General features: G+C 47.6%; 4 protein-coding genes across 6 annotated transcripts in view; 1 reads left to right on the top strand and 3 right to left on the bottom strand.

Moving 5' to 3' along the window:
• Positions 1–6610: 6610 nt before the first annotated feature.
• On the bottom strand, positions 6611–14751 carry LOC144169518 (sulfotransferase ssu-1-like). Its single transcript, XM_077698722.1, has 3 exons — positions 14516–14751; positions 11945–12036; positions 6611–7691 (listed from the first exon to the last, which is right to left on the bottom strand). Exons 2-3 carry the CDS (start codon positions 11999–12001, stop codon positions 6729–6731), a joined length of 1020 nt encoding a protein of 339 aa, XP_077554848.1. The 5' UTR covers positions 12002–12036; positions 14516–14751; the 3' UTR covers positions 6611–6728.
• An 8257-nt stretch (positions 14752–23008) lies between these two features.
• On the bottom strand, positions 23009–29440 carry LOC144169520 (iris-like). Its single transcript, XM_077698724.1, has 2 exons — positions 29280–29440; positions 23009–23408 (listed from the first exon to the last, which is right to left on the bottom strand). The coding sequence occupies exons 1-2, from the start codon at positions 29427–29429 to the stop codon at positions 23094–23096; spliced, it is 465 nt and encodes a 154-aa protein (XP_077554850.1). The 5' UTR covers positions 29430–29440; the 3' UTR covers positions 23009–23093.
• An 893-nt stretch (positions 29441–30333) lies between these two features.
• LOC144169519 (serpin B13-like) lies at positions 30334–50433 on the bottom strand. Its single transcript, XM_077698723.1, has 2 exons — positions 49809–50433; positions 30334–30699 (listed from the first exon to the last, which is right to left on the bottom strand). The coding sequence occupies exons 1-2, from the start codon at positions 50124–50126 to the stop codon at positions 30496–30498; spliced, it is 522 nt and encodes a 173-aa protein (XP_077554849.1). The 5' UTR covers positions 50127–50433; the 3' UTR covers positions 30334–30495.
• A 19018-nt stretch (positions 50434–69451) lies between these two features.
• LOC144169521 (organic cation transporter 1-like) overlaps positions 69452–71142 on the top strand; it is an 86669-nt gene continuing 84978 nt past the window's right edge. For all 3 annotated transcript variants that reach the window (XM_077698728.1, XM_077698726.1, XM_077698729.1), the window contains exons 1-2: positions 69452–69551; positions 70835–71072. The gene's annotated coding sequence lies outside the window, so the exon portion shown is untranslated. The remainder of the gene's footprint in view (positions 69552–70834; positions 71073–71142) is intronic.

Below are 71142 nucleotides of genomic sequence, written 5' to 3' on the forward strand. Positions count from 1 at the left end.
TTTTATCAAATGTGAAGTTAGTGCTCGGATATTCTCGCATGACTCTCTACTTCCTTAACTCGTTCCGTTTTGTCATTTGGTGAAGCAGCAAAGGTTAACTTGCGTTGTAGACATGAATCATGTGCAGTTGAAGGCAGCTGTATGTGCCGCGGTGCCACTGGTCAGCCCCGCATACAGCCTCCAGCAACAAATTTCGTTGTTTAATAAAAACCTCTTGTCATTTCTACAGTTTTCGCAACCCCACTCTAAAAGTTCTGCCCTTGCTGAGAAAAATACGATGGATTAAAGAGTACTGTGTCCCATTGCTTCTATCCATTTCATTTTAATTACAATACACTGAAAGTCACAATGGTTGTCCAAGTTTTATCTGCAGAATGCAGTATTTGTGCCCACTGTTTACAGGGTGACGGGACTGTAAGAAGTCAGATAAAAACAAGGTAAACATTAGAGTTGTCAACATCAGTATAGTGGTTATGAGTATGAGTACAGTGGTTATACCAGGGAGAAGATAAATAGCAGTGGACAAATAGGGTCCCTTTGTCTGAGTATAATTGAGAATCGGGGAAAAAAAATAGCAGTAACAGTTCAGGAATTCTAACGGGCACTACACACGGGAAAGCCGAATTTTTGCAGGTTGAAAACATCCTCAGTGCAATGAAGTACCCACTCTGGCAATACGAGGAAAGGCATATACTAGTCAATTATTTGCAACACGGTGCTTGCGCTAAGTCTCCTTAAATGAGGGACCACTCCAAGATCACCAGGCTAAAAGTTAAGTTGCAACAACAACATGACAACGTCAAAACCACAGCAATAGCAGCAGCAGCAACAACAACATCATAACCATCATCACAACCACCAACATCAACATCATCATCATCAACAACAACAGCACCACAATCAACAACAGTTGCAGCATCAGCAACAGCAACATCATCATCATCAACAGCAGCAGAAGCAACAACAACAGCCGCAACCGAAACATCATCATTATAATCATCATAGACAACATCAGCAACAACAAAAACACCATCATCATCATAATCATCATCGTCGTCACCACTGCATCAGCAACAACAGCAGCAGCAGCAGCAGCACCCGTGACAACTGGGCAACTGCACCACCGGGTCCGGTTGCATTCGTCGTCGTATAATATAACGAAATTCTACCTTGAAACTATGCACAACGTGTCTTTTTAGCGGTGATCTGCCGAAACCTATTTCAGTTGCACGCATCGATAGGACCATTCTTTTAGATATACCCATGGGCATAAATGCTGAAGATCTTAGGGATTTTGTTACATTTAGAGGCGATAGTCTTCCTCACGCTACCTATACGCAAAATTTTTGGTCCATCTGTCACTCCATTCGGCCGCCGGTCTATAAGTCGAAAGAACGCTCGATAAAGGAGCATATAGAGGCAAAACCTTTGCATGCTGCTAAAACTGGTTGCATGCATCACACCTATCCACATCGTTCAGCATACGCATACTGGAGGCGAAGTATGACAGCATAACTGAGTAGCGGAGTTCTGTTAATTAAAAACAGACATAGGATTAGCATTAACAATAACGCGGCAAGAACGGCGCACAAACGTGTTCGATAAAAGTAAGAACTAAAACAATACTTCCTGGCGCTTTTCCGAGACAGATGGGGAAAAAAAGTGCCAAAGGGTGGCGCGTGAACAGTCCGAACGAATCGAACTCGAATTGAGCCAAGCCAAAGAGCAGCCATTGTTGGGGAGGTAAAAGGAAGGAGAATCGCGTAAAGTGTTGTGGGGAGAAGAGCGTGTTACAAGGCAGGGCTGCAGAACACTGTCGTCTTTCGGCGACATTTGCAGCGAAGAAGTCAGATACGCGGCCGTTTTTCTTGTCAGAATGCCCACCCCCCCATCCCGTGCACACCTTCCTGGCTACGTTTTCCTTGCACTATTTTATCACAATGACCTTTGGGGGGGGGGGGGGGGGGTTACATATTCCTCAACTTTGCTGTGCGTCCCACTCCCCGGGGTCAACACTGCCATCCCTGCTATCACCGTCGTAATCGGTATTATCAGAACCACCGCGGCCAATTCCCTCCACAGGGCATGAGCTCATCGCTCGCAACCTCTGGCGCCACCAGCGCAGATGGGGCCCAGAGGTAGTGGTTGGGCGAAGGGCGTAAGCCTGCTGCAAGCCGCGGCAGCAGGTGGAGGACTGCACCGACGGTGACCACGCCACGAGGCTCGATGATGTGCCGCCGGCGTCCCTGACGTTTCTTCCCATTGTCTGGGCACCCGGAAGGTAAAGCGAGCAATCGCATAAACATGAAACGAGCTGGAAAGAAGCCTGCCCTCAAGAGACCAGCTCAGGATAGTAATCCCGGCACCGCCGCAGTCGTCAAGGTGCCCCGCATCTCTAAGCACAGAGCGCCAGCAACTCGATCGCCTCTGGCCACACCTCCCGCTGTTCTAGAAAACGTACCCCAACTCCCCGAATTTCTGGTACCTGCAGCGCGGATAGTGAAGAATGGCACGGTCAGGGACATAACCACCGTGCACACTCTGCGGACGGTATTCGAAATGTGCGGACTGAACCCTGACCTGGAATTGGAGAAGCTGCCTGCTGAGGAGGGTAAGTCAACATTGTTCCGATGCACCGTCTCTTGTCAAGGCTTGGCGCTCGTGCGCGCGTCGGCTGCGGGAAAGAAAAGGGCCGAGCATTTGGCCTTGCGCCTAATTTGGGAAGCGCTTCGGCGTTCTTCGCATTGCTCAGAAGAGTTTGACCCTGCCATTCAAGAAAACCCCGGCTGCGGAACCGCCCAACAGGGGAACCGCACAACAGGGAAGGTTATTTCCCAGTTTTCGGTAACAGACGCAGGAGCGTTTGTGGTGGTAGAGAACTTGAACGCCAATCGCGACCCCATTTTGACCTTGAACAAGATCGCAATGATTAACGGGCTGAAAGGGACGTTCGTGGAAGAGGCCTCCAAACACGGACACATCTGTTCGTACATACTGCAGGACCGCCACGTCGTGCGGGCGGCGGGCTTCACGGGGCAAATGGCAAAGAAAAGAGTTGCCATAGCATCTCTGGCATACCTACGCGGCATTGCCCCTACGCTGAAAGTTAAACAGCTTGTTGACTTTTACGGCCCTGAAGTGACACGGGGCACGCTCGAACAGGTGAATGCAACGTCGGGCTACACTGCGAAGAGAACCCGTCGAAAATGCGATAGCAAAAGTTTGGACTTCACCAGCAAAGCTGAACACCTGATAAAAGAGTACCACACCGAAGGGATGCTGAAGGATCTCGTGTTTTCACCAGAGTTTGACTCCGAGGAGAGGGACATTCTGAACCGCGTGTCCCGGAAGTACCGTCTCTTGTGCACATGCGTCGACGGACCGTCAGGGAAGTACATCATATTGCGGCACGCACCCTCGGTGCGTGAGATCGTGAACGCAGTGCAGATCTCCGGACCCACTGATCGCTACGAAGTTATTTGGCCAGACCCATCTAACCACGAGCCCTGATGGGAAACGGGTAACCCACTGCAGCCCCGAACGATTGATTTGTTCATCGCAACAAGAGAAAAATTCGTTTATCTCAATGGGTGGAAAACATGCATTAGCGTACAAAACTGCCGAAAGCCATGACTGTGACCAGATTACCGCCCTAATATTTTATTCTTGAAAAATAACAGGTCTAGGCTTTTTTTCATACCAATTACATATGTGATCAGAAAAATTGTCTATCAGTGTTAAAATGATCCGTATAGCGCGCTAGCAATATTTTTATAACAGACCTTAGTGAAGGCTTTACGCAGTACGATATATTACGATCGAGTATAACGCGAGTACCTTATACACGACACATGTAGCGTGCAGTATGAACGCGTTCAATTCATGTTCTACAGTAATGGTTGTTGCCTTAAAATATTAACTCAAGGTTTTGATTCAGTTTCTGTTCAAGATCACATCGTCCTGATTGCACTACACATTAGACCGTAGGATTCAATTTACCCGCTCGACACATTTGCTCGACGCTGCACTAGAAAATAACTAGATAGCATCAAGTCATGCACCAAGCTCATCATCGGCAAATAAATGAGGTGAGGCCCAAATTAGTATTTTTAGGAGTGCGTTTATGTTATTTCCCACATGCACGGTTGTCATTTATGTTGTAGTTACAGTATAGTAGGTACCCTATATCCATAGTGGATTGAAAGCCTGCGACACGAAGTAGGTACTGGCTGTCTGCATTCAAAAACACCTTCACTAGTCTGAAGCATGAATACTGTTCAGGTTGTTCCAAGCCCGTTGGCGCAGGGCGGCTCTTGTACATCCCGGTCCTCCTACAAATGGACATTATCAGACGATTTTGGGACGTGCAAATTGTCCTCAGGGATTTTAATAGCTGCAGTGTGTACAGTGATAAATTTTCTTTTTTTAATCGTTAAAATATTTATAATTCAAGATATACCATTTTTTTTTTATTTTCGGAAGGAAAACATATCTGCAATGACACTCAGTGTTTCTCGGCCCAGCCTGGTCGATACATTAGCTGTGAGAAGCCCCGATAGCGAGAAGATAACGTGTTTATTGAGATTTATGTGGCTCAGGAGGCAGTTGTAGCCATCAAAAAATATCTCCAAGTCTTGCCCCAGTAAGCACTGAAACAGCATAAAATGGTTTTCTCTTCATTACAGAAACTGTTCACTCTTTGCTTACATGCCTTTCTGTTTTCGCAACTAAAAGAACGTTCTCAATTGCTAAAAATATATTCCCAGTTTTCCAGAAATGCCGTTGCATCAGAAACACATGGACGCCCATTTAGTGTGGAAAGGTTATTTATAAGCAATCTTTTGGCGCCGCTCGACAATACATTAAACCTTGTTGAAGAGAAACACGTTGGCATGAGAAACAATTGTTCAGTAGCCTGTGTTTCACTGAAATGAATAGGGACCGCTCGCCCCTGCTTGCGAACGCGTTGTCGTTACTTGTAGTCAAAAGGGAAGGTGGTAAAATAACGACAGTCCACCATGTTCTGTGGGAAGCGACGGACAGATATCACTCGGCCTCGACGTTTGCTCTCACACTGTCGATCGACCACTTGGCAATGCCCCTCAAAAAAGTAAATAAATACGTACAAAGGGCGCAAAGTTGGAGAGTACGCCCACTGTGTCACGAAATTCTCGTTAATTTAGTTTGAATTAATTTCTTGCCGTTTTAAATTTATTTTCGCCGCTTATGTTGTTCCGCTTTTTTTTTCGTAGGTACATTACATTTTCCTAAAAGCTCCGATTTTCTTGAGAGTAGCAAAGGTGAACCATTTATTCATTGGTTTAACTGATGATATGGTTTACCGTCTTATATAGTCTGTTTGAGGTCATGATGGAGTGGGGTTGAGGTGATGCCGATGAAATTGAGCCGCTGGTGAGGTGAGCTTACACAAATTAACATCAACATGAGTGAAAAGGTTAAAGTACGGTCGATAACTGCGATAAATATTAGGCGAGTTAAAAAGCTAGCGAGGCGACCTGCCAACAGCTGGCGTCGTTTACTGATCAGGTCATTCAGATCTTGAATTCAACAAATTTCAAGAAAAAAAAAACTTGCCACGATACACGTAGTTGCACAATGCCACGTGGAAGACTGCAGAGGAAAATTTGCTCATGTCGATGACAAGAAAGGTGAGGCCGGGGTGGACACACAAGGAATTCCTGATCAGCAGCAAAACGATAGCCACACACCTTTCTTGGAGCACCAACATAACGGAAAACATATTCTGGACGTCAGGCAAACAGCAAAATTCGCATGGCCTTTTTCAATGACTCGCGCTTGTGCGAGTCTTTCAAGCAGCCATCATCCAGCTGTACAGGGGCAGAAAAAAAAAATGGCCGCGTATCTGCTCTTTTCGTTGCAAATGTCGACAAAAGACGATAAGACAATAGTCTTTGTCGACATTTGCCACGTAAATGCCTCCCTTTGCTTTCCCGCTCACCTCTCATGTTGTCCCTCTTGGGTCGCGCTCCTCCCAAGGTAAACACGCTAAATGTTTGCTCAAGTCAATTTAAATTTATTGCGTTCCACTGCTCCAGCCAGCGTGCCTCGATGCCAGCGCTGCCCTACGGCGGATACATGTGTGAATCGAGGCGCACTACTTCAACGTTTATAGAACCGCGTTGCCCTAGTCCACTTGCATTCCAAGTAGGGCGTGGAACCTATCTAGTGGAACCTATCGTAACTGTTGTCGCTTGAATTCTTAAAATGCCGCCAGAAGTTATAGTGGTACCGGCGACAGTGTGAATTTTTCTTCTGCAGTAGACGTAGTATTTCATTTCGCAAGAATCAAGCATATATGAATTTTTTGGATAAAGGAAGACTAAATGTCCCTTGTGTATTAATTTTCTGTCATATTTGCGGAATGTCTTGTGCTTGTTCAGCAATGTTGACTAGTATGAACATATAAACCGGACTTAGACGTTTAGATTTCGCTGTGGATATGTAAGACTATTGCGCAGACTTGGTTTCACTTTGGCCGGGTGGCTGAATCGAGTCACAGGCAGACATACATACAGACCAAAATTACTGGGTTTAAGTAGCCGAAGAAAGACTATTTTTAAAAAGGATGTAAACATATTTTAACAGGTTTATTTTACAGGAAAAACGTGGTGTGTACCACTTTATAAAGCACCTGTATGGTGCCCAGGATCACACCTACGAAAACAAAAAAACGAGGAAGAAAATCCTCACGGAAGGTGTGTATCCTTCCAAAGTCCCATGACGTCACTTCCAGCGGTCTTGAGTGCGATTCTTTCTTTCATCCTGGTAATCTGCTCCGGTGAGAAATGGTTCCTCCAGTCTCCCACGATCCCTTTTCGCACGAACTCACCCTTGACCGGCTTGTCCCCATGCGAAGTCATGTGATCCCTAAACGACTTCATAAATTCGGGCATCGCTTCAGGTGGCATGCTTAAAAGATTCTGGCCCATGTTTTTCATTTCGGCATTGATCTTTTTCATAGATTCAATGGTGATTGCACCTAGGATCTTCTGGAAGATTTCGGGATGCTGTCGCATTTTGTCGCCGTACTGTTCTTTTCCCAGGAAGTCCGCAATCTTGAAAACCACACCAGGGGTGTCCTTCTTTAGCTGCTCGTACGTTACGAAGAGCACGTTGTCATCATTGCGGTGCTCGTACCAGGACAGGAGGTGGTCGAAGTAGTCTCCATAGTCTACCTTTCCTTCAACGAACATGTCGAAGAACTGGTCAAACGTGCCTTCTTCAAACAGATACGGATGGAAGCCCTTTGTGTGGTAGTAAAATGATACGCAGCAGTCGTACGGGTTGCGAGTGATGTAGATGTACTTGGTCTTGGGCGAGTAAGGCTGCTTGCTGAATGGCAGGTGAGTCTTTATGGCCCCAGGACGAGGCATGGCGCGGGCACCTTCGGCTCCCAGAAGCTCCAAGAACGGAGCCATGGTCATCATTTCCAGTAAGCCTCCTGGAGGCGTGCCATCGCGAAATATGTTGTACACGATGTGCTGCATCCACGTAGTGCCGCACTTCGGGTAGCTCACGATGAACACGTCGTCATCTCGCGGCTGGTACGACAGCGTGGAGCGAAGGTTTTCGTCCGTGAAAATTTTGCTAATATACAATCCCTCGAAGTCTCTGTAGACGTTCAGGTACGGAGCCGTGGGGTTGCATACCTGTCGGCAAAACGAAAAGTGTTTTTTTTTTTTAATTTTAATCAGAGTAACACAGCACAACATGGACGAAAACCCTAGAAGGGGGAGACACAAACAAGCGCTGTTTTCAACTAACATTATTAAAAAAAAACACACAAAAAACACACAAAGCGGAGGGCAGGACGGACACACACATTGGCAGGAGAAAGATATGCGAAATGCTGCGTCACTCTTCTTGCGTGAGCAACCCCGTGCAATTAACTCCCGAAAAGGCAGCGATGACGCTAAATCAGCCAGCCACGTGAACAGATGTAGGGTATTATGCGTAGCTGACAATTATACGGCGCGCCTCGTTGCAAATGCGTAGCTTCGGCGCGTTAAGTACATGGCGTCGCAATCTGGAGCAGCTTTGAGCTCCCGAGTGACCGCGTACCGTTGCAGAAAGCATTTATGCCATTCAGGACACAAGTATATATGAGAAAAACGAGAAGAACTACGAGAGTGGAATTCTTAACTCATGTCAACATTCTTTGGCGCAAAGAAAACCTCCGAAAGATTTTTGGCCCCAGTTGCACACGTAAACGAGGGGCACGGTAAAAATATCCATTGAATTGTTTTCTAAAAATGAAAATGAAATCTTCTGATTCCAGGTTAAAACTGTTGCGTGAATGCCAGATACGAGAAAAAAATCTGTACAACTAAAAATTGCATGTCGAGTGCTCTTGACTGAGATCAGAAAGACAGACAGGGAGAGAGAGAGAGAGAGAGAGAGAGAGAGAGAGAGAGAGAGAGAGAGAGAGAGAGAGAGAGAGAGAGAGAGAGAGAGAGAGGGCATTCGCCAAGCCTTACAAAGCCGGCAAAGAAGACTGCTTGGCGAAGGCAACATCGACGTAATCAAGGAAGCAGGCTATAGTTTTCTGTCTAAACTAAAGCACTGCTCCCTGCGCCAAAGCCATTTTTATGCGTGCAAATTTTGGAACAAAGTTCTTTGGCAGAAATGTTTCATGTAATATACTGTTTCTGTACGTGCTTTAAATTACTTTTTTAATTCCTTACATTTATTATAGTACTGTATTTGCCTTTTACAAAACGGAATGTTCTTTGCGTTCTTTGACATTTCTGGTAAAATTTTTGGTCGGGGGTTGGGGCTGCTGCGCTCTTCCAATCCTTGTCGCTTTAAAGTATGTCACCACCTTTTTCAAAATTTTTTTGAATTTACACCGGTAAATTTTTATTTGCCATAAACCTTATACAGGACAGTCTTTCATGATATTTAAAAGCTAAAAATAGTGAAAATAGTATAATTGATGCTTGTTATTGCAAAAAATACCACAAACTTGGCCATTATGCGAACATTCATAACTATTCAATGGATTTCAGGAATGGCAAAATGTTTGGTACAGAGGTATCCGACTAAGCCTACTCTGCAACTAACTAGGATATTTGACATCCAATAATACTGAATCAAGTCATAGCGAAAATACCAAAGAAAACAGAAAAATGTGCTATTTTTGTTGCATTCCTCGAAATAAACCATGATTACATCAAACTTACTATACGATATTAAAAACCTTAGTTCATTGCACAGTATGGCAACTAAGAGAAAATCCGGCGAAGTTTCGTTGCAAAAGAATTATTGATTTCGAAGTTACAAGTGTTCGCTCCACGAGAAAGTGCAAAAAATTCAGGTTTTGAGAAAAACAAGAATGAAATTCTTAGATCCGTGTTTAAACCAGCTAATCCTTGTTCTTGAGGGTTAATATTCATCAGGTTCATAGCTAGGGCTCTCCTTAGCTGCCACGAGATCTTTTGTGGCTTTTGCTGCAGCCAGCCTGTTTTTTCTTGCGGAAGGAAGTTATCTCGCCTATTCATTGGCGCTTACCTTGCTTGAGTCGATACTGGTCACTGGGATAATATGCTACGAGAGTTTGGTGGCCACGTTCGATGCCCGCCTCCCTCAAAATATCTGCTGTACTTCTTTTGCCATCATTAGTGTCACACAGCCCCATATATGCCAGAAAGTTGATGGGCAGGCTACATGGACGTCTTAGGCAACATAGGTCAGTTGTGCAATAACAGATGATAGGGCCAGCATGCCTATAATTCTATTACATTGCAGTGAAGGTCCTCGCAGTGGCACCTCACAATTGTTCTCCAAGTTCCCAAGCTTCACAGCACTAACCGATACATTCACGTCCACATTATCTTCGATTGGAGCATTCCCTGTGTAGCGATTGTCACAAAACTTCCGTTTTTTTTTTCGCGTGTTATCCTGGACTTAGCTACGTCTCTTTATTGAAACGTCCAGCCTATGTTATTACTGTTTATCCTAAGAAGAATACGTATAAAAATGACGAGCCCGATAGCATTCACAGCAGGAGCATAAAGCGTACACAAAGTAAACAACAGAGACGCTTGTGAGGTCACGCATCCTTTTTGAAAAAAATTTAAAGCAATGTTCAGAAAAAAAAAACAAGACGCAAAAATTGTCTTTCAATAGTCTTAGAAGTATCGGACTAAAAGTTACCGCGAAATTTTTAATGTACGCTGCTGATATTCGCTGAGCTATCAGTTTTTATTACTGCATCACTTCAGTTTCGGTTTCAGAACCGTCCACCAGCTATTAGAAAATTGGCTATAACTTTTGAACTAACCAAGATAAGGACATGCTTTTTTCTGCAAAACATTTAAGAATGTTTGGCGGTTCTCAAGATGTCAGAAGAAGAAAATGGTATTAAAAAAAACTTCTTCTCAAAGGTGGTGACATAACTTAACGTCTTACTAGACAGTTCTTCATGCTGTCTACCACGCTGTCCGCGCATTGCTTGTATTCACTGGCGAGGCGCGCTTGCAGGCAACCATGTGAGTGCGCTGTCACTGGTTACGTCGACCTCCGCGGAATGGCGGTACTTGTCCGTTCTAATCACATGACTGTGTTGCACGCTAACAAACCCTACCTCACCGAACGCAAAGTATTGCCTTGAGTCCAACGTGACTGTGATTAATAGCATCTCTGTTGACGCCACCATTAAGAATATGGTTGAAAACGAGCAGACGACGCACGCCGGTGTTTTTTCTTCGGAATGCGTGCGCAGTGGCCCCGGCCGCGCCATGTCCGTGGCGCATCGGCCATGTCTGTGGCTGTTTCCAGTGTTGCCAAGCGAAGAAATTGACCGCTAAACTTTTCAACGAATACCATTTATAGGAACGCACTCTTGTCTAGGCGCCTTCATTTGCTTGGTAAACGGATTCTTGACGCAAGTTCAAGCCCGTTAAAGTCATGGCAAGTATGCTTTAAGTGCCGAGCACTTAAGGGGCTCGCCCTATCCTCGTAGCTCGCTGTAACGGTCGATGTTAAACGACTGCCGGAATCAGGCGGTGCCGCGAGACAATGGACCGAAGTAGAGCCTGGCGTTCCGTCGTAGAGCATCCGGCAGAGGCTTCGAAAACCAAGTGGTTTGAATAGACATAACCGTGCGAAACTCGCGAAACGCTGGCACTTGTCATATATCTCCCTGTTGTTTAGCCCAAAAAACAACTGCAGGTACAGTTGACGCAAAATACATGTAATTAAGCGGCAGCACTCGCGCTCATTTAGTTCGGAACGCTCGTTGTGTTGGTTTTTCGATAGTAAGCGAAAAAATGTGGCAGTGCAACGCCGGCACGAGCGGGAGGAAAAGCAAGCACAAAAAGAATAGAACTCCCGCTGGCGCTGTTTCAGGCAGGGGCGCGCGAGCACTGCAGAGGCGGGAAATTTGAATTGCTTTGGGTGGTGGTAGTGAGAGGATAACGGATAACGGCGCTACAGCCCATTATGGCGAATCACTTTCTTTGCACTTTCGTCAGCTTTCAGGTTGAGTGGAACTTTTCAAGCTCTGTCCGAACTGAATAATGTATACGTAGGAGATACAGAATTTATTCGATCTAGCCAGGCACCATTACCGGCTACTGTTCAGTTAGATGTCTAGACCTTTGCAGAGTTTTGTAGCCCGTTCACCTTGAGATAGAACTGTGGCGTAGCTTTCTTGTGCTTCCCTTTCTGTTTGACGGCGTTAGAAAGCCCGAGGGCAATTTAAGCGCGAAAATTTGAACGGATGGAGGCTGTCTAGCTGCCACTGTAAATTTGTTGTAGGCAGTTTTGTGGCAGTTTATACGCTTTGCATACACGACCTAATGTCCTAATCTCTGTGCGAGCCCAGTTAAGTGATCTCCTGCCGTCTTTGCGCACAAAATGCGCATTAGGTAAATAGAAAAACCTTCGTGGTTCCACAAACCTCTGCAGTCACCTTCTTGCTGCCTTCCTCGTCCAGCGGGTTCCAAGATGACGGCATAGTGCGCCGACGTCGCGTGCTCCTCAAGCTTGCGTCTGAGAAACAAAAAAATAATAACTGGAGGCCGTCATCGGGCAGTGGCTGGTGTGTCATAGGTTTTCCATACATGCTGCATTTGTGCGGTGGTAAGCATGGTGTCAACAGAATTTATATAACGGAGAAAAATATCAGATACAGGCGATACAGATAGTTTTTCACGACACAGGAGAATGAAGAACGTGAGTTCGCTAAAAAGTGCACCCCTGAAGAGGAAAAATAAATGGCTAAAAGGCTTTTTGTTGTTTTTTTTTTTCAGAAGGGTGAACCGTTTGAAGGCAAGTTCTGCAAATTGAGAAAATGCATTAGAGGTGGCAGAAATAGGCATGACGAGTTTACAGGCAAACACCAAGAATTGTGGGCCGCATAATTATAACAGTCTAGAGTTCCTAGTAGACTACAGGCAACAGCGGACAATGTCTTCATTGCGGCCAGAGCTTTGATATCGGTGGTTGCGCTACCGTCCCCCACTCGATGTGTTTGTTTTGCCTTCGATTTCGTCGCCCATTGTTATCTTATCATAATGGGGCGGACTTTGTTTGGGACTTTATCGTCTCGTCGGGCTTCACCACGGGCCCTCCTGGCAGGCGATTTTCTTGCGATTTCCTGGCGCTTGTCCCCAGCGGCTGAGCTTGCGTCATCCACCCTAGAGCGAAGTTCCCGTGGTGTGCGCATGCGCTGCTACCAGGAAAGAGTGCCCCCTCTCCTTTCTTGTAAAGAACGCCAGGGACCCAGCCAACCCAGCTTTCACAGTTTGACCAATAAGTATCAGTTCTTGCGTCAGCACGGTAGGGCTGATGAAGGCTACCAGATCTGCCTTCGTTTTTTTGGCACTTTGGTCAACTGAAGGCGACGATGCGTTGCGTGTTTCACGACGGTCATTTCGTTTTAACACAATGCGCGGCGCAATAGTGCTGAAGCGAAAATTGGTGGCAGTCAGGCAGCTTACACACGATGAGGGAGGGCAGGTGGAGTGGTACGGGTGATGCCACTAGCTCTCGCAATCATCAAATCAGTACTGATATATTTTTGTCGAACGCTGCCCATTAGGCTTATGTGCCTTCGATGTCTGCTCTCACCACGACGTTCAGACACTTGACAGCGCCCCAATAAAAACAAACAGAAGGTAGCGTACAGCACTCCCAAGAAATTTTGACGTTTTAGCAGTTAATTTTCCAGATATTTACTGTCTAGATTTTTTTATTTCGTTCCTTTGTTTTAGATGTCCGTTTGCTTTTTCACTCCACATTCTCCTTCTTCCATACTGTGGGGCTGGAACGTCCTCAAATGAAATCCTGCTAACGCCACGGGGTCATTGAGACCCGTTGGTAAACCGTACTTTTTGTAATCAACTTCCTTTCCTCAATTAGAAAATTACACTTTCTCATCGAAAATTTAATCGCGTGGTACTTACCACTGCTCCATATTTTACAGCCAAACTAGGCAACATTACACAGTTATTTCATTCGGTCATTCCCACAAGGATATCACTGCCACATCACGTTCTCGTCCGGATGACTGATAGTCGGCTGCTACAAAGAGACAGGCGTGTACGCAGTGCGCTGACACCAAAGAAGCCAAAACGGGATTAAAGCTGACCCTGCAGTGCTTGACGCCGTTTAACCCATGCACTTTATTACTACTCCAAGAGTTATTTAGTTGTTCATTTACAAAACTACAAAACAAAAACTGCAAAAGTACAGGCCGCGTCAAACTTGTGCATGGGCGCGTACGGTGCGCATGCGCAGCATAGCTACAGCGACGCATACATGTAACTACTGCGATTTAGATGCGGTTCAGTACAGATATGCAAGCATAGTTGTTTGGCTATGCAATTGCTTTGGAATGGAAAATTCATTAGCAACTCCGACAGCCGAAACTGCGCCATGGCAGTCAAGTGGCGTTCCGAGAACGACCTGCGCGGTCCTCATCTGCCAAAATGTGCAATATTTTGTTCTCTTTCTAAATCGGTATAGCCTTGCGAGTCGCCGTCACGGATGCAGGGCGTCGGGGCTAACACGAGAAACGCGCATTGCGCGAAAAAAAAAGCAGCCCTTCGAGGACGCCTAAAGTAAGTTTGGAAACACACCAACAATAATAAAAACATTACCAAGGTTATGTAAGGCCCCGTTAATCGGTTTTGTGTGTGTGTGTGTGCGTGTGTGGTGGTGGGGGACTATCTGAGCGTTGGCTTCAGTATCAGAAGAAAAAAATGTACTCAACCTAACACACTTCTGCAACCTAGGTTTGGGGATTGGAACATATATGGCAATTAAAATACGTGTAAGGCTGTGACTAACATACAGATTGGGCTTCTACATAAAGCGCTTCAATGCAGGCGTAAGTACTGAGCCTTTTCGTGAGAAATCATTCTTTAAACGCGGGTTTCAAGCTAAGGTGTTAAACCAAGAGCTGAAGCGGCAGTTTTAAATATTCAGCCCCAACTGCAACAAAGGAAACGGGAAAGCAAGTACAGACCTTGGGCGAACAGTTGCTGCGCCACAGGAGACTGCAGGCCCGGCGTTGTCCAAGATCCGCAATCGACAACACTCCGGCTAACACGCCACTCGGAAGAACGCTCTCGATCGTCGCTGCTTTCACACGTGACCAGAGCCGGCGAGTCTGCGTTCCCGCCCTTTCTTGCGTGGCCTCGTTTCTACAAAGGACGCGGCAATGATTCGCCGTCAAGGACGCCAGAGGAGCGCTGTGGCGCGCTGCGGAGACCGAAGGAAGAGGGAAAAGACGAAGGAAACAAACATGTTCGAAAGTGACTGCGCAAGGAGAGAGAGAAAAAGGTGCCATTATTTTTCCACTTTCCTGGTTGCCGGTGGCTTTGCTTGAAGGCCGCGTAGCTCGCAGATAACTAGCCTAAATTTGTGATTGATTGTAATGCCTCACTGAAAGTTCGCGCGTTTCTGAACTGCGCGAAGTGGTTACAGTACGCTGGTGTCAGCTAGCTCCGACGATTCGAAGAATTCTCTCCGCCGAGAAACGAAAACGCTCGACCACGAAGCACGTAGCCACTCGATGCCACCGAAGCGGCCGCCCGAAGACGCGCAGAAAAGCGCAATTTACTGCCACGGCCGCCCCGAGAAGCTTCGAACCCTTCTAGCACACGAACGTGCCCCTGACTTGGGTGCACTATGCCCGAGAGCAACAGGCGATGCCAGACGCAACGCGAGTCTTTATTTTCGGGTTTTCACGCTCTCACTCGCCTTCACTGAGAGAGTCGCCCCACGCCTGTGCACCGCGTCAGACGTTTTCTCCCCGTGCTCCTCTGTCCTGATCCACTGTAACCTCACTTTTCTCAATTATTAAGTGCTTTAAATTCGCAAAACCTAGTTTCTCCTATTCGATCTTCATTCGAGCCACGACGTAGCTGACACTGGGCAGTCAGTGTAATAATGTGGACGGCTGGCTGACGAATATTCATTAATAAAAATTAACCACGCACTGAAACAGGGACAAGAATGAAAGACGGCATCAGAACTTACAATCAACTGAATAATTTATTTGCTAAGTAAACACATATATACCCGCCCAGAGTCAAACCACTGCACATGCGCATAGGTTGCTAAGTGACACTTCCTTGTCAGAAATTGATTGATTGATTTTAGGGTTTATCACGCCGACGCAACGCAGGCGATCAGGCGCGTCGTAGTGGAGGGCTCCGGATTAATTTTGACCAACTGGGGATCTTTAACGTGCGTCGAAATCTCGTACACACGGGCGTTTTTGCTTTTTCGCCTCCAATAGAAAAGCGGCCGCCGCGGCCGGGAATCGAACCCGCGTCCTCGTGCTCATAGCGCAGCGCCTTAGCCACTGAGCCACTGCGGCGGGTCCTTGTCAGAAATGTCATGTGAGGGGTGGCGAACACATCGAGAATCTCTTGTGTCAGTGTGAAACGCTTTTTCAAGCTCTCCTGCGCGATCGTGGTGCTTAAAATCACTTCAGTAACGTAAACGCCTGGTTCGCAACCACATTGAGCACAGTGCAAGGCCAAGTGCGTGTATGGCCTCCCATAAAAGAAGTGATGTTCCCTTAGGCGTACATTTATATTATGTCCAGTCTAGCGGACCTTATCAAATTATTTATCTCAACGAGCTCATTTCGGTCCCCTTTATTGCTGATCCTCTTCTCGGCTGGCCTTCAAGAAGGCTGAATAGAAGATTTCTACCACTCATTTGCTGAACACCCAGGCTATCAGCTGTGGACGACGCAGTGAAATGAAGTATCAGGAGTAGGCTGCGGAGCACTTTCGGAAATCGAGGCGCCACAAATCCCAGTCACCCCATACCCCGACCGGCTTTATAGATATATCGACCTGCCCATGCGCGCCGATTCGGCGTGTCGAATTTGAGTGCCATTGATTGTAGGGTTTAACGCGCCGACGCAACGCAGGCGTTGAGGCGCGCCGTAATGGAGGGCTACGGATTAATTTTTACCACGTCGGGATTTTTAACGTGCGCCGAAATCTCGAACATACCGGCGTTTTTGCTTTTCGCCTCCGTCAGAAAAGCGGCCGCCGCGGCCGGGAACCGAACCCGCGTCCTCGTGCTCAGCGGCACAACGCGTAAGCCACTGAGCCATGCGGCGGGTAGTGGCGAATTCGTTATTGCTTGTTTGGTATTTTTTAGTTCTTTCTGACGCCACCGCAACGGCTGGCGCTACATGTAATCCTAATTTCGCTAAGGGCAGGAAGTGGAACAACATATCCCGGGACTGGTAAATGCAGATGACATAGTACTACTAGCCGATCGCAAACAGTGTCTGCAACGGCTCACAGATATCTGCGGGGAAGAAGCCACTGAACTAGGGTTAGAGTTTAGCACAGCAAAGTAGGGAGCTCTGGTTTTTAATAACAATGCCCGTAACGAATCGGTATTCGTTCAACAAGCAGCAATACCGCGGGTAATGGAATACAAATATCTGGGCATATGGATAAACGAAGGTCAGGCGGATCTAAAAACTCATGAGGAGCATTTAAAGGAGCCATGAAGACAAAATACAAGTTTGTTTTATTGGAAAGATTTAGTGTTTTATAGTGTCCCCAGTCTTGCGTGGCAGCAAATGAAGCTGTATTTACTGAGACATTAATCAATTTAGGTTAAAATTTTGATTCTCCCGCCAAATCGTGTGTTTTGGTGACGCCTACAATGAAGTCATAACGGCGCGTATACTTAAGAACTTCCACTGCGCCATTGGGCTCTGCAGCCCTGCTTACCGTCAAACCTTCCGATGGCGCTAGCATACTCTGCACTCCGCCGTTGCTTTGTTTTTAGATGCAGAGCATTTGATTCACTCGCCTTGTCCCTCCGGCGTCGTCGTCGTCGTCGTCGGCGTTGTCCGCCCCTCCCCCATTCTCCTCGCCGCGACAGCTGTGCTCTCCGCCGCTCACCCCCTCTCCTCTCCGATAGCGAACACTCTCTCGCGAGGAGCATTGGATTGGATGAGATTGGATTGGATTGGATTGGATTGGCTTGGCTTGGATTTGGATTGGATTGGATTAAACTGGATTGCGTTGGATTGTGTTGCGTCATAGCCGCGGCACGTTGCGTCATAGCCGCGGCAGACGCGCTGGGGCCGGCGCATGTGCAGTACTCTCTCTTCCGCGGTTTCCTCTCCTTCGGGCGCGCTGCGCATATAACCGGTGTGCCGTTCTCCGGCGAAGCAACATCCACGCTTGGCTCAAACACCTAGAGTCCACGCCGCTTTACAAGTACGCCAACGTCGTCATCGACTGGGACCGGCTTACGCAGTCCCCTCAACGTTATGCGCGCTATAAAACGCGGTCCCTTCGCCGCTCCGCCTATGCATCGCATCTACACAGGGGTTCCCGCGAGGGGAGGTGGGAGTTTTCTTTTGACCGTACTTACACCTGGCATGTTTTTATTACGGTAGAAAGTAATCGATTCGTGAAACAGGGGGTATACTTGACAAACAGGGTGACGCAAGGCAACGTCGCTTACACCAATCGGCCAACGCGTATAACACAACTTCAAAGCGTCGGACTGCTGTGCAGCTAATACAAGCATAGTGCGCCCAGTACCAACACCACTGCGCATCGCTACTTCTATGTTTACGTGTATTTCCGTAACTTTTGCTGTTTACCGCACCATTCTTGCTGCTGTAAACTGGATATGCATTACATTTAGGAGCAAATAACTTGTTCGGCAAGCTTATAAGCTCTGCCTAATTCGCGTTTGCTTTTGCCGGCCTCCGCCTATCGCAGAGCAGTCTGGTATGACATCATAGGTTCTGTTGCGGGAAATGAGCTAGTGGGTCGCATGGCCATTCCTTTTTTTCCTGTTTATATAGCTTATTTGAGCGAGGTTTATGTTACAAGTGCTGTCAGTATGATTCTAACGAGGCAATCTTTTGAACGAACCAAACTTATGTTTTGTCTTCATGGCACCTTTAAGAATCAAAGGCAAAAGAAACGCCTCCATCCCGAAGCATAGATCACTGTGGCGATATAACAGATATGAAGTAGTGAGAGGAATCTGGAAGGGAGTGATGGTGCCAGCACTCACCCTTTCAAACGCAGTAGCGTGTGTCAAATCAGAGATTCAATCAGGGCTAGAAGTAAATCAGAGGGCGTTAGGTCGATTGGCATTAAGAGCACACAGTAAAACAACAAATGAGGCAGTGCAGGGAGACATGGGATGGGAATCCTTCGAAGTGACAAAAGGAAGCACAGAGCAAAACATGTTTTGAAGAACGACTTAGCAATAGTGATGACCAGAGATGGGCGGCCAAAGTGTTACGGTATCTCTACATGAAAAGCGTGGACACACAGTGGAGGAAAAGAACGAGAAGGCGCAGGACAAAGTCTATGAAACCTGGAAGTGCAGGGGAAACGACGAATGCAATAAAAAATGAAGTGAAAGAGTCAGAGACAACTGGAAAAAGAGGATGGATGCGAAGAAGTCCTTAGATATCTACAGGATCGGGAAGCAGGAGATCACAAGGGAAAAATACTTCGATAATACCAAAGGTAGTGCATTGCTTTTTGAAGCCCGGGCGGGTCGCTTGCGGATGAAAACGCCTCTCCGCAAGCCGGCACAGGAAGAACTACGCGCAGGCTGCGTCAAGGAGCCAAAAACCATGCGACATATTGTAACGGAGTGCAAAAGTATCCGTCCAGTCCTGAGTGAGGGAGCCAACCAGTTTCCGGAGGCCCTTGGTTTTAAAGTCAGCGGAAAAGTGAATTGGACAGCAGTAGAGGTTATTAAGAGAAGGTTAGAATGTTGGTGGGAAACGAGCAGAGAACAATCTGGGAAGACATGCGAACAAAGAAGTCAGACTAGCACAAAAAATTCGTAAAAGTATTTTCTTTTTATTTTCATTATATTTTTCGTTTATTTTGTTTGTATTTTTTGGCGAGGTGACTGTACAGTGGCGTTGCGACAGAGGCCGCTGTACAACGCCACTCCGTTACAAAGAGGAAGCCGCTAAATCATCATCACAATCATCATCATCATCATCATCATCATCATGGTGATGATGATGATCATTATCATTTCTCCGCTGTATACGCGTTTGCTCGGCCTGCCATCGTTGTTAGGTGGTCTTTCTCTCGCTCAGTTGTGGTCACTCTTTGCCGATTCAGATTGAGGGAAGTGGACACCTTCTGCTGGCTCGAGGGTGTGCTGAATTAAGAGTTTTTTGACGCGAAATTGTTCCATGGCTAGGGTGGGGAAAGCACGCACCCGGACGGCGTCCGGCTAACGCGCACCCACCCGGATATCGTCCGCGAAAAATTGTCCGCAGCTGCTAATACGCGTTCGTTTGATGGCATGGAACAGATAATATTAACAGAAAGGAGCGCGCACTGTTTCACGTATTGCATAAAAAGAGGAACGAAAAACAGGAAAATACACTCGGCGTGCGGTCAATTCCCGTTAGCTTACGACGCATAGCACAAGTATACCAAAAACAAAAGCGCGCCAATCCACCTTGTGCAGATTGTTGGAAAGCAAAGCTGCAAACGACGCCCACAACGATTACCCGTGCGACGTCACTTGAATTCACGCACATGGCTCTACAAAGAGTGTGAAACCAGACAAGTTTAATGTACTTTACCACACCCTTTATTACTTCAAAGAGATATTCTTCGCTAAGGTTATGGGAATGCATGATCCATGAATAGTATTGGTTGATTGAATTGTATAGGTGAAGCACATGAGTGGAAACATTTTTTGTATAAAATTAAAGGAAGCTCAAACACGGTGTTAGACGATCTTACTTCTCCTCCGTCTCTTCCGCAGCCGACGGAGGCGACGAGATCGGCGGCAGAGACAGAGGAGAAGTGAGATGCCTCGCGTTGGTGTGCGGTTCCTTTAATTTTTACTAACTCCTAGCGCATACGCGAGGCACGCACACGGCCGCTACACGTGCCCTGGGTGGAGCGCACAGCGACGCGAGACGTCGCGGGACGCTATCACGTTGCATTGAGGGAGAGCGCATGGGGTAAACCCGCAGCTGTGCTCAGTAAGTACACCGTCTGTTTCCCCCTTCTTTGCGTGCGCTCGTAGCTCAATCGGTAAACATCGGGCTCTTCCTCCGTTTCTGTATTAGTTCAGGTTCGATTCCTGGCGGCACCAGTAACTTCTTTTATTTGTTTGCGGGAATTTTCTGTTGGCACCAACGGTCGCGAAAGAACCCTTGAAGGTAGAGGTACAAAGCTTATCTTTAAAAAAAAAAAAAAGTGTGCGTCAGGGATTTTCCGCGCGTTCTTGGTTGGTCTTCAGCTTATGTGGAGACAGTATAGCAGCAGCAGCAGTTATTCTCGAAAAAGTAGCTGCAGTGAGTCGGATAGCGAGGTTGTACGTTAGGGTTGACTTAGGCAGGAGGCTCGGCAACAAACCTAGCCAAGAAAACAGCTTTCGTGAAAAAAATGTGCCGAAAGATCCTGCATTACGTGCGTCATACTTCCATATCGCTTCATATCGTACGCGGTTGTATTTGTTGCGTACACATGAGGAAGCCCGGAAGGCACACGGTAAAGGCAATTTGTTTTCTCCAGGTTCTGATCGCTTCGGTACGGGGCAGTGACTCAAAAAGATATCCCGAATATAACGATGGTTCCCACCGCAAGCATTGATCGGGGACGGCTGTCACACGCACGTTTACCATTTCTTGGGCTTCTAAGCTAACTTGACGGAGCTCCTAGACACGTGGCGCTTCAGTTAGGGTGGAATCGCCGCAATCGCTGAAAAGGTTGCCGTTGATTAGTGCTCCCTTCGCTGGAGAAACATTGTTTTCCCGCAAGAATGCCGGCGTTTCCACTGAAAGAACGTCCCCGTTGGGGTGTTTATACAAATTCGAGCTTTCCCTGTAAAAGTTGCACGTGCAGAGACGAGCTGAACGTCAAAAGAAAGCTCGAGGTTAAAGGGAAAGTCGAGAAATTTTCCGCATGTTTAAATGAACGAAAATGCTCGAAATAAAGAAGGCCAGTCAAGCAGGCGGATGTGGTAGCTGAGTGGTTTACTCGGGAGGCGGTCTCTTGGACTTCAACCCTGCGGCCGGCCTAATTTTGGTACTGCGCCACATTATCTCTATGGTGCGTAGTAATTACTATGGCAACGCCACCGCCATGTTGGCCTTGGAAGCGTTGTGATTGTCATGACAACCACGCGAGGAGGCACAGTGGATAGGGAGAGAATGACATCCGTGCCCTCTTCAGGCCTTAAAATCTGCCCCCCGCTCTCCCTCCTCGCGCGGCCACCGCCGCCTCCGTTGGCCTCGACCGGCGCGCAGCACACGAGCTAACCCAGCCAGTCCAGGCCAGTGTACGCCACTTGGGCAGTAAATACGCCAGCTCAAATCGCCCTTGAACACTTTATTCGCGCCAAAGTGCGCGAACGCGACTTGCGGCGACAAGCCCTGATGCACAATTCAAGAGTTGTCAAGCGCAGCGCACGCACGACACAAGTCCGATTCTTCAGCTCAGCTTCACGGAAGGCGAACAAGTTTCTCACCTTTAGGGTACCACGATGCAAAAAGACTTCTTGTTGCGAGTCGCCTTGGTGTTCTTGGCGTCTATTTTCTGCACCGTAATGTGTGAGAAAGCACACATGAGGAACCTTCCACAAGACGCGCGCGTTCGCCCGGCGGCTCTGCAGCGCGGTGGCGGCGGTGACCGTTATTGCCAGGGGGGATGGTTATCACGCGCATGCGCGCCCCTAGTATCGCCGGAGAGAGGCAGAGAAAAAGTGAGAGGAGGCGTGTTTCCCCAGGCTCGCTTCGTTCAGCAATAATAGATTCGAAACTAACAAAAGCAACATCGGCCTGGTTTACTTGTGTCCGTTGCCGTTAGCGGGATTATGAAACGGTTCCAGACTTAACCGCGAATTATTCTTGCTGGTTGGTTTTATAGGTAGCGATCTGTAAACTCGGAATTTTTTGGTATGACCGTTACTTTTTATGTAAGCATTCGACTGCCCCACGGCGAGCGAAGCGAATTCAGCTGGCGCGTTCGGGGATTGAACTTAGCTTCACCTGACGGAGCGCGTCGTCCTTACTCTTCAATTTTTCGGCACGCCGGCTCCCACTGTCGGTGGTTGCAATGGGCAGGTCGCCATATGTAAAGCCGGTCGTGCCCCAAACTTTACCGCGCCCCCAACCCGAAGTGCCGTAGGCAGTTTGTACTGGGACATGCGTAATCAAATCTCTGGAAGTCATAGGAGGCGCCACAGACCTGCGCCAACGAGGTGGGATCCCCAGCTCAAACAATGTTTTAAAATTTTGCTGGCTCACCTATTTTCTGCTCCTCACAACTTGCGTGCTTCAAACAGAGATTTTGGGTTTTGGTCTTAAATGTGTTTGACGTAGTTTTAAGAGCACTGGTAAAGCGGTGCGTTTGCCAATAACCGCGGCCTGTTTACCTCCTCTGTCGGCGCTGTGTCCGTTAACCACGACAAGAAACAGAACATGACTTTCGTTTACATTCGTGAATCGTATTTTATTTATTTATAAGTTACTGGTTTCTCGCGACGTCCTTCAGGTTCGCTGCGGAGAATACAGGCGGCGATTATCGCATCGGCCGCGCGTTCTACCAGTCTGCACTCTTGACGGAACCCAGTAGTATGACCACGTCGGGGTCGCGGCACGTAACAAGGAAGACGAAGGGCCGATCGATGGTGAAGCTATTCTTGGCGCGTCCCTTCTTCTTGGACTCCTGTCCTGCGACCTTGGAAGGGGAGTTAGCGCCGGGAGGTCCGCTCTTGGTGCACACCCGGAACGCTGCTGCGTGCCTCGCCTCGCTCACCGGCAGGAGCTGGGACCCGCTGGGCGCACAGGACACCACTTTGTCCGTGTTCCACTCTTCGAAACCCAGTTCAGCAGTGATGCGCTTCAAGTCGATAACCTGCAGTGTTGCACGGAGAAAGACAACATGATAAGAGAGTGGGCAGCCGCGTGCACGCCTGTTAGGGCATTTGACTGCCCTGAAGCCTTCCACCCCTCCTGCTTCGTAATGAATAAAGAATTGGGTCAAGTTTAAAGGAGCCATGAAGAGAAAACAAAAGTTTGTTTTATTCGAAAGATTAGGTGTTTCATAGTACCCCAAGCGCTTTCCCGGAAGCAAATGATGCTTTATTCACTGAGAAATAAGGCAATTTAACCCAAAATTTTAAATCTCCCGCTAAAATTGATCATTCCGTGACGTGTACAATGGCGTCATAGAGCCGGTCCATGAAACAGGTACTTAGTATGTCGACTCCATATAGCACCCACACGCGGGAGTCGATCGAGACGGCGGCCATTTTAAAAATACTAGTAAAACCTAGTGCACCCGCAGCCCTAGTCATGGAATCGCCTGATCCGGAGAACAAAACTCTCGCCGAGGAGCTCGGGTTTGCATTTAACAACCTCACACCACAAAAACGCTCAATGCTTCTAAGTGCACGAGCGGCAAGAGTTGTGGGATACGCGGTGGATGGGAAAGCGACCATTCCGCATAGCCACAACAGACGAACGCCCAGCCGTCGGCACCGCTGCCTCGTCAGCCCCGTCGCGACGGACGAATATAGACTGGTACGTATGTGCCGTATTTTGATTACGGTTAATAATAGTTCAATTTCAGTAGCAGTATCACTTATGCCAGTTGGCCGGTGTCGTGTATGGAAAGCCGTTCGCGCGAGCTCTCTGCTTCGACCAGAAAGATACGAGCGTCAATGCGCGGTGTTTACGGCATTTTTTTCCCCAAGGTCAGAGCGATTTGACGAAGTCGGCGACGAGCGCCAGCATGTCCCAGGAGTGAGCTAACGTAAGGGTCCCTGCCGTAACTGAACAAACTGAAGTTTTCAGTGGTTGTAAACTGGAAACGAGCTCGTAACGACAGCAGCAAGCCAACACCATTCGAAACTTACGCGACGACTGGCACTATCTCGTCGCTTCTTGCTGTTCCTTACTCCCCTCGTTTCTATTTTTACCTTTGCTGGTTGGCGATATGACGGCCAACTTCCTGTGAAGGGATTACGATACGAAGCAAGGTCGCGGCTGTGCGTGCTGGAACGGTTTGTTGGCCCCGAAGAGCCTCGAACCCGAAAATTCGTCTGCGCGACGGCGAGATGTCGAGCTCGGCCGGCGCGCTAGTTTCGTACGCATTGGCGCACACGCTTGCGAGTTCGTTCGGACCTTCAACCGTTTACTCCACCGTTCTTTGTCATAAAAAGAATGTGTTGTATGTTTCACGGGCATTTAGCTCGCTATGCAAGCTGTAAGCCCTGCCTAACATGCGTTTGCTTTTGCCGGCCTCCGCCAATCGCAGAGCATTCCCAAGTGACATCACAGGTTCTGTTGCGGAAAATGAGCTGGTGGGTCGCATGGTCATTTCCTTTTTTCCTAATTATGTAGCTTATTTGAGCGAAGTTTGCGTTATAAGTGGTGTCGTTATGGTTCTAACGAGGCAATCTTTCGAATGAACCAAACTTGTGTTTTCTCTTCATGGCTCCTTTAACATCATTTTAGTGATCACGAGTGAAAGGTCTGTTTGGCTTTGTTTTGCAAGGACTGAGCATAGAGTGGTTTCATAAAACTGAGGTCACTACGGCGACAGTCACGCTCCTGTAGCGGTGCGCCATCCCTGCCGAGTCTGAGGGATCAAGCACCGGCGAAGCAGCCTTTAAACCTTCGCCTAGTCAGGTGATACAGCTGCAGCGAGGCTCCGAGCGAGAGAAGCTGCGATGCCTCTTCGCAGCGGATCACGTGGCCAGACGTCACACTTGCGCTCCAGCGGCGCAAGGTCAGCGCGACACGATGAATGACCTTAGGAGATATGACGTAGTAGAGCTTTCGCTATAAGAGTACCTTAAGTGATTAGCGGCGCGCGACACATATCCAACCGTTCATATTGAGCGGTCCTTGAGCACGAGTGCGTAAGGCACACAAAGCATTTTTGTTTTGCTTGCGCATTCACAATGTGACAGTAACATTACTCCAGTACAGCACAAGCTGCTATTGCTACTTAACGCGAGGGATTTAAAGAAATCATCAACACCTACCACTCTGTGAACAACTACGAGCAGCCAAGCTGTGATGTATCATTAGATGCACATGATGATGCATCAATAGATGCATCATTGCGTGGAAGAAGATATGTTTATTTGTAATTTTTTATCGGGCGTTCTTTTTAGTTAATTAGCTGAATGAAACTTTGAATGAAGCTTAATGCACCAGAATTTTATTCTAGGGGACAAACGTGGGGCTGTCCGCCCCTCCCGTAGAATTGCATGAATGTACAGACAGCAGACGGGAGTCCCCCAATATTTGCAACTTCACCGCGAGCTACTTAATTATGAAAACAAGATGAAACTCAGCGTACTCCTAGAGCCTTCTCAGCGGATAATAGACACGTAATTTGTTTCGGGATAGTTTGGATTAAACAAGAGTTACATCCGTTTTCTGTAGTCATACTCAACCCGTATATGGCCATGCATTGAGAGTAGACGGAAATTCTGTATCGTTTACAACTTCACTGGAAACTAAGTAATTATTACAAGTAAATAAAAATCGCCGTAATGATATAGTCGTCTTAGCGGTCAATTTCAGCACGATTTTTGCGAGAGAGCTACAGACCCTTTTCGAGAAAGTGGAGGTAAAAATATTTTCAGGTCGACCACCGTCGACTGCTATACATAGGGTTTTGCACTAAAAATGATCATTGGTGTGACGTAACTGAGAAGGATTATGAGGAGTGCTTTGTCACTTGCGACAAAAAATTATGCGGCTGAAGACACTACAGAAAAATATGTTTATGATTGCAGCAAGAAACTGACGAGAATCTAAGCACCAAGCCTTTCAGCGCCCCTTTAAAATCACTGCACGTAGCGCTGCACCCAGTGAATGACTAGAGAACCAATACTAGATAACCAATAGAACCAATCCCCAACCAATATTTCGAGCCAATGACATAAACCACAATGAATGTTTGTTCCTGAACGTCAAAAAGAATGACACCATTCTGGGCTGAAGAAATGCTTATTTGCGGAAGTGAAAAGCGTGATCTAAAAGGCGTGACGATGTTCATACCGCTGAAGAACTTGACGCTGAAATCAATATTTCTTCGCACGCCGACCACTCACTACTACATCTGAACACCCCTGCCAAGACGATTTGACAATAGCAATATCCTCGTCGTTATTATCTTTCTCCACGCACTTGCTTTTCAGAACTGAGTAACCCCCGACCGGTAAACGCCGATGCGATTGCACTTGTGCAGCACGCTGTCCACGAGGCCGTCTAGCTGAGCCTAGATATCGGATTTTTTAACATTGCTGCGATACGGGCTTTCACAGCACTCGGAAATTGGTTATTTACGGCGTGATTGTCTACGCCGGGTTTCGAGGCATAGGACAGCGGGGTCTAGATGCTGGTTCGGCATAGACTGTTTCCGCAGTAAAAAAATTCTGCAGAAATTCAGAGAATTATTTACTAAAGCGTAGCATTTTTATGCCGGCTGTCTTTAGTGCGAGTTTTTTCCATCCAAATTTTTGGTTTTTTCTAAATGCTGTCCTACCAATTATGCATATTTACGCCATTACAACGATTGCAGGTGAAACGTTCGAGAAATCTACATTGTGTGAATGCCATGCGGGATGCGTTTCGGCATTTTCCGTACATTTTTTATATTTTTGTTATTTGTTAGTTTTTCAAAATTTCGTTCTACCAATTACCTCCATTAACGGTATTCTAACAATTAGATTTGGGACTTTCGAGAAATGTGCATTATTGTGGAAATGCAGGGCGCAACACGGTTAGCCATTTTCCGTAATTATTTTATATTTTTCTTATTTGTTTAGTTCTTCAAAATTTCGCTCATTCAATTAGCTCCAATTACGCAATTATAACAATTACAGGTTAAACTTTTGCGAAATATATATTATTGCGGAAATGCCATGCGGTATACCTTTTGACATTTCATGTCCATTTACGTTGCTAGAACTTTTGCGAAATCTGCATTATTGTGGAAATGCAGGGCTTAAATGGTCCTGGATGTGGGGGTTCTCGGCAAAAAATGTTACGCATTAAGATGCTAGATTGCCCCATCAGCACTTCTGGCCGGCAGGGTGAGAATCTTGGGAAAGCTCGTGGCTTGGGCGCTGGCAAAATGGTTTACCGGCCGCAAACAATGCAGCTGCTGTTAGCTTACTGTGTGGACTCGAATGGAGCTTAATTGGAAAGGGTTAGCCCCGAAATCTTCAGTTTAGCGCCAAGGAATGCCGGAATGCGGCGATGGTAAGTACTAGGGTATACATAGGAAATAAATGGGCAACTTCAGGAGCGCTGACATCGGAAGGCGTACATAAATGGTACGAATGGTGGCGTGGCGCGGACCATTCATGGAGTCCGTATTTAAATCCAGAGTGCCGACTTCGTTTTCTACTTTGTTACACAGAACAAGTTCCTGCCTCAAACATGCGATTTGGAAAAGTGTGTAATGGCAGTAGCCTTGGGGTTGCGCAAACCACCACATCTAGTGTTACCCTTGCCTCTGACACTTGAATAGACTAGGTAGTGCTGTCTTTATTTTGCGCCAGTAATGTGTCCAGAACGTAAATTCTCTCCTGAGACAAAAGCAGACCCCGAACCGCCAATGTCTAGAAAATATTTCTGCAAGAATTTTGCCCAAACTAAGCTTCTGCGGTTCTAAAAAATGCTACATTTTTTTAATTGCTAGTCGATCACCTTGGCTGACGTTGCCAAGCCTTGAAAACGCCTCTGCCCCAGTGCCTCAACCGACGCGCAGCATGTACTCCGGCTGGCGGTTTACTTCAACCTAAGTCACGTGGTCTGTTTCGACCACGTGCTGCTTTGCAGCAATTGCTTGAGTTTCCTCAGTGCACCTTAAAACGTTACTATGTTCTAGTTGTCGTGCAAGGTTCCCGCAATTAGCTAAGTAGTTATGCTCTGCCTTTGTTTAACAGGAATGCCTCGCGTATGTGTTATTCCGTAATCGTTGTAGTACGAGGCGAAGCAGCCAGAAACGGGTCCACATAGAGTTTCATACTAATTATACTATATAGAGGTAAATCTGTCATTGAAATCGTGGGCCGTAACGGCAGCCGCCATAGCAGCTAGCAGCGTTCCTCTCATACTTGGATTGGCTTGTCACATTGCTTCTTTCTGCTCCTGAAGCCAGAAACAAAAAAAAAAGGGTAACATGTTTTATCGTTCGGCTCGCATCAAGCTTTGAATTAATTTCTAACAAAGCTACACTTTTACATTGATACAACAACTTTACATAATCTTTTGCAATATTATTGTGTTTTTTGAAAGCACAAATAACTTTTCAGCCGGTTTATTAGCCGTGCCAAGGACAAATGGAACGTTCCTGCCCCGCACATGACGGCGCGTTCGCTGAAAGCGGGCTCCCCTGGACACTAGCGACAGATTTCCCTTTAGTATATACAGTGGACTCCCGTTAAGACGAACCCGGTTTAGACGAACACTATGGTTAAGACAAACAATATTTTTGATATCTTGTAACGTCCACAATGCAAAAAACCTCCGCTTAAGACGAATTTCTGTTAATCCGAACAAATGTTTACGGTCCGTTCGAGTTTGTCTTAACGGGAGTCTACTGTATTAGTATTCACTATTTACAATATACCATCTGCTATAAATGTATTAGTATTTACTAGAAAATTAAGTTTTCTGCAGTCATTTTCTCTGACTCTGCGCACGCACTATGCGAGCAGTTTCTTTAACAGTTTATACGCTTATACACTACGCCCACCTGTTTGACGCGGAACAACGGCAGGCTAAGCTCGACGTCGTCAATTTCCTGCAGCTTCGACAGTGTCTCCGTTATGGTGGTCGCAGAGAGGGACTCCTCGAGCTGCGCCAGGCCATCCATGCGCACTGGCCGGAAAAGTACCAGGGACATCTTTGGGTTCTTGTCCTGCGGAGAGCCTTCACCCCCCGTGGCTACATTAGGAGGCATGCGCATTCGTGCGAGTTCCCGATCGGAGCAGTCAGGTCGGTTAACTAGAGCACGATAGCCAGGTGGTACAAGCTCGGAAAGATTTAAATATAAAAGTAAATTCATCTGGTTTAAGACAGATGCAAACGAATTTTCGAACATGACACGTACTAGAAAGCTTCCCTCGAATCTACGGTAAATAAAGAATACCTTTAAACAGTGGCTTAAACAGACGCTGAAATAGCGCACCAAAGTCCTCTATATGACTTTAGTTGGTCGTTAAATGCCTGAAATCAGTCAATTAATTATTAATGGGACTTTGAGAACCTTATAGTCCATGTCCACAATTCACAAAGAGAGCCAACTTCAGGCGCCTGCCTTTCCTGGTCACCTCACCAGCTACCAAAGTCACTAGTACGCAGTGCGCAGCTTAATGTCCTACCCACATTCAGAATATTAATGCTGATGCAGCTCTAACCTGATACTGACATTGTGCGGCTTTGCACGGGGTCTTTGAATCCACGGCTGTGTACTTCTCAAGGAAGCGTTGCGCAAGGAATACCGTGCGTAGGAAATTTTCGCATATGTTAACTACCAAGGAGGTGAAAAGTTCTGTATAGCTCTCCACTTTCGCGCATCCGACCACCTGAATTCCGAGCACTAAAAGAACACCTAAGATAGTTAAAAACAATATCTAACAACATGTCTGGTTAGCACGTATACATAGTGACAACCGAGCCCTTGTTCTACTGCACTAATTTTGCGCCCATTTTGGACAGCAAAAGCCAGTGCACCGTTTCGTTCACCACTTCGGTGCCATTACCCGCGGCGACACACTGGTAGTTTTCAGAAGGGAATATGCAGAATTATCAGGCAGGTTAATTCTTTTGCGGTATATAAACTTGGTACTGAGGCGCACAATGCCAGCATCAACTGCAGCGAGTCTATATCTAAACACAATACTGCCACAATGTCTACACAACATCCCCATAGAATATCTAGCTTTCATGGCCTCGACCCATCAAAACATTTACGCGATAACAACACCGATAATGTGGCGACGTGCCTTGGTGTGATGTCTGAAAAGGCCTGTGGGCTCCTGGTAGGGCACTTCAAGCACAGTGGCTCCAAGCCGCGCGCTGGAATCGAAGAACCTGCCGTGTGTCCTTAGCTTGATCACGTCCACCGATATCGGGGATTTCGGGTTCACGTAGAAGGCGTCCTGGCTCACACCCTGGATGTGCAGTGGTCACGAGAATTAGAGCGCGGACGTCGACGGAGCAAGTTATGTTCAACACGGTTATTCTCGAACTATATACCGTATATACTTGAAACCGAAAACTCTTTGTTATAAGTCTCACGCACTAGGCTGAACGGGTAGTAAATTCAGGGTATTTCGGAGGCATACCAATCCAGAAACAGTTCGCCAGAACTAAGACCACATGAAAAATAGTTACGTACAAAAGAAAAATATTAAACGGCGTGTGATACATGAGGCACTCCATGGGATACCTTTCAAGAAGGATGTATTAGTAAATCTTTTTTTTTTTTTGTTTCTGCGGACCAAGTTCTTTTCATTGACATCGAAAGGCTGAAACAATGCTATTGGGTTTAACAGTACTGAATGGCTGAAACCGTTCTGAAATAGTACTACCCTCTTGCGCCTTTAGCTATCGCCTCCTGACTTCTGCGTACAACAGATTTCAAGTTGTATTGATCTGGATATTCTTGCTAGAACATCAAATACGTGAGGTCTTGAAGCCCCACTGAAAATAAATAGTGCAAACACGGTCACGGCATGTGCCCTTGTGTCTTTTTTGTGCGTTTGATAGGTGTGGGCTTCCGTATCCTCCATTATTGCCTAGGAGGCCTTCAATACAGACTGGCATTTCACGCAGAGCAGCTACACTGGCCTTTGAGGCACGCCCCAGTGGAAGCCTGCGGGAAAATTTAGACCATCTAGAAAATCTTAGCCTGCATCAAAGTCTCAACACGCGGGAGCCAAGATTGAACCCACGTCCCCATGCTTAGTAGTTGATATCTTTACCCACTAAGTCATCGCGTCAGTGGTCGGGGTTGTAGAGAGAAAGCTCTGCTACGCCATGTCTCATAAGGTCATTCATCGCAACGCAAGGACCTTGAGCCGCCGAGGTACAAGTGTGGCAGGTGTGACTTCAAGTCACGTGATCTCCTGATGAAAGGCGTCGCTGTTGCGCTCGCGCGAAGCCTTGCCGCTGCGGTATCATGTGACTAGGAGAAGCTTCAACTGCTACTTCGCTGGCGCGTGATCGCGCAGCCTCGGCATGGATAGCGCACCGCTTCCGGAAAGCAAGTACGTGGCTGGTGTGACTTAATTTTCGTACAACACTGTGTCCGTAGGCTACAAAACCATTCGAAGCAGAGCTTACTCTAGTGACAACTACGCTTAGAATTGTCAAACCTGACCATATATTATACAGCTCCTGTGTAACCCTGACGAGCAAAGATAGCAGAGACGCAGAAACAGGTGAAGTTTCTGCGGCACAAACTGCAGACCGTACGTGTACCATTTAAAATGGGACTGTAAAGGGCGCTAATCTTCCGCAGAGAATACAACAAAGATAATCTCACAGAGGAACAGTGCATGGACAGTCCAGCCCCAAATTCCTACTGCACCGCTCTTCACCAGCCTGGCTTCGAAGAAACTAGCATTGTTGCCCTTCTTATGTATCCCCACTTTCCCCATTTCTCCACTTCGCTACTCACTTTCGCAATCAAGTATCTCAATTTCCAAACGCATTTCGTACAACTTTCGGTGATATCTTCTTAGAAACATTTATGCGGCACTGCTGTACCTGCTGCATGTTCGAGCGCACGTTTATCGGTGCGTATTGAACCCATGTACAGTGTACTTCAGGTCCAGACGTTCTGCAGCGCCAGTATTCGTTAGTGTAAGCTAATGCATCATCCTTATCCTCTGAAATTATCGAGTTCAGGAGTCCCAGTGACAGGCTCGGCAAGGCTCCACGTGCATACCTTCGTGAAAGCGCTCTGCGAGGATGAGGCGCCTGCTGAAGAGTTCACAAAAGGACAAGAGGTCACCGGGTGACAACTCCAAACAAACACTTTCACAGCCCACATGGCTACACGTCTCTCACCCCACAATACATAGCCACCTGTGCCACCTCTGAACAATCCAGCTATGCTCTACCACATAAAGTGGAACCCCGCTGATACATTCACCGGACTTACGACGGCCCGCTTCTTACGACGGATCACAGTGGTCCTGGCAAACTCCCCATAGCAACAATGCATTAAAATCCCCGATGATAGGACGCTCGGGTGAACGCGGTCCTCTTCATATGACGGACCGTCGCGCGTATAGTAGTAGTAGTAGTAGCAGTAGTAGTAGTAAACGTTTATTGGAGCAAAAGAGAAAGCGAAAAGGATGGTGGTCAAGTGTCCCTAGCCCAGGATGCCTCTTGACCGGGCCGACTCAATGGCCCGAGAAACCAAGGCCCTCTGGCGGGCCGGGTCCGGGCTGGTCAGCCCAGTCTTCCACTGCTCCGGGGTGGGGGTGGGTTAGGGGAGTGAGGACAGGAGTATACGAGGTGGAATGTGGTGAGTGGGGTGTCCGAGTGTTGGCATTGACGGGGGTAGATAGTGGGTGTGATCTGGTGAGGATGACGTGATTGTAAAAGGTACCGGTCTGAAGGCAACGATAGATTATGGCTTGCTGGTTGTTTAGGGAGTGGTGTGGAGGGCGGTAGACTCAGCTGGTAAGGGTGTAGTGGGACAGAAGGGCATTGCACGTATTATCAATAGGAATTTGGAGGAGGTCGTGGTCGTTCGTGCGGGGTGATGGTATCACTTGACCATCCGTGGAGAATGCCCGGAAGTGTAGAGCTCGGGCGGTGGCGTGGGCCGCTTCATTTTGCAGAAGGCCAGAGTGTCCGGGAGTCCAGACGATCGTAATGGTGGTCTTGTCAGGTAGACGCTGGAGGAGTGGAATGGCCTGGGGTGGGGCTAGATTCGCCTGGTAGAGGCGGCATGCCTGCTGTGAGTCGGAGACTACAGTGATGTGCGGATGCTTGGCGTGAGTGGTGGCTGCGAAGGCGATTGCCAGAGCTTCTGCCGTCTGTATTTTGTTGGTGTGCGTGGTGGCAGCCGTGGAGATTCGGCCAGCGTGATTTAGGGTGACCAAAGTTGTGCGATGTGCGCAGGAGCCATAGGCGACTTCAGTATAACGGACCTGGGGGTCATCCGGTAGCTTCTTCATGAGATAGCGGAACCGCGCTTCCCGACGGCCTCGGTTGAAGGTGGGATGCCAATGGTGCGGTATGGGGGAAACGTGGATACGGTGCTTGACGGTAGTTGGGAGGCGTTGTGGTCGTCTTGGTTTAGCGGTGTAGGGTAGCCGAGCGTGCGGAGAACGGAATGGCCGGTTGGCGTGAAGCTGAGGCGTTGAAGTTGGGAGTTTCTCTGAGCCTCCACAAGCTCGCCAAGGACGTTGTGTATGCCCGGCTTGAGCAGTTTGTCCGTGGAGGTGTAGATGGGGAGACCAAGAGCCGTTTTGTATGCTTTACGAATGACGGCTTCAATTTTAGTGGTTTCTTGAGGTCGAAGATTGAGGTACGGTGTGGCACAGGTGATTTTGCTGATCAGGAGAGCTTGGACCAGACGACAAATTTCCCATTCTGTGAGGCCGTGATGTTGGCTGCGGATTCTGCGGATAAGATGGGTTAGGCGAGTAATGGATGTCTGGACTTGCGGAAGGAGCGCTGTACCCGTGCCGTACCGATGGAAATGGACGCCGAGGACGCGGAGGGTGGTCACCTAGGGGATAAGTTCGCCTTGAATCGACACGTCAGGATCAGGTGGGGGAGGAGGAGGGCGGCCACGTGATTGGGCCCGCAGGATGAGAAGGGCTGATTTGGCAGGTTCACAGGTCAAGCCCCTGGGACGGAGGTAGTTGACGGTGGTGTCTACAGCTTTTTGTAGGGCATCTTGCTGTTCTCCACTGGAAGCAGAGGTAGTCCACAAAATAATGTCGTCGGCGTATATGGCATGCTGCAGGTCGGGTGTTTTGTTCAGAAGAGTAGGTAGTTCAAGTAATGCGATATTGAAAAGTAGGAGGGATATTACAGATTCTTGCGGTGTGCCTTTAGGGGGTGTTGTGATGATGGCTGAGGTTAGACTTCCGAGCTTGATAGTAGCCGTGCGCTCTCGGAGAAACGCTGCAACGTAGTTGAAAATGCAAGACCCGCAGTGGGTGGCGTTCAGGTTGTCTAGAATCGCTTGGTGAGTAACGTTGTCAAATGCGCCTTTTGCGTCCAGCGCAAGGATGGTGCGAGGCGCGGTGCGGCTGAGATGGTCTAGCACCTGCTCCTTAAGTTATAAAAGAATGTCCTGCGTTGACAGTTTGGCGCGAAAACCAAACATTGTCAGTGGGTATAAAGGCTTTTCTTTGAGGTAGTCTTTGAGGCGGTGATGTACAAGACGCTCGAACTGTTTGCCAATGCATGAGGTAAGGGCGATCGGACGTAGTGATGTTAGCGAAACAGGTTTGTGGGGTTTTGGAATTAAGTTAATTTCCGAATGCCGCCACTGCTCTGGAAGGGTGCCCTTCGTCCAGTGAATGTTGAACAGTTGCAAGAGGGAGTCGAGGTCAAGGATGTCGAGGTTATGAAGGAGGCGGTTTGTAATGCGATCTTTGCCAGGTGTGGTGTTACGTTTAAGATTAGTTAATATGGCCTGTAATTCTTCCATGGTGAATGGGGCGTCGAGTGGAGGGTTAGGATTGCTGGTGTAAGTCTGGATGGGAGGAGAGGGGTAGGTTGCGGGTGCGCCGAAGAGGTTCGTCTGAGCTGCATGGAGCAAATCTCTCGGGTGAAGAGAACTGTTTCGAATAAGCCTCTGTATCTGGTGGTTACTCTGGTTACGGGGGGGGGGGGGGGGTGGGGAGGTGCTGTCAAGTAGGTGGCGAAGTAGGTGCCAGGTACGTTTAGAACTTAGCGTGCCTTTGAGTTGGTCGCATAGGAAGAACCAGTTCTGCCGATGAAGCGTGTAGGCATGTTCCTTCGCTTGGATAGAGAGGAGGGCAATGCGTTTCCTGAGTGTTTTATTGTGGCGCTGATGCTTCCAGCATTTAGTGAGGCTGCGGCGCGCCTTCCAGATATGTAGCAGGTGGCCGTCGACGGCTGGGTGATCGTCGGTAAGTGTCACTTCATCAGTGTAGCGCATGAATTTTTGTTCGAGTGCCTACGCGTCCAGGCATTGAAATCATCCATAATGGGTGGAAGGGCCTCGGCGTCCTTTCTGAAGGAGGGCCAGTCTGTTAGTTTGGCAGCACCTCTGCTGAGCGGTTTCTGGTGCACCGGTAGCTGTATGGTGATGATATATTGATCGCTGCCGAGAGTTTCCGAGTGACAGGTCCAGTCGGTATGAGGGCAATTCCGGGATTATGTGAGGTCCGGAATGGTGTCACGAGTGACACTGTTGCCGATTCTAGTGGGCATAGAAAGGTCATTTTGTAACACAAAGTCGTGGTTGTGTGTGGCTCGGATTAAGGCTGCACAATTTTATGGCCCGTGGGTAACCCCAAGCAGGGTTACGGGCGTTGAAGTCCTCTCGGACGGGGAGGGGATAGCGTTGCGAGATGCGAGTGGCAGCGTGCAGGAGGTTCCTCGATCGCGTGGAAGTTCTGTCTGGAAGGGCTATATAAGTTTAGGAAGTATGTGCTCGGCTGGAGAGGTTGGTGGGACAGCAGTTCGACAAACGTGTTGGGGATGTCCTGATCGAACGAACGCGCCTGGGCAGGAAGGGAGCTGTGCACCAGTACTGCCGTCCGATGAAGGATGCCTTGCGTGTAGGTTTCGTATCCAGGAAGAGTAGTGTGAGGAGTGTCTGTTTCTTGCAGCGCTATGACATCGGAGTGAGACAAGGTGAGGTAAAGTGCTAGCTGAGATCTCTTGTTGTGGGAGCGACAGTTCCACTGCAGTATCGAAAGTCGGTCGTCTGGCGGATTAGTTAAATACGGGTGATGCTTCGATTTCTTGGGGGGATGAGAGGAGTGAAGTGATTCTGAGATGCTTCGGAATACTAGTTCTAGCTTGGCCTGTCTGTCAGTGAGAGTCTGGAGTCCTCCGCATAGCGGGGTAATCACTGCTGTGTGTGATCCTGTGATCTGTTTGACAGTTCGAGAGAGTTTCTCTTTCATTTTGGCGAGTATTCGTTCCACGTCGATGGATGGTGGTGGGGAAGGGGGCAGGGGTTTCGCCGCAAGGTTCTGGGTTCGCTTGGTGATTTCAGAGAGTTGCTTTAGGACCTCGTTGGTTTTCTGTTGGATGTGTGTAATGACTTGAGTGACAGTGAACGGGGAGGCAAATGGTGGGGAGTGTGGAGCGGATGGAGCAGAAGGAGAGTGAGAAACTTTGGCTGACCAGCTTACCGGTTGGATGTCTGGCTGGGGTGCTTGTGGCGGTGGCCTTCTTTTTTGGAGGGGGGGCAAGGTCGGAAAGTCCTCTTGAAAGTCGAGGGGGCTGTGCTTGGAGTTTTGAGTGGCTGCATCTTGGCGGCGCTTAGGAGAGGCAGGAAGGTGGAGTTTCGGACAGTCCTTACTTGCATTGATATGGGGCACGTTGCCCAATTTGCACTGAGGCTGGAAGGTGTGGTCCGCAGCTGGATCTAAAGTATCACAATTGGTGCACAGTTTTCATTGTGGATGACGGCAGACGTCTAGCCGATGGCCCATCTCGCCACATTGCTTGCATACTTGAATTACACGCCCATATTGGCGACATCGGATCACTTAGCAGTTGAATTTCACGTAATAAGGCACACGGTTACCATTAAAAGTGGGGAGTGCTGATTTGGAGCGGCCCATAAGGCGTGCATAAAATCAGGTATGGGCGGTTTGTATCTAAATAGTTCAGAAGCTTCTCAGGAGTGATGTTGTCGGCGAGGCCGTGTATGACCCCCGTGACGTCCCTGGGGGTGGCTTCATGTGCGCAGGGACTTCCATCTGTGCTAGTGAGTTGCGCGAGCCTGTCGGCGACATACGGGTCTGGTGTGCCAATCACAAACAAGTTTTGTTGAGGTTGTACTTCCACTGTGATGAGGGCGCGACATTGCTTGCCTTGGATTCCACTGGCTTGGGAGAGGCCTTGCGATATGTCGTGATTGGAGAGGTCTTGAACCCGGTGCCCTTTTTGCGGCCGGAAAACAGTGACGTAGTGGGTAGATGGAATTCTGGGGGGTGGTATGGGGGGCTTGGTCGGGGTGGGTTTGGTAGTCTCTGGAGTACTTTCCAGCTTGTCGTTGCGGTGGTTAGACTTTCGAGAGGCCACAGCCTCTAACCATGGGCTGGGGGCGTGAATAGTGCGCCCGCTGAGGGCGTCGTAACTGATGGAAGGGTGGTCACTTGGTTGAGTGGCGTTGCCGGGAGGCGTATTTCCAAACGCTTCGCTGCACAGAGCACCCACGTTACATGTCTGTTTGCGCGATGGAGAACCGTATTTCAACGTGGTTATTGGCTGCGCCCCAAGCCTAAAGCGACCTAAAAAACATACCAAATCACCATTATTAACAAAAACGACCCGTAGATTTCAGTTTAGAAGAAAAAATGAAATGTAGAAATAAAATAGGCAATAAAAAAAAAAAGAAACACATCGACTTGCTCAGGCTCGAACCCAAGCCGCCAGCGCTAATACTCAGTGCTCTACGTCAAGGCTACAGAGCCAGAACGGCGGGTTCCCTTTAGCAGGCGCTCAAAAGAATAGCGCGCGCAGTGACATCACACGTGTCACGTGGGTGCTCTGTGCAGCGAAGCGTTTGGAATCACGCTGCCGGGAGTGTCCGCGTTGGTGGTGTCCATTGGTGCACATGCGGCGCCGTTGTGCGAGGTGTCTACGTCGCAATCCATGGATGGAGTGTCTGTTGGCTGAATGGCGTTACCAGGGGCGTTCGCGTTAGAGGCAGTGTTGTCGAGGTACCCGCGTGTTCCTGGGGCATTATTGGGGACAGCTGAGCGCGCCCGGTGCGGGCGACGTGGCAGGAGAGAGGCGCAGGTGACCGCGCTGCGCCGGCTTGGGAGGATGGCGACCGCACTCACTAGGCCTGGTGGCGAAGCCTAGCAGTGGGGCCGGCGTGGTCGGTTGAGAAGGTCCCGTTGCCGAGCTGTCTGGTGAGTGACAAGTCCAGACGGGGTGTCCGCAGGTTCCTGGTGATGTAAGGAGCCCAGTGGTGTAGTCAGCGAATGGCCAGAAGCGGTAGATCGTGTTTGGAAGAGCTTAAAACTGGAGCCGAAACAGGCCGTGTTCAACTGTGTTGGCCTCCTGGTGGCCGATAACAGATAAACACGCGCTTCTCCCATATTTTATGCCGCTTCGCCGCTTCGTCCAGACCTTTTTTATTCTTAAAGGGACAGACAACCGATTTTTGTCGAGTATATATTCTCTATCCCAAATGAAAGGGCATCTCTTAAAGCACCTTGACGAGAAACGGTTTTGCTGATAACGCCCTAGAACTTTTTAAATCGAATTGTTTGATCTACGAGTCGTATGTGTCCCTCCCAAAACTAATGCTGGCAACCATGACATAGAGTACCTCGGCAACATACTTTTGTCTGTATGCGAAATAAAAAACGATATTTAAAAACTTGTTCCCAACTAAAAAAGTTTGAATCGCAGGCTTTCCTGTTCCTTTATGTGTTTTTTAATGCAACGGTCTTTGCCCGAATGCGCCATCTGTTGGGATAGACGATAGGTAGAATCTGGCTTCACGTTGTGGAGGCGGGAAGTTCGATTCTCCCCGGGCGCGACGTTTTTTTTTTTTTTTTAAAGCTGCCGTTGGCGTATTTGGAAACTGAAATCAAATATTTTGGCAGAACAAACGCCTCTGCCTCAGGCAGAATCGTCAAAGCTCCTTCACTGGGTCTGTTTACTGAATGCTGCCGTTGATTCTGGGCATGGAGGCTCAGTTAGCCACACTGAGAGCAACCCAGCGGCGGCGGGCGGCGTGTCTCAAAAAATTTCAAAATAATGCTAAAAAATACATATACAATTTAAGCTTGTACAAATACATGTGTTAAAAGGTTTCCAATACGTAAATAAACATTTAGGCAGTTACAGTAGCTGCTAGGTTTGCAGGTCACGTGACAGGGACACATATTGTAGTGCCAAGTTTCGACACTACGAACCACCACCCTTCCGTTTTCAGGAAGTTTGCTGCCAAATTAAAATTATTTGCGCCAGTTTATTTAGAAATTGCTTGTAGTTACCGGGCTATATAAAACGCTGGCTTTCATATGAGCTAGAGAACATATACGCGACAAAAATCGGTTGTCTGTCCCTTTAACCCCCGTTTGACGCTGCTTGATGTGCAAAGGTCCGCAGGTGGGCCAGACCACTTACAGCACAGACGCAAGCTAGCAGGAGGGTACTCGGGAGCGGGATTTAACCTGCGACGGCCCCAGGCGGCAGCAGTACGACAATGCGCCAACTGCGAAAAGTTGAAGTTCAGGTGGCAGGTGGGTCGTCAATTTGAAGCTACCGTTGAGCCGCCAACGAACGCGAAAACACGTATGACGCAACCCCACGGCGATGACCGAACAGCGGCTTTCCCCTTCCTCTCGATCCAAGTCTCTTCCTTTCACGACGCTCTTCCTCCCTCTTTCAAAGCCGCGTTGCCACCCGCTCTTTTCTTTGCTAGAGTGCGCCAATTCAAGCGCGTGCCGCAAGTGTGGAGCAAAATACAGGAGGCGATGGGTGGAGACACATACCCGTTGGCACCGCCATTTTGCATCACTCGCTTGACGCCCCAGCAAGTCACTGTAGCAAGGCCGCGCTAAAATTTTCGCCGCAACACTATTTAATCGCAGAGGTTGGGTTATCTTATCTATTTTGCGTTGCTGTGTGTTGTGTAAAACGAAAACAGCTATGTGTTGAGCACTAAGACCCAATAGCGACAGCACGGGATCGTTCAAGAGTGTCTCCACCATGTACGGCAATGCCGTTTTTTGTTTATCTCCGCTTTGTACTATCGTTCGTTTCGCTTGGCTGTGGCAGTTTCACACTCGCCTTTTCCCCTCTCAATTTACTCGGCCACGTCGGCCTTAAATCACGTAGTGCGGGGTGCTTGGTTGGCTAGCTGAACGCCATAAAGGGAGGTGGGACAACATAGGCGTTGCTTTTTTTTGAGCTTGGGGCTTCAGCTAAAAGTTCGGAAACCACGTGAGAAAGCGCCAAATATAGCTGTTTAAATAATTTCTTAGCCAAGCTGTCGCGGGAGACCACCCACTAGGCTGGCATTTACCCGCACCCCAGTCGTACGATACCCCGGTCATACTACGCTTCCTGGCGGTGCCTTGAAAGTCACATTATCGGGATTCCACTGTAGTTTGGGCATGCCAGACAACCCAGACTTTGTGCCGACTCCTAATCCTACATACGGGCAGTGGGAGAGCGAACTTGCTAGCTCGGACCCGGTTCGCTATTATCAGTATTTTTTTCTTATATTCGGGAGTTATCAAACTTCTGTTTGGCCAACTATCGCCATTTACGCTATTATAACAATATATGTGGAACCCTCGTGTAATCTGCATTTTTGTTGAAATGCAGGACGTTACACAGTTCGCCGTTTTCGCTATTTTTAATTTTTTCCGTATTTTTGGGTTTTTCGAAATTCTGTTGGGACGATTATCTCCAATTACGCTGTTATAACGATTAAAGGTCAAACTTCAGAATCTGGATTATTGTGGGAATGCAGGGCGTTACGCTGTCGTGGCTGCGGGTACTCGGCAAAGTATGCTACGTACTAAAAAAGTTAAAGCCGTTCCTCTCAATGTGAAAGCTGTCGGAAGTGCAGAGCACTGATTCGCCATAATGGGATGGGGCGCCATTATCCGCTCACTCTTACCACCCATCACGTTCTTCTCCGCCCTGTCTCATTCCTCTCCTAATGAATTCAACGGATGTTTGTCCAACACACTTCAAATTCCCCGCCTTCGTAGTGCTCGCGCGCCCGTTGCCTGAAACTGCGCCAGCGGGAGTTCTGTTCTTTTTGTGCTTGCTTTTTATCGCTTACGATCGTATATACCAAGCCAACGAGCGTTCCTAACTAAATGAAGGCCGGCGCTTCCGGTTAACTACGTATATTTTGCCTCAAATGTACCTGCAGTTTTATTTGCTCTAAACAACAGGGAAATGTATAACAAGCGCCAGCGGTTGGCTAGTTTAGAACGATTATGACAATATAAATTGCTTGGTCTTCGAAGCCTCTGTGGGACGCCGTGACGACAGCCGCTACGACGGAGCGCCGTGGGGCTCTACTTGGGTCCAGCGAGCGAGCTACGACGACAAGCCAAGCGGCTAAAGTGTTCTGCACCTAAAAGAGAGAAGGTAGCATGGAGACAGTTGCAACGGCATAGAACGACAGACAGGCGATGGTAGCAATGTTTCGAAAGGCATCCCGCGGAACCTTCTAAAGAAGGATAACAGATGGCGCCACCACCGTGATGCCCACGAGAACCTATTTCAAGGTATATATATTTAACCCCCCCAAGCGGGATGCGGGAGCGCGGAATAGTGCTTTGACAATCGGCCGTGCAGTTCCCATGGGTGCCTCTTTAGCGCCAACAGAATGCGAAACTTTTTTTGGTCACGCTAAAAACAAGCTGGCCTCTCCATCGGAAGTGCTGACGTGATTGTTGCAAGGAGGATGACAAGGCAAGTAACCAGATCCAAAGCTGTGTTTCCAGTTTTCCTCGATCTACCTTCGCGCCCTCCCGCCTCCCTTCGCGCAGGCTCACCGGTAACATCGAATGACAGATGACAGCGCATACGAGCTAACACATTTTGGTAACGCTGAACCTGCCGTTCATCTCTTGCTCCCCTCCTCATCCTTATCCGCAAAATGCCATGATAACGCATATGAACTAGAAGTTGTGAGCATGCGAGGAGTACAGGAGCTGCAGCCGTGCAGTTATAATACTTGGTACCGGCATGACTACGCGGTGGTCGCGCGGTTGGCGTGTTCGCATAATGTACAACGTACCAACATCAAAAAACAATCTAGCAAAAGAAAATCGGCGCAGTGAAGGGAGAGGGGTTTTGTCGCCGTTGCACCCTGTTCAGGCGATAAAAGTCGAAGTCGGAAATCTCCCTAATAAACCTTCTCCGACAAGTGCTAACTTACGCCTCCAATAGAACAGGTGATCACGATAGTCACAAAAGTTGTTTCAGGAGCTTTCTTTCGCAGCAATACTGGCTTATGTGGTACTGCTGACTGAGTCGTTTTCGCTGTACGCTTGTTTTGTATTTTCGATATTTCACGTTTCGATAATTGGTAATCTGCCAGGCATTTTGTGCGCCTTGGCCTTAATGTTCATGAAAGTATTTTCCGGTTTGAAGCTTTCCCTCACTTGCTTCTCTTCTGCACATGCAAGATGGGCATTGAATGGCCTGCTCTCGCCATCCTTGACAGCGTTGTTTTCCAGAGAGATACTACGCCACCTAGGTGGCACAATTACGTGGCAGATGGCCGAAATGCACCTCGCCATCATGGGCACACTTCGCTCTAAAAAGTTATGTATCCGACAAGGGGTAAGGAGGACTAATATGGAAACATAGTGGCAGTTATTAGGCAGCAAACAATCTGTGAAGGTGCATCGCACAAGGTACGAAGATGAAAATTGACTGTAAGGATCTCATATAAATTGACTTTATCTCTAGCTTATGCGTTTTAGTTTCCCCCAGTCATCAGTTTACTTTAGTAAAGCGGAAAAAAACTTGAGCATCCCCTATAATACCAGGCGGGATATCTCATTCTTGAGCTGACCATAATAGCGAAGATCCAGTTCGCACAACAACGCCCCCGCTTAATTTGGATCTTGTGCCAGTTTTGCGGGGGGCTGCTGCTGCTGCTGCTGCTGCTGCTGCTGCTGCTTTCTGGCCCGGTGCGTCGCTGGGGGTATACTTAGGATTGTTCGTTTGCGTGTTTCATATTTTTTCAAAATCGGGGGGCAAAAATCAGGTGCTATTTTTCGTACTGATAATAGGGGAGAACTCGTTTTTGTTTGTAAAAACATGACAAAATTCGAGATTCTTTTCGGTTAAATCTAGAGACGTGCGTTATCAGAAGAGATCCCGAGCATCGTAACTTTAACGCGTCATAATTGGTGTTTGTTTCAAGCTGGTAGTCGGGGGCACATCAGGGTTTTCTAGCAAATACTCCCCCCAAAATTTTGAGTTTGATTGAAGTTAATCAGTAATGATGACAGTAAGCAACATTGGTAACTTCCGGAAAAGGAAATATTTTATTCACGAAAACGTGGTCATTGATTTTTTTACACACTCTTGTTTGCATACATTGACATCTGCATGCGCAACACGTTGGTCTCCATCGGCAGGTGAAATCGGCAGCACCAATATTCAGCCGTTCATTGGGGTAGCGAGAAAACCTCAAGTGCTTACTCAAGCAGACTCCTCACGTAAGGCAATCGTGGCTCCAATGGGAACTTCGTATATGGTAAACAGAACAACGAAAACATAGAGTCTGGCTAGGGCCCTTTTCAGCCTCTGTGCGCCAAAGTGAGATTGCTTCGGCGAGCATCGTGGAGCTGTTCTACAGAAGCTCGGTGCCACCGCAAAGCTAAAATTGGCATCAGGAGCTCAGTTAAATCAAAACAAGATACTGATTTTAATATTGCGCCTTCTTCAAAAGGTCACTGAAGTGATTTGTAAACTTCGCGGTATTACTAGCGCAAATTGTAGTCCGGTGTCAATAGGCCATGTTTCGACCCCTCTGAGTGCGTTTACGTGAATTTATTTTGTCGAAAAATCTATTCGAAAATACTGCCCTCCTCTCTGCATCCTCGCCAATTTTCTTTGGCGTTTTCGTGTGTCGTCAGAAGGAAATGACTTGGCTTGACTGCGCTACTGCACGGCTCGCCGACCTTCCGCGACCGAGTCAGTCGGCCCAGCGTTTAGTCCGCCGGCAGCCGACGGGTCGGCGCAATTCGTTCACTCAGTTTAAACTAAGCCACGACACATTCGTGAAAGGAAGAATGTGCCTTTCTTTACTTTGTTAGTTTGTACACTGTATCAAGCTCCAAGTCCAGGTCACTCCACACAAGCGCTGCACAAGCGCACAAGGGCACATGCCACGCTTCGCTGACTGGTACGCTAATAAATAGGAAAATATAAGGCCACTTGAAGACGGGAGAAGAGTCAGCGATGTCAATATGGGTAGTAAGAAAATAAACTCAACCTAAACTTTTACGGTACAGCGTGAAACTAGGGAGCAGGAAGCACTGTTTCGCGCTGTGTGAACAAGAACAGCGGTCAGCAGCACGACTACACATCTGCGAACGTTTTTCCGTCTAAGAAATGCAATTGCTAGACGTGAGATATTGTGGAAATATGGGGGACGCATACTATACGAGCGCTATACAAGAAATAGTCACCTAAGCTGCTTGAAATGCTAAAACTAAATAAACCTGTAAACTGGTTATACATTATATACTTTTTATTTCCGAACCCGGCAGCGCTGGCCCGTGGCCGAGCGGTATGTAGCGCTAGGTATGTTATTGTACAAGTCGCAAATTTGAATCCCCGAGGGTGCGTTCCTTTTTTTTTTGTAAATTGATTTTTTCGCATTCGGCCGATGTTTTCTATACTGAGTGCACCATTTTTGGACCGTAACGTTCACTGCTCCACGAGCGAGTTCGCAGTACGCGCGCACACTGACACGGACGCGCTAGCGAGTTCTCGTTGGCGAAGTGTTGCCATAAGCCCCAACTGCTTGCGGGCACTGGGCACAGGTCAGAATCAGCAGACCTTTGGCCTGGTGCGAACACGCTTTTTACGATAGAGGCATGAGTGATGCAAGCTCCAAATATGGGGGAAATGCGCATGGCATTTGAGCGTCTGCGATGACGCGGGGGGCGTTCATCCACTGCGTAGGCCTCGGCTAGTGATTGCTACGATTCCAAGCCGTCCTGGGAGTCTTATCTTAAGCATTTTACAGCCGACAAAATGGCAGAAGCGCGGTACGACGATTACTGAGATATCGAGAATGCCCATCTAACGATGCCGTCGGATATCAAGCATGTTGTTTTACAGAACCGAAACCAAAACTTGTTTGAATGCTAACCTTGGGTATCTTCCAATCAAGGTGCATCTCCTCCTGTCGTCACAGCCTTTAGTTGGTGCGGCACCCACAGACCGCGCATGGTAGTTTTTCTTCCAGCTTTATAAAATAATTACTGACTTATCAACCGGATACACGATGAAAAGTGTGGTAATTTGAGCCAGTCTACGCGTTCAGTACTGATGTCACAGTGGAAGGCATAGCATGCATCATCAACAATCTAAAGTTATCTACTTCAACTGTTGATGATAATATCTGTTCCAAAATATAATTCTGTGTATGATGCTCAGGAAGCCTTTAGCCTCTGGACATTTTCCCTGTACCCGCCGCGGTGGCTCAGTGGCTAAGGCGTTGCGCTGCTGAGCACGAGGTCGCGGGTTCGATTCCCGGCCGCGGCGGCCGCTTTTCTGATGGAGGCGAAAAGCAAAAACGCCCGTGTGTACGAGCTTTCGGCGCACGTTAAAGATCCCCAGGTGGTCAAAATTAATCCGGAGCCCTCCACTACGGCGCGCCTCATCGCCTGCGTTGCGTCGGCGCGTTAAACCCTACAATCAAATCAAAATCATCACATTTTCCCTGTGACTTTAAAATAGGTGAAGTGGTCCCCGTATTTAAATAGAAATAACCCGGAAAATTACCGCCCCATTTCACCGACCTGCATTTGCTGCAAGATTATCGAACATATAATAACTTCCCATGTTTTCAATCACCTACAGTCAAATCATTTCTTTTTTCATAATCAACATGGCTCTAGAAAAAGCTTATCATGTGAAACACAGTTACTTGAATTCGCAACTGACCTGCTCTTTAACATGAACTATACCCTACAGACTGACTACATTTCTCCGGACTTCTCCAAAGCTTTTGATCGTGTTGCCCATGGTCGCCTTATTAGAAAACTAACCGCTCTTCGCCTTTCTCGGATTTTGCCTTGTGTGTATCGAAGTTTTCAGTTCTTTGCATATCTTTTCTGCTGAGTGATGGCTAAATTCTGTCATTGCTCCCGAATTTCCGAGTTCTGTATCCACGCTTCCAAAAATATTAAAAGCGTGGATTTTTCCCGTTAAAGGGGCCATGCAGCCAAAACGCAAGTTAGGTTCATTCTGAAGATTGCCTCGTTAGAATCATACTGACACAATTCTTAACGTCAACTTCTCTCAAATAAGCTGTATAATTATAAAAAAAGGGAATGGCCATGCCACCCACTAGCTCATTTCCCGCAACAGAAGCTATGATGTTATACGCACCAGATCTGTGATTGGCCGAGGCCGGTAAAACCAAACACGAATTAGGCAAAGCTTACAAGCTTGCGGAACGAGCTATTCGAGCTTACATTTAGGGTACTTTTTTGTAGCGGTAAGAATGGTGGGATAAACAGTGGAAGTTACGAAAGCACACGTAATCTCAGAAGTACCGATGCGTACTGCTGTTGGTACTGCGCGCACTACGCTTGTTTTCGCTGCACAGCACTGAGGCTCTTTGGGGTTGTCTCAGACGACACTGGCCGATTCTCGTGGGCGACGGCGTCATACGGGACCATATTTGTCGAGCGAGCCCCATGTTTCACGAAAGGATTATTTTCTCACTAAACAAAAACAAGCCAGGTACAAAAACAAACCAAAGGCAGAAAACTGTACGCTACGGTATGGTGGCGCCATCTAGGTTGAATAACGGTGAACAAGCCCACGCTTCACGCTAAGTTTAGTTTGAAGATCCGTTCTTATGATGTCATTGCGGACGTCGTTGAAACACACGATTTGGTTGAAGAATCAAAATTTTAACCGACATTGATTAATTAAGCAGTGAATAAAGCATCGTTTCCTTCCGGGCAAGCGTTGGCGGCACTATTCCTATTCGCCCTGAAATCGAACACAGTCGGCCCCTGGCGGCGGCGGGACGAACCGCTCCTTGTGTGGATGGCGCTCTCGCGTCGTTTGCTAGTTCACGTTGCGCGCTGCGAAAGACTCGTTCTGCACGCGACAAAACAACCAATATGTGTACTTGCTTGGCAGTAAGCAATGGCATAGGTACCTCTGCTTGCGCATTTCCTCTAGAGACGCAATAATCAGCGGCCGTTGCGGGCTAATGCGCTGGTTTAATTCAACGAAACATCTCCGCCGTGGTGAAACGTGTTATAAACATTGCTCGGGCACATTGCACTTTTTTTTTATTGATAAGGGCAGTCGTCTGCCGTTTCGGAAACGCCAAAGAGTGCTTTTTGAAGGTGGCTTGGTGGTTGTTTAGAGGATAAATGCTCAATACACGGAACGGGTAAGACGCGACAATACCTGTACCATGGCCGCTCGATCTCCCCGTTTTGGAGATGGAGCGGCCGTGCCTCTGCATACCCGTGCATTTGCCACACCCTTGTAAATAGCGCTGGGTCCTTATAGATAGAAGAAACAAACAAAATCAATTACACTGCACCGGACCCGTGTGCTATCGCCCAAACATTATCGGGGCCGTATTTAACACCCGCAAGCGCCTGTGTGATCGAACTCCTCCTGTACCTTTTCGAAAATAAACACTGCCACTTTTGGCCAGTCGTTGCTTATACTCTGTTGCTAATTTTACGTATTATTTAAAATACGGTTCTGTGGATGCGCAAGAGTATTTTGGGGGTATTTTTCCGGTAAAATTAAGCTGTGGTGAGTTTGCGCCTGTCCTGTGGCATTTCGTGTGTCATTTTCATATACCCCATTTTCAAATCCCGACATAAATACCCTTTCCCACAAATTTGTTTCACTCACCATAACCAAATGGTCACGTCTTATGGTCACGTCTTAAGCTCTTAAGGTTGCCCTAAGTTTAAAAAAGGAGGAAAAATAGCGTAATATACTGCACGTTTTTGCCCACGGAAGGCGTGTGCCGTGACTTGCTGAGAACACCCCCTCCTACCCCCCCCCCCCCCCACACACACACAAAAAAACGAAATGCACAGCAGACTTTTGTGCGTGCGTTTTTTTAGCCAATCATAAATAATTAAATGCCAAGACGAAAACGAGGTTCAGTTTACAGCACAAAGTATTTACCGGGAACCCGTTCCGCTGCTTCGTAACGCGAAATAAAAAGGGAACGTTTTACTACATCTGCAAGAGGGCAACTTCGTTTGCCATCTTTACGGTTCGTAAGCGACATTACGTAAGAATGCAAACACATCTCGCTGTTCTAAGCACCTAATTTAGATTTTAAAAGCAACGCAAATGGTGAACAGTGCACCCGTAACAAAAACTCTGTGCTCACTGTGAGGTTCCAGAAGCGTGATTTACACACTGTAATCCTGCTTGTCACTTTGCAAGTCTGGCTGAACCTGAGATGCTGATTGTACTGCGCGCATTAGCAACTTAATTCGCAAGTTTACTAGCGACAAAAGCCTTAAGTAAGTGATCCGATACCGTTATTCATCACACCTGCCTTCAGAGTCGCTAAAATTTCATTTAACTAAAACTGCGCGCAAAAGACACGTTAGAACGATTGCATTTATATCTCTGCACTGGTTAAAATTCAATTTTATGTTGCCTTTCGAACACAAAAAAAATATTGTAAGCTCGCAGAAAAAATGTCGGGGCGGTTAAGGGGTGTTACCGTTTGAGGGCATCCCACAAATGCAAGAATGCGTCACACTACCAATGAAAGCGATTGAAACTGCTGTTGTAAACTGCATTCCGTAGATCGAGGATTCCTGATTTGTTTCTTTTTATGATTTTATTGAAGGCTCAAAGCCGTAATCTGGAAAGATCGAGCTTGCTACGAGCCATGGCGTGCAAATTCATTGTCGTTAATGCGGCCGTTCGGTGATTCCCGATGGGTCGCCGCTTTCTTGGCGTAATAATGAGAACTTATTGCCGCTTTCATGCTATACATTGAACGTTGAGGAACCGAACCGCAGCATACCACTCTTGTCTGCGCTTTTCGTGCGCACATACGGCGCCAGAATGACACGAAGCGCGCCCACCGTGTGCATTCTCCCAGGCCGCTCAGCGGAGCATCCACACTAGGAGCGCGACGCTGTCGCCACCTACATGTCGATCTCACGGCGAATAGAACACGCATTCTTTCCAATAAAACAAACTTGTATTTTGTCTGCATGGCCCCTTTAAGGTTGACCAATCGGAGGCAGAGGCACCTCAGGCCCCGATAAGTCAGAGCAGGATGCAGGCAAAGCAGGCCCCAATTGGAAGACCTCGGGGAGGTCTGCCGTGCCCATGCGCTTACCTTGGTGTCAAACGGGTACTTCCACGAGCCTTCAAAGTCCACCACGCTGAGGAGCAGCACGAGCGTCGACGGCGACACGGTGCCCCTCGGCAGAATCTCGTCGGCTTCGAAGGAGGGCGCGTAACAACGCGCATGCCGGTCCACCTCCGCTCTGCTCGGTTCCGGCTCGCGGTCAAAATCCCACGGCATGCGAGACTCGTGGAGCGAGCAAAAAAGCCTCTGGGACGACCCCGAGGGCGCGGGACGTTGGGCAGCGGGGCACACCCTGTGGTGGTCGTAGTGCACCATGTTGTCGTAGGCCATGTCGAAGGCGTGCATGTTGTCGTTGCGGCAGCGAGGCAGCACGCGGTCGCGCCGGGCAAAGTACCCCGCGATTCTGGAGTCGAGCGCTGGAAGGTGTAGTAGTTGTGCCACCTGCGAAGTGTTTGGAATTGCAGGCGACGCTGCCGAGGGTTTCCGAGCGCACACAAAACCATTTGGCGTCGTAGTGACGGACCTTTTCGAATACTTTGGGCTTTAGCAGAACTTCAACAGGTGAAGTAAGGAAGCTTGTTCTCGCTATTGGCAGTGAGATGTTACGTAAAAGAGGGCAATATGGGAGGCAGGTTCGCGTGCCACACTTCAACGCCTTTCATTCCCATTTTCGAATTGATGCATCCGCGAAGCACCAGATATTCTATACAGCCGTTTGAATCTTCGCGATAGCGAACACCATCACTGACTGATGTACGGGCGCTGGCAGAAGTGTTGATTTAGAGTATTTCTGCTTAGATCGAGCTGTTTCAGGAGAAACGGTACTCACCAAGAAGCGAACGGGTTATGTGATTGTTCCAGACCATTTTTTTTTCCAAAGTCAGCAAGCATACAGAATGCCCCTGTAGCTGCACGTCGCGCCTCCTCGCGTGCCTTCGTGTGTGCCCGTGTACCTGTGCGTGTGCGATCTTGCGCGTGCGCATAAAATGACTCCCTGATGTTTTGACGGCGACCTTTGAGGATGCATATAATAACCGCAAGCAAGTTCATATATTTGATCCGTTGGGCCAGCTTCGTTTCATACTTCCCTGTAGTTGACCCGCCGCGGTGGCTCAGTGGCTAAGGTGCTAGGCTGCGGAGCACGAGGTCGCGGGTTCGATTCGTGTCCGCGGCGGCCACCTTTCTGATGGAGGCGAAAAGCAAAAACGCCCGTGTGTACGAGATTTCGGCGCACGTTGAAGATCCCCAGGTGGTCAAAATTAATCCGGAGCCCTCCACTACGGCACGCCTCATCGCCTACATTGCGTCGGCTCGTTAAACCCTACAATCAATACTTGCCTGTAGTTTCCTAACAATTATCCTGTTCCCTGAGAGACGTAATTAAAAGTCAGTAATTTTTGGCAAAACATGCTCAATAATTTAATTATGGCGTTTTATGGCAGCCACCGAGACTCTTTAGGCTCCCGCAAAGAACGGGGTGTATCTCTTGCTGCCCCGCTCCCACCATTTTTTTCCAGATACAGTATAGCCCACTGAGAGTGAGGCCGGTTTTAACGAAATTCCGGCCATAAAGAATAGATCTACTTTAGTTTCCATTTGTATACATACATTTTATGTTCATTTATAGGGAGAAACGGATACAAAGAACTGATTTCTGTTTTCGATCTGTTCGTTATAAGCGGGCTCGACTGTATTCGTTGCAGGTAAAGGAAACGTTTCAAACATAAAACAAAGCCAATAGTCAGAAATAAGCGTGGAAGGCATTCCTTATGCATACTTTGTATTCCTTACAGTTGGCGTAACTTCGTATCATGTCGGTGCTTACTTCCGAGTTTGCTTTCAATGCGCGTCTGCGAACCTCAAAAATTAACTGGTGGGTACGCAATTTACCTTACAGGATATACGTCACAAAATTGCGGTGGGGCTGGCATTGGTAGGTAAGTGGCGATAAAGTAACGAAAACGCGAATAAAAATGAACATGAGAGTGATGAAAAAGTATAACAAAACGAAATAAAGTGGACGTTACGCTAAAAGTAACGATGTGGGTCATACGATAGCAGGCGACAGCGTTTATTCTGGCGAGTGCACACTGCAGCGCAAAATTGGTAATTACTACAGAACGTTTCCTCGTTTTTGGTATTATAAGAAGGACCTAAGATATTCCTTAAGAAATCGTAGGTAGTAGGGAGTTAACACGATTATAAATAGGTTTTTATGGCTGGCTCATATTACGCCTTTCCTGCCCATAAGACGTCGCTGTGGCGGGAAATTTGAAAGTTTTTTTACATTTCTTGCCACCTTTTTCGGTTAAAAGATGCCCTTCAATTCTGGAATGGAACTACTGAGTGAGTTACCAAAGGCTAGTCCTTTCAAACTGAACAACGTTGTAATTTGTCTTCGCGGCCCCTTTACAATCGTAGTATCGTGCGTGACACAGTCACCTGCTGTGCAGTGGACGCATCCACGGTTGGATCGGAGAGCAACGTCTCGAGTACGGTTGCCACAGCGTATGGCGACAACAAGACGTTCTCCTCGCCAGCGTCATCGCTCTGTCGTAGCAGACGCAGGACGTCCACTCCAAACTGCAGGATTCCGGCACTCACGGAAGCCTCGGCACGTGCATTGCTGGCCCATGGCCTCCTGAAGCTGCGAGTGCATGCGCAGACGCGCTGTGATTTACGTGACCTTTACGAACGAGCACCCGCAGAAGCGTCGTCACGCACGCGGCTTTTCAGGATAGTGCGAATGACAGCGATTTGCGCGTGCTGCACACATGCATGTTTGATAGGTGAGGTCCGCAGCAAATAAAAGGAGAACGAAAGTTATGCGGGATGCTTCTTACTTTCTAATAATGTGAAGGCGAAAGCCTAATTTGACCTTCTGTTGATCTGCTGTTGAACCTTATGCTGAACTTTGAGGCCGCGCCCATCACCACTTAACCAGCCGCCTGGACAGCCCCTTCCGAAGCTCGTTTCGTTCACTCGCCATCGCCAGAAGCATCGCGTTCGCTACCCGTCGGTGGAGAGAGAGAGAGAGAGAGAGAGAGAAACGCTTTATTCATATCGGGCCCTGTCAGGCGGTGGTTGGTATCCAGAAGCCGCAGCTGCTCAGCGAGCTTGGCTGCTCTGTCCGTCAGGGCTAGTTGCCTCGTCAGGTCAGAGCAGCACAGCGCCGTCTCCCATAGTTCCGGGGTGAGTGGTGATTGGGGGTAGGGGCCCAGGCGGCACAGAAAGTGTGTCCCATGACCTGCCCGTCTATGGCCGCTTCCTGGCATGTCCGGCCACCTTCCAGGTTCTGGCAGCCACAGATCATACGTTTAACAGCCAACATTCGGCAACCAGCGCTTCGGAATTTCTCCGGCGGCCCGTGTTCAGACACACAACGGCAGGTACCCGGCTGCCAGATATTCAGTTCACATTCGGCTGCCGAGGTTCACAAAGAGAACGGCCGCAATACGGCCTTAGGGCATCTATTTTTTCTTTGGGAAGCGGTGTTCAGCCGAAGCACGGCAAGCGACCGGCCACAGAATATTCGTATCTTGTGGCAGTTGGTGTTCGAAAGGAGACCGGCCGGAGCGCGGCTGCCTCGCATTCGATCTTTCAACGGTGGACCGAGCGTCCGGCGGCATAATATTCGTTTTCTTCGGGCAACCGGTGTTACGACGGAGACCGGCCGACGTTCGGCCCCAGAATGTACGTTTTTCATTCAGTTAGCGGTCCTAGGTCGAATTACGGTAAGTGAACGGCCGCATAATATTTGGCAACCTGTATTCAGGAGGAGACCAGCCGACGTACGGTCTCGGGTCATACGTCAGGTCACGGTGCGTCAGGTCATACGTCATTCATTAGCAACGTACATCTGAATAACGGCATGCGTCTGGGCGCCGGAGCTCATGCACTATTGGTTGGAAGGAGACTGGGCGGTGTAGGACCGGTTTTTCCCTAGGTGAAGAAACAGCCGTTAGGGAGCCCAACGACGCAGACGCGTTTAATCCGCTCGGTGTTTCTACGTTTTAAGTGAACGGACTTCGTTTGTCAAACAGTAATGAGTGGTTATAGGTGAACAGGCAAGGTGCAAGGACTCGCTGGACATTACCAGGTAACCTTGTAGACCATCGGAGTGCCATTTATTGCCACAAGAAGACTGTGCCACCCGGACGGGTGTGCTAAGCCTCGCCAGTCACCGCACGTCTCGCCCGCCGGCATCGCCGACGCATCAGCTCGAGGCTATTCGCCCCCTCAAGAAATGGAGACGATTGGAGACATCCAACCGGCAGAGATGTCCGACCCGACATGGTGGTTCACCGAAATTACCGGCCTTAAAGGGCGTCAAGCAAGCGGCCACTACGCAGGAGCTCAATCGGTGCCATCTCAAGGACTCCCCACCAAAGAAAGGCAAGGGCGCGCAAAAACGCAAGTTTTCGGCTATTCTTCATACACTAATATACTGCAAAAAACAATGTTGCACTATTTTGTTTGTGATACACGTAGAAGAGGCTAAGCTCGTGCTCACCTTCGTGCTCTGCACTATGTTACTTCATCGGATTTTATGACTGCCTACTATTAAAAACAAGTGTCATTTTAAATTTGCGATAACAACAGAGCCTTGTCAATGACGAAACCTGGATGTTAATTTAGTTGCGGTGTTTGAAGGTGAGCTTAGCTACACTTGGGATATGACTCATTTGGTTAAACATAATCGCCGCATCGTAGCAAACACGGATTTCGTCAGGTTTTTCTTGCTCAACGCATATTGTTGACTTCACGCTTGATTTGGCTCTAGCAATAGATGAGCTTAAAGTAGTTGACTATATTTTCCTGTACTGCAAAAAAGCATTTGACGGTGTTCTATATGAACTTCTTGTTAGTACACTGTGGTCTATAAACTGAATGAATGGGTTATTGCATGGATATCCCAGTATCTCTCTCTAAGACAGCAATCGGTCGTTCTCAATGGTTATTCGCCCGGATATGTCCCCATGACCTCAGGAATCCGCCAAGGCTCAGTTGCGGGCCCTCTTTTGTTTCTGTTATATATAAATGCTATTACTATTGGCCTCAAGTGTTTGTTCAAAATGGTCGCGAATGACTGTGTAGTTTACAGAAGTGTAGTAAATGAACGTGATTCCGAATACCTGCAGCATGATTCGAATTCAATAACATCCTGGCGTGCTGATTCAGAAAAGTTGTTGAATGTTAAAAAGTGTGTTAACGTCACCTTTACAAGAAAACCTTCATTCCAATTGAATACGTATACCGTATACGTATGCTTTAAGAATGGCCGGGAAATATAAATAACTAGGAGGGTATTTAACGATAGGTTAGCGGTTAAAAAGGCACGTTCACAACATAAAACTTACGGCTGCACGTGTTTTTGTCTTTCTCAGACAAAATTTCTGCGAACATCCATTTTACTTAAAAGAACAACCGTATTTCACTCATGTGCGCTCTATGTTTGAGTACGCATGTGTTTGTTGTGATCCCTACACCGAACAGGTGGTTGATACGCTCGGAAACATACGGAATAGGGCAGTGGGATTCGTATTAGGCAATTGGCACTGTCAACTTAGCATGACGAAAAGTAAAAGTAAACTTAAATGGTAAGACGTGAAAGATCACAAACGAAACCTCAGGTTGAATTTTTTTCGTAACATCAATCATTCGAAAACTGGAATCGAAGGGGAGAAGTATGTCCAAGCTCCATTCTACATATACCAAAGTGGGAACGCAATCTTAAAGGTATATATTAACTTTCCTTTAAAGCCTAGCGTGATTTATTTTATCTTAGATCAATACAAGAGTGTTATTATCTTCCATGTATGATTTTATCCACTGTTTATAGTGACGATTTTCCCCACGCTTTGTAGAATTATTTTATTTGGTCTCCAATTTTATGCTTAGTGTTATGTATCTCCCTGCTGTAATGCAGGCAAAGGTGAGGGCGGTATCAATAAATAAATAAATAAATAAATAAATAAATAAATAAATAAATAAATAAATAAATAAATAAATAAATAAATAAATAAATAAATAAATAAAATAAAAATAAATAAATAAATAAAGACATAAATAATAAATAAATACACTTGCGGGGCCGCAAGTTCGCCTCCGACGGGTTGAGAGCCTTACACATCCAAACTCAACCAATGGGATATTTATTGTTTTATTCGTTGCAGTATGCAAGGTTTGCTGTATGCATACTACCATTGCTATGTTATTGGTTTGAAACAAATTATGAAACTCTAGTCTTACGCCTTTCGTTGCGTGAACACAGAGTGATACAACTGCAGCCACCAGAAGCAGAGCGTCATTCGCAACGCGTCTAGAATTTTTTGAACGTAGCACGACATTAGAGTAAACTTGAGTTCTTTTGGACTAGTAAGTGGTGAGCACGTAATTCATGAAAACAACTTCAAAAATAGATTATAAATGAAAGTACTTGTTCGATATTTCCTAGGATCAGCCCTGTGAAATTTCATCAGAAATGTTGATCGAGTAGAAAATTTCTTTGCAAGAAAAGTGGTCAAAAACTAGACATAATTTTTGTGTGAAAGAAATTATGTTCAATGCTTCTGAGTGTTTTGTGGAGTACGAAAACGCTTCGTAAAGGCATTCGCGCCGGTTTTATATACAACTAAACTGGTCAAGCAACTGTTGTAAAAGTAGTTGATTTAGTCAGAGCATGGAAGAGTCAGGAAGGTTGTCGTAGAAGAAATTGGCTAAAAGCGACACCTCCATCTTTGTGAGATTCAACCCCCTAAAGTATGCGCCTTCCGCCCCGCGCCTCCCCCCTCCTTCCCCGTTTATTACAGGTAAGCCGCCCAAGAGAAGATATCAGGTCCTGGACAATACTATTCCAGCTCTGCATTTTATGCATCCGATGAACATTTTCTGCATCCGACAGTAAAAGAGGCACAGAAATTATAGAAACGACCATTTGTGAGCACTGTTTAATAAATGAATTTTGCTGTCAACTGACGCTAATAATTAAGCAAGGCTGCGCTGAAGGCTGGACGGCTGGTAGTGGCGTGCGGGCTTACTTTGATGTGGGCGCAGTGAACCGAAAATTGTGGGTTTGTGCTGCTGCACAGCGGGACTAAGTCATCTGCTTGCGCTGCATGCAGTAGTCGTCCACCGGCCTCAGTACAGTTAACGTACTGTGGTTGAACTCCGAAGCCCGTAACATGGCCGAACTTCCGGCAGCTTTAGTCCGGCTGGTGTCCGACGACCACATCTCGGCTGTCCTCCGGTGGGCGTACTTTGGCCGCACACGGGTAGATTTGGAATAGCCGGAGCCCTACGGCTGGAATCTGGCCGTATGAACGTAAGCCGGTCGACTGGCCGACGGACACTGGCCGTTGGATAGCCATGGAAGTACGGCCGTACACGGCCAAAAGGCCCACATTTGGACACGGGCCGAACATGGCTGCCGGAAAAATGCCGGAAACAAAATCACCGGCCAAAGAACACCGGCTTGTGTTAGGCCTACAGTCTTGTGCTGCCCGGTGGTGCTGTACGGTGACCTTCGTGCCGCATGATGTGCAGTCGGAACAGGAGAATAGGGAGGGGTGGATACGGTAAGGTAGAGCTCCGTTAGGTAGGGATTCTGAGCTCGCGACAACCTTTTGGGATACCACGAGATCACCCCGTATTGCCACCCCTCTCAAGGCGAACGTATCGCACTTTCGGCAGCGCCTAACATCATTTGGTGCTGCTGTCTCCTTTTCCTCGCGCACGCTGCGTCGCCTTTCTCAGAACCCTCCTATGACCCTCCTAAGCAGTATATTAAGCAGTATACTGTTTCGCTTTCTCAACGCGCGATCGCGGCTCGCTCTCCTGTTTGTTATTCGTGCTTTTGCTCTGCTGCTGCCTGTCAACGTGGATTTTAGGGCTAGTGAAGTTGCCTACACGCAACTTTTCCCCCCTAAATATCCTCCATAAATTTTGCTTCTTTTAAATATTTTCATTTCTTAAATCCGATTGTCTGTCCCTCACAATACGAGTGATATAAATGGATATCAAATACTTGCATATTAAAAAAAACATATCTGTAGCATTTAGCCGCAAAGACCATTGCATCACTACGTATAGTCTAATAATTGTCGTAATTAGTTGACAATGAAGTTTTAAAGGTTGCAAACGTATTCTGCCAATACATCTGCGCCTACCGGATGAGTAGACTTTCAGAAATCGGTTGTGAGCAGTGTTGCGGAGTTGCCACTCCGGAATTGGAATGATTCCGGATTTATTCCACCTTTTGGAGATGCCGGAATGGAATGGGAATGGAATGACGACAACGCTTGGAGGAATGGAATGGGAATGGAATTAAGGGCCTTTTGCCCGGAATGGAATGGGAATGGAATGGGGATTTTTTAGACGACGGTGTCACCATTGCTGCGCTTTCCAGCTACTTAATTAGTCTGTGGCGACGGCTGCGTCGGTATATCTCAAAGGTGACGAAAACGAGAACGCATACCCGCTATCTCGAGTGACTGAATCCGCGCAACCTGCCGCGCGTGTCAAAGTGAACTTCGACCTGCGCAAGCACGTCTGTGCGGTGGGGCTGTTAGGTTGGCTCTTCAAGCTTCGGCAGGCTGTGGGTACGGAGAGAGGGAGGAAATAATGAAATATGCAGTATTGAGGCATAGCTTCTCTGTACAACTGTCCGTGGCGCCGATGGTAGACCGGCGTCTCTCACACTGGCAAGCGCCGTGTAGCCAGGCCAGCAAGGGGGGAATAGAGTGGAGAAGCAGAGGGGATACGAACGGCGCGCATCCGAAGCCGCGGTGTTTCTCACCGCAAGATGCTGCTGCGAAGTCTTGGAGCTAACAATATAAAGCGTTGCTCATGAAACATGAAACAACGAGTAGATAATTCAGAGACTTATCTGCTAATGCGTAGCATTCTTACGCCGCCTGTTGTGAGTGTGGTTTTTTTTTTCAGCCACATTTTTTTTAAAATGCTGTCCCACCAATTATCTTCATTCACGTTATTACAACGATTACATTTGGGACTTTTCCGAAATCTGCATTATTTTGGAAAGGCAGGGCGTTACGTGGTTCATCATTTTCCCTAATTATTTTGTATTTATCTTCATTTTTAATTTTTTTTCAAAAATTTCGTTCGAACAATTATGTCTATTTACGCTATTACAACGATTGCAGGTGGAACTTTCGCGAATGATGCATTATTGTGGAAACAGCATGCGGTATACGATTTGACATTGCCCATATTTTTTCAATATTATTCTTATTTTTTAGTTTTTCAAAATTTAGTACTGCCAATCATCTCCATTTAGGTATTATAACGAATACATTTGAAACTTTTACGAAATCTGCAAATTTTTGTGGAAATGAGGGCGTTACACGTTTCGCTATTTTCCGTAATTTTTTTAATATTTCTCTTATTTTGTTTAGTTTTTCGAATTTTTGTGCGACCAGTTATATCCATTTACGCCATTACAGCGATTACAGGTGGAACTTTCGCGATATCTGCACTTTTGTGGAAATGCAGGGCGTTACACGGCTCTGGTGTAGCAGTACTCGGCAAAGAACGCTACGCATTAAAACTGTTAAAGGTGTTCTGTGCCGCTGCCCTCCCGTCTCTCGCATTGGTACAGTAGTATTAGTGTAGTGCTCGATGCTGTATATTCACTTGAAATCATTCAAGTAAGCATTTATAATACGTGTACATGTGAGCAAGCTCCGCGCGACATATCTCTTAGTCATCCACAGCATAGGGCTACTAATGGCATTGATACGACGGTACGCAAAGCAGATAGCAAGATAGCATGCGACGGACTGCGCAATGAAACGGAAAAAGCCTACATCAACGTAAGAGCGTAATACCTGTTTCATCTCGCATCGCTCAATAACAAACCGTTAAAACCTACTAACATGCAAATACTATAATATATACTCGATCCGTTACTTATTATGCAAAAAGGGGCTGTGCGACACTGAACCTTTTTAAAGCGAATGCTTTCTTAGTAGAACCGAGCACATTCTCTCAAAAATTTATTACATTACCCTTTATACCGGTCGCTCGAACGAAAAGCTCTGATAAGGTCTCTACACACGGCGCGTGCGTAAAACCGGGGACCGCAAATGAAGTCTCTTTTTCTCTGTCTCTCTGAAACTGGACTTCCATTGCGTCAAAACGCTTACTTCAAAATTGCAAAAAAAAAAACGAACGGGCCTAAATGAGACAACACACGTTTCGATCATGAAAAAGGAGTACAATAATGAACCTTTACCTTTATCTCATAAACCACGTAACTTTGTACCACTTGCTTTGTACATACATTTAGATCGTTCGTAGTTGCGTTTACTTGCGAAACATTGTCTCATGGGTTCGTTCTTCGCTTGCAATTTGGGCATGCTTGAAGGTTTGACGATCGGTTAGAAGCACTTTCAGCGAAAGCTGGACGCCCTTTTAGCTTTCGCGCTTCTTTCTACTTTAGATAGGACGGGACGGTAATTTTCTGCGTTGGGTAGTTGTTCTGCACGATATATGTAAACAACCTGTAACACCTGCCAACTTGGGTGACAAGTGGAACATTTTGCTTACTTTTGCAGTTTTAAACCCGTACGATAACGTAAGATACACGTTTCGTTTCTCGGCAACTCCATAAAGCACCTGAGGCAATTTTTACGATGCGGAATGAAAGGAATGGAATTGAGCTTCCCATCCATTCCAGGAGTGGGAATGGGCCAACTTCTGTCATTCCGAGGAATTGAAAGGAATGGAATCACGACAAATTCTAATTCCTCGGAATGGAATTGGAATGGAATGGTGAGGCCCATTCCGCAACACTGGTTGTGAGCCTTATATGGAAATTATACAGTCGAAGCTCGTTAATTCGATCTAGCTTAATTCGTCTTCTGGTTTATTTGAGATAATGCTGTGGCCCCGGCAAAGTTATGCGTATTGAAATAGCTTCTGTTATTTCGAGCTTCTTTTAATTTGAACGAATTTTCGGACCCTTTCGAGTTCCAATTAATAAGGTTCGACTTATTTCGTTGCAAATTGTGCAACAATAATGTAGTGCAATGTTATGTGTGTAATGGAACAAATAATGCTCGTAATATGACCAGCGCGATTCTCCCGCATGGAGGCTGACGGGAGAATAGGACGCGTAACCGAATGCCCCAGTAATATCATAGTTTTGCAGATAGTTGTACATAAATAGACAAAGACAGTAATAGGGACCAGCGCGTTCGCGGTGTCCCGCAAAAATTTGATTGTACTTGAATGGCAATGAAAAAAATGTGACCGAAATCGAAACTAGCAAACCTTCTCCCGAATTGTAACGAAAAAGGAAACTGCTTAATAATCTGCTTAAAAGTTGAAAATCATGCGTTTTGAAATGCATGGGATAATCACAAACAAGTTTCACCATGCATGTATTTAAAATTTGCATGTGGCCTTACTGTTGGTTCAAAAAAAGTTGGTTCGAAAAGTGTCCAAAAACTGGTTCAAAAATTGGTTCAAAAAGTGCAGCGAAACAGCTCCACCCTTCCTGTTTCACCATTCATGATTTGAAATTTCACAAATGTTGTGCGCCAAAATTGTCGGGACGGTAATACCTGTTTTCACACTTCGGCATTTTAGGCGTCACTAAGCAACTGCTTTGAAGTGCTCGTTGTATATTTCAACTTACGGTCCTGTACTACTCCCAAAAAGGCAAAATTGTTTCTACACTTTAGCCTCTCTTCAAATGCGTTGTGGGTTGGGAAGTGGTAGTGTCAGTCAACCCCACCTGAGTATCTTCCCAAAAGTGGTATATTTCCTTGAAATCGATGTGGAGGTCTTTATGTGTCACCCATACGCTCGTCGACTTGATATGTCTTACTTCGGACCTTCGGTGATTGCGGTGTGAGGCTTGTGATAGAATAACAAGACGTACTAACTTGTACCTGCCCCGATTACGGTGATGGCCGCCAGAGGTCTTCGCCACCCCGCCCTGCACATTCACGCGAGTTGACTTTGACACTCATAGTGGCTCACTAAGGCCATGCGCAAGCCCGGTCTTATTCGCCCTTGCCCATGCCTTTAATGCGAAGCGAGAAAACTGACGGGGTTAGCCAAGATACGCTTTTTGCATGCAAAAAATGAAGCTGTGCACAATACGTACAGTTCTTGAAGCGACGTTGAGCTGGAAGCGGAAGAGGACGATGACGAAGAAGGGGGATTTTCTTCCAGCACCTTTGCCTCGGCCAGCGCCTCCAGTATTGCGGTGGCGTCGTCGGCTGGGGTGTCCAGCCGCTCGGCAGCGGGATGCGCAGATTTGGGAATGCTGCTCTGACGGAGTCCCATCGGATCAGAACGCCACCAGCCTTCACTGCTGCAAGGCGTAATGGTGGTAGGCGTCGATGCAGCAATGTGGTGGTTTTTGCGTTGGTGATTTACGATGGCATTAATTGCAGTACCACACCAATGAATGCTAGGGCTACAAGGAAGAGTTCTGCGGGAATTACACCTCAATATCAAGGCCCTACCGCTCTACAGAGGCATGTGGAAAGAAAAAGTAGTTTTCTGTATTGCTCGTTTGGTTCTGCCCTTATCTCACCTGTCTTGAAAGCTATTTTTAGCGACGATAATCTTTCGTGGGATACTTAAACCCAAAAATTTTGTCTGTCTGTCTGTCTGTCTGTCTGTCTGTCTGTCTGTCTGTCTGTCTGTCTGTCTGTCTGTCGATGCAGCCTTCCGGTCAAAAGTTAAAACAATGCTGGAAAGAGAGGTTTGTATGGCCAAAGACTAGTGACGACATATTTCCAAAGCTGAAGGCAATCCCGTAATTAACAACCATCCCAGCGAGCGGCTCCTGCGACGAATAGACAACAGCGGCTACAAGCGCAATAGGGGCGCTCATGGCAGTAAGCCCCGCAAATGGCGCAAGTAGCGCGAGTGCACTCGCGAGGGGTGAGCGAGGCTCCCCGCGAGTTGCTCTCGTACTCGCGAGTGGTGAGCAGTGCTCACTTCGCGTGGGGCTCACACTCCCTCGCACTCACACTTGCCAGTCCAAAACAGTGGCGTGGCTCACTCATCACTCATTCATGAGGGGTGAGGGGGGAGGGAAGGGTTAGTGCACTCATGAGTGAGCCTGTCGACCTATGTATAGGGGTATTGGGGCTTTCATAAGATCCCGGTATTATACAGCTTTACAGTTCAATGTTCCCCTTATAACTGTTATGATTGTTACTCCGACGGGGCAAGATTCTGAAGGAACCAATCATACTTGGTCGTCCCGGTCCCCTGTGTTTTTTCGTTGTGACTGATTTACTCTGCTCAAAGTGAAGGGGCGGAACTTATGAGCCAGCGTTACAAGTGAGCGCCTTTAAAAGAATTTCGTTCTATTTCGTCGCAGGGACTAAAATATTGTATGAAATGTTGAACACAAAGCTCAATTTTAGTGCTCGGAGTACCAATCGGTGAGTGCCGAAGCACATTAAAGAGGACATTAAGAAAGGATTGTCAGCTCAACAATCTGCAAAAGTTAGCTCCTGTTGCCCTATAGTCTGAACAGCCGACGAAATGTTTCTAAAGTAAAGTAAGGCTGAAGCGGATTTCAAGCATCTCTTGTGGACGTGCACAAGAACAAAGCTCGGGAAAGTGCGCTAACCATGGTTGGTCTTTCGTTGGATCAACCGGATGACTTCAACCGGTGGGTGAAAGACGACAACTTTTTACATCTAACCTGGCTGCACGCCTACTTGTAGACTAGTCCAGTGTCATCTATTTGCTGACTACCTGTGGTTTCTGTACCCCTTCTTTCTCTTATTCCTAGCGTCTTAAGTGCTTTCATACTTTCTCCTTCTCCTTTTTTCTTTCTTCTCTTTTCTCATCTTTACACCTTCTTCTGCGGCTCGTTTTGCTATCTACGCTGACGACCTTAGAGTGTGGATTGAAGCCGCAGACTACAAACGCACTGAAGACATGACTACAGAATTGCAGGCGGCGGCCAACAACCTCTCAACCACTCTCCCAACCCTCGGCCTTGAGCTGGCACTACAGAAGACAGAATTTCTCCTGGTCCATGGTCAGCACCCGCCAACATGCATCATAATATCTACGTCGGTGACGCACCCATTGCCCCACACTGTGGCCATATCCGTCTACTAGGTGTTTCCCTCGCCAGCCGCAACAGTGCTCGGCAATTTTTGGCGCAGCTGTGCCAAAACTGGAAACCGATGCTGCGCCTAATCTATCGCCTTTCCAACACATTTGGTGGCGCTAACTAATCGGCGTGTCTGACGCTCTCGAGGACAGTAGCCGTTGGTCTTCTGACTTATGGCACCCCAGCTTAGGACCTCTACGACTCACAAGCACTTAGCGGTGCTTTACCGGGTCATGCTTCGTACGATCACTGGACTTCCGAGGCATACTCGCATTGCCGCTCTTGAACGGGCTGCCCCGGTCCCTCCAATGGAAGAGCTCCTTGCAGAAGCCGTACAACATCGGCTTCGGTTGGCAATAACACAGCAGAGGACTGCACTCTGTGCGTGTGACGAACGTGTACCTCCAGTACTTCCATCGGCCTCACCACCTCCTTCCCCTTGGTTAAGCTCGCGTGTTAAAGTTGCGCACCAACGAACCGGAATTCCGCGTTCCCGTCGTACTGCTCGTGAAAAGGCCCTTCAGCGCGTCCTCGCAGTGAAATTGCCAGACGAGGTCGATATTTTTACGGGTTCTAGCCTCCCCCCTTCCCATATAGGTCTGGCCTGGCGCTGCCCAGCTCGACCGGACCTGGATGGCTCCCTCAAACGTCACGATTTTAACTCTTCTCCCCTGGAAGTGGAACTCCAGAGCATCCTTAGTGCACGGGATCGTCTCGCCTTCACTATTGTGAACCCGCCACCTCCACGCATCCGCATTCTCAGAGGCTCTCACCAAGCCCTCCAAGAGCTGGGCAAGCCCTTCACCGATCATCCAACAGTGGACCGAATGCACCGAATCGAATATATGACCGCCATTCTGGCCCGTAATGGGATCACTACCCGTTGTGCATGGGTACCGGGTCACATGGTTCCGGATGGAAGCAACCAGGATGCACGTGAAGCAGAACGGGAGCGTCTTGATAGTACACCTACCCTGGTTGACAACGCGTCGCCCTCCCCCCCCACCCCCTGCCGTCGCATTCAACTTGATCACGCACGTCAGGCACGGAAGTGCCGTCTTTCTTCCGTTACCCCTCCTGGCTACCTGGCCCTGGCTCCCCCGATGCCTCGCTCTGCGGAAATATTCGTCAACAAAGCTAGGGCCAACGCAGCTCTCACACCCCACATCACTAGAAAATGGATTTACCCAACGGGGTCTCCACCTCCTTACTGTCCCCACTGCCGGATGACCATATTCGCCACCCTTGGCCACCTAATCTGGCGCTGCTCCGCGTTTTCCCTGTACCGGCCTATCCTCACCAATGCTATGTATCCCGATGCCTCAGAAGATGATCCTCCATTTGAAGATCCAAATTTTATCAGAGCCCTTGGGCTGTTCGGCTTAGAGAGTGGTCTTTCAAGATTAGTGAAGATTCGGGCCTACTCCGGTCGTGAAAATCCCCTAATGGTAGATCTTCACCTTAGCCTGACCTCCGCGGTATGAAGGGAACCCCTGTGCCGTCTTCATGGACGCATCTTTTTACCTGGGCTACTCCTGCCTTCCCCTCCTTCCCCTACCCCTATTTTGGCCGCGTGGCCTCCCTCTCCTAATAAAGGACTACAACAACAAATACACCTTCTTCATATGCCGCATGGAAAAATTATAATTAAAAAAAAAGAAATCCCCACTGAAGGCACGATTGTGCGTTTAGTAGGCACTTCGGCCGAAAGGGTAGCCGAGCCACCACCGTTAAAACACGATATAGGCACTGCTGATACTTTAAGCCTACTTCCTTTTCAATGGGGACCGAGTAAGCTTTCCCGCTTAAAAGGCGGTGGTTGGGCAAGGCCGTTCTTACGCTTTTGGTGGACAACTGCTTCGATTTCCCCGACGCGTAGCAAGAAGCGACAGAAGCAACCCCGTCTCTAAGAGGACCACGTACCACGGGGACCAGATGATGCAGAACGCAAGTACGTGGTGGTGGTGGTGGTGGTGGTTCCAGTGAAATGGCGCGTACGCACTTAGGGGGATTGGCCAGGAAATAGGCGCCTTACCGAAAGAAATTAGGTAATTTTTGAAGGGAAAGAAAAATGTTTAATTATTCGGATGGATTAGCAGTAGATGAGTAGAGAAATAAAAGTAAGAAGATTAGAGAAAGAAAGAAAAAAAGGTAAAAACGAACACCATTTAATGAAAATTGGAAGTAAGAAACACGAAGAAAGTGGTAGAGACGAAGCAGTGAGCTTGGCGCGCATATTCTTGACAAGAAAATCCAGTTACGCTAAATGCTGTCTAGCACGGCAGACGTCCTGATTCCAGGATGAATGAGTGAAACGCACTGCAAAGATCCCAGTGACAGAATCCCAGTTCCTTCGCCCCGAATGACAAAATAACTGTAGCAGACAGCGGGAGGTTTAGCCGGCTGCATGTACTTTCTAAGTATCTTCGTCTTATCGAGGAGAATCGTCGGCAGGAGAAGAAGAAATGGTCGATAGTTTCTGGTTCTTTGCAAAAGGCGCATAACGGCGACAGGGCCAGATTAGAGCGGTGCAAGTAATAATTTAAATGGCGTCTCTTCGGCCACGCGGCATGTGCAGGTCTTCTTTTTCTTCTTCTGCAAGCAGGGTGGCGCGCTCTTTAAGGGGCCTGCTTATTTGTTTAGAGATGAATTGCTGATCGCCTAATGAAGGGTTGCGGCGGCCTCAGAGGGAGAGGGCTCCGATGAGAAATGATGCGTACGTACTCAGAGGTAGCTAACGAAGTCATAATGCTCCAGCAAAGCAAGCGATGCTTGAGCATGACAAAGCCAAGAAATAACGCGAAAATCCAAATGAACATGTATAAAAGACACTCAAGCATTCGTACACCGTTAAGCCACGTCATGTTGAAACTCAGCACAAGAAGCATGGTCTTCTGGGCATAAAACGTGTGAGCCTACGTGATTAAGATTTATTAGATGTGCGCAAGGAAGCCTTTGTTTTTTCGCGTCATTAGGGGGCTCCAAAACATTTTTTGCTCGTTCTGTTTAATTTGTCCACATCATGCTGCGAATCAAGCGTTGTCCAATACACCTTTGCGGGTATGCTCTAACAAGTGGGTATGTAAAACTGCTTCATAGTTCGCGCTCATGATTTAGGGGACGGGCACAGATTTCTTGTGGTCGACCTTCTCGGTACTTAGGCAATACTGCGGAAAGTGTACTCTCGGAGGGTGTTACTCTTACATTGAAAAATGGATCTCCCAATCTCCACTTCTAACAATATATTTATAGCCCTTGGTATCATAATTCATTCTCTGTACCCAAAAAAGCACCCTGCGACCATCCAATACTCCAGGCTTGCGCAGTGCAAACCTGGGAGCCGCGTAATAGAACATTTTCGTATTAGCCACCCTTTCAGTGAAGAACCCACTCTCAAACTCCCGAAATTTTGGAGACATGGTATCAGCAATCTCTCCATCCCCTGTAACATAGGCTTGCCAAAAATGAAGACAGATGAAGTAAAAAAAAACATACGGCTTATATTCGGAGTTTTTTACGCGGATGTCGCCGCCACTTTGCTCACTAAGTTCTTCACGTGCGCCATCATCCATCAGGATAAATACGTCTATGGGCTCTCTTTCAAAGCCTCGACCCAGGGAAAGGCGGAGGAAATAGCCGTAGCGCGATCTCTCTGAGACCCCAACTCTGGAACTGTCATCATTGACTCACGCAAAGCCTGAAATACTTTTAGTATTTACAAGGTCAATCCTCTTTGATATGACTGCTGAAATCTGCGAACAAGGTCTGTGAACTCCCACCAAGAAGCACCATTTGGACTCCTCGGCATCAAGGTCTCGGAGGAAATGAGGCCGCCGATGCAGCCGGGCTACCAAGACTCCCGCCCTTCGTAACCAGGATCCGGAGGACTTCTTCTGAGGTTCAGAGAAATACTAGACAATTTTTAGAGAAACTCGTAGGTTTTACCTCGTCCCCGCCCAAGGGCTAGGCACAGGATACGAATGTATCTCCCGGCAAAGGGTCCTCTCCCTGGTCGGCTAGTCTTTTGGCGCAGGACTTGCCTCTGGATTTCTTCCTGCGGAATGGCGTGACGCCGTACTGGGGGCGATGGTTCCTACCAACGGTGGGGAATTAGGCTTAAAAATTTTAAGATCATTCAAAAATACCTACACGCTGCAAGTGAGCACTTCAGGAGTGTAGAGGAGGTGAGACCATACGGGAAGGGCGGAATTATCTGCAAGTCATCAGATAAGGCCTGCTAAATTGATCTGCTGAAGCTCTCGTCATTTGCTTCATTCCTGGTAGCGCCTTTCGTCTCTTCTCATCTTGCATGTACGAAAGGAATTGTGCGCGGAGTTGACGTGGACATTTCCCCATTCGAGCTCCTTGAGCAGTTCCTGGATGCAGGGGTGATCGTGGTCTACCGCTGCTCTCGTGTGGTGGACAATGTCCACACTCCAACCGAATCAGTGATCGCCACATTGGCGGGTTTGTGTTGCCCTTCAATTTACAGAGTAGAACGATTGTCCCCTCGCCCTCGCCAATGCCAGAACTGCTGGCACTTTGGTCATAGTACAGGAACTTGCAAATCATCCACTCGCTGTCGCAATTGCGGGGCTGATCTTCCTGCTAGCCAGTGTACTGCGGATGACATTACTTGCTGCCTCTGCCGAGCTGCGCATCCAGCGGATCACTCCAACTGCCCAGCCCGCGGAACGGAAGTCAGTGTCTTGGAGGTGCTGGAAAAGCGCCGCTGTTCCCGCTCTGAAGCCGTAAATATAGTTAAATAAAGCCATCATTGGTACTCAGGCGCTACCGCACGCCACACTCCAACCAATGAGGCTTCTCTTGCTAAGGCTGTAGGACTTGCTTTGAAAGAAGTGCTGCGTGAGGTTTCTGCACAAATAGTTTTGTCTGTGACGGAACAGGTTTCAAACCTTTTGTCAGCTTAGACTCAACAAATTGTGCAACTCCTTTCCTTGTCATTGTCTTCCCAGAGGGTGGTAGCCAGCGCCGCCACCCTCAAGCGTCAGATATACTTCTAGTAAATATAAATAGTCCAGAAAGTGAAGGAGAACACAGTCGCCCAGATAGCCGATATGGTAAGGCATTCGAGATCTAATCGAAAGGCGTGGGTTCGGTCCCCACTCTGGGCGCGTGTTTTTCTTTCTTTCTTTCTTCCTTATATTAAAAAAAATCTTAACTTCATTAACCATAGTAAAAAATAGAGCCTAACCACACCCCTATGCCTCCTTTGGCGTTGTAGACTGCCGACCTATGTTTCTGTATATATATATATATATATATATATATATATATATATATATATATATATATATATATATATATATATATATATGATAGAACTGAGCCCGAATTGTTTCCACGACGATGCTCGTAAGAGTCCGGAGCAGTACTATCAAATGTAAAAGATAGCATAACTTCCGTTACTTCAGTTTGTCGCTGCCTCGTCACTTCCCCTGCGACTCTGCACACAGGCAACTGCCAGCTTTCCAGCAAATGAAGCGCTTTAGTTTCACAACAGCTGGGCAGCTATGCATACGTGGCTCCGGTGAGTTTTTCACGCACCTGTTAGAGCTCGGAGAGCAGGGAAATGCGCATTTGCGGCCTATAGCAGGTCCATTGTGGAAGCAAGGGTATCTGCGGTGAGGGTAAATATAATGCAATTCGTACATTTTAGACATTGATTTTCATAGCTGGCAAATGTGATGGCGGAGTTATTTCACGTGTGCGGTGAGGTATGCACCGGAACTGTGTTGCAGCAACATACCTGCAGAGAGGAATGTTTCTCATGTTCCGAAGTTCCGGTTCAAGTGGCGATAAGGAGTCATAGGTTCTATTTTGTAAAGACATGTTCCAACAAACTCGTTATTCTAAGAAAAATGTCGCTTTTATTTTGTGTACCATCAACGGGGATTTGTTGTGTGCGTGTAATTTTCTTCGCTGTGGCAACAAATTTTACCGTTGATGATGGGATTTAGTCTTTCCTGCCAACAATCCGTACGTTGTGTCGACTTTGTTTCAGATGGCATCGGCAATTGATGTGCAGATCCATATCTTTGCGAACCTGGGAAGGGGAGTTGCAGAGGCGTCGATCTTCTTGAAGGCCATTTTAGCTCAGCGGTCCACGAAATTAAATTCAGGAATGCCACAATCCGTCTAATGGTTCTGTCGTCCGCTCACGACATCACACTAAATGTAATTTAAAAAATAAGACATTACCTCTCGGGGATTTTCTTCGCCGAAGCTACACCTGTATTTGAGGCGTTCTGCAGTAGAGGGCTACGAATAATTCAGATCTACAGAGGATCTTAACCCGCTCCATGGTCTCGACATGCTGGATGCTGTTCTTTGCTTTTGGCCTCCAACACAAAAAAGGCCGCCGCGGCAGGGTTGGAATCCGTGTCAAAGCCTGGGCCACTGCATCAGGTATAGACGGCCCCTTGGCGAGATGGCACATGCCATCCGCCCTATTCGAAGGGGATGTCAATCAATCAATCAATCAATCAATCAATCAATCAATCAATCAATCAATCAATCAATCAATCAATCAATCAATCAATCAATCAATCAATCAATCAAATATTAATAATTAATTGCCTACTTGTGGAATGGAATGGTCGCAGTACATAGGTAGGAAAACCTTTGAAAGCGAGATTGCAGGCCAAGGCGCATGGAGCTAAAGGTGGAAAGACAGGAATGGGAAATCGCCTGCTTAGAAATGTGTGTGAATTGGAAGAAGTATACATTTCATATTGTCGTACGCAGAGCAATAAAATTTTGACAGCTGCATTAGTAGATGTTTTAGCACTGCGGGCTTCATTGGCCCCGAAGAAAGGCGCACGGGGAATATAATCTTTTTCCGATGCTGCTGTTTTCCTGTCGGAAGGGTGTATACATGGCTAACGTACGGGCGCGCGGTTTCCATTTACAGTTTCGGAGGTAAAGCATCGCTGTACAGCTCCTCCGCTTTCGGTGGTGAGCGGCTCTGGAGGCCGTCTCTGAGTGCGCAGAAATCTCGGACATCTAAGTTTAAATTCTGCAGGACAACAAAACCGGTGAAAGAAAGGAGCAACGCTAGAACCTTCGGCATGATCTAACTGATTCAGTCAAGAATGCTGCAAAGACGAATCAACAACGCCGACGATGAAAGGATTTCCCCGACGACTCAGGTAAGAACGAGAATTTTGTACCTAGGCAATTTTTCCCCCATCCCAGCTTACAAAAAACTTTTCGCGCGGC

Source organism: Haemaphysalis longicornis, unplaced genomic scaffold, assembly GCF_048455015.1.
Source record: "Haemaphysalis longicornis isolate Haplotype H1 unplaced genomic scaffold, Haemaphysalis longicornis Haplotype H1 scaffold_2, whole genome shotgun sequence".
In the NCBI taxonomy this organism is placed as follows: domain Eukaryota; kingdom Metazoa; phylum Arthropoda; class Arachnida; order Ixodida; family Ixodidae; genus Haemaphysalis; species Haemaphysalis longicornis.

Bases quoted from the DNA above. Each gene is read 5' to 3' on its own strand.
- LOC144169518 (XM_077698722.1), bottom strand. From the start codon at position 12,001: ATGCCGTCATCTTGGAACCCGCTGGACGAGGAAGGCAGCAAGAAGGTG. The intron at 7,692-11,944 runs GTTTGTGGAACC...TTTTGCCGACAG, and splicing joins GCAAGAAGGTGACTGCAGAG to GTATGCAACCCCACGGCTCC.
- LOC144169520 (XM_077698724.1), bottom strand. From the start codon at position 29,429: ATGTCCCTGGTACTTTTCCGGCCAGTGCGCATGGATGGCCTGGCGCAG. The intron at 23,409-29,279 runs GTGGGCGTAGTG...GCAACACTGCAG, and splicing joins CGTTGTTCCGCGTCAAACAG to GTTATCGACTTGAAGCGCAT.
- LOC144169519 (XM_077698723.1), bottom strand. From the start codon at position 50,126: ATGCACGCCTTCGACATGGCCTACGACAACATGGTGCACTACGACCAC. The intron at 30,700-49,808 runs GTAAGCGCATGG...CTGCACATCCAG, and splicing joins AGTACCCGTTTGACACCAAG to GGTGTGAGCCAGGACGCCTT.